The sequence below is a fragment of the Rhinolophus sinicus genome, linkage group LG02, assembly GCF_036562045.2.
Source record: "Rhinolophus sinicus isolate RSC01 linkage group LG02, ASM3656204v1, whole genome shotgun sequence".
Taxonomy (NCBI): Eukaryota; Metazoa; Chordata; class Mammalia; order Chiroptera; family Rhinolophidae; genus Rhinolophus; species Rhinolophus sinicus.
The window spans coordinates 49,023,772-49,095,860 of NC_133752.1; the positions used below are offsets into that span (position 1 = coordinate 49,023,772).

Here is a 72,089-nt window from a genome sequence, read left to right on the forward strand (position 1 = left end):
ATACAAGACAAGATCAACAACCAAAAAAAGGAAACATATTTGCACACATTAGCAATTTACAATTGGAAAATAAAATTAAAAATTAATATCATTTATAATAGCTCCAAAATATTAAATATTTAAGTATAAATCTAACAAAACTTGTACAAGAGCTGAGCCCTCAACTTTAAAGAAAAGAAATTCCTTTGGAAACACGGAAAAAGGAGAAAATGACTCATAAGAGAAAAATAATTAGAATTTCATCAGACATTTCAATATCAAACTTTATTAAAATAAATCAGAGTAACATATTTAAGATAATTGTATTAGTCAGAGTCCTCCAGAGAAACAGAACTAACAGGATGTGTAGAGAAAGAGAGTGTATCTGAAGGAATTGGCTCATGCAATCATGGAAGCCGGCAAGTCCAAACTCTGCAGAGTGGGTCAGCAGACTAGAAAAAACGGGGAAGAGTCGATGTTGCAGTTCAAGTTCAAAGGTCATTGGTCTGGAGACAAGGGAAGAGCTAGTGTTACAATTCAAGTGCTGCAGAACTTCCTCTTGCTGGAAGGATGTCAGGCTTTTGTTCTATTCAGGCCTTCAACTGATTGGATGAGGTCTACCAGCATTATGGCAAGTAATCTGCTTTACTCAAAGTTCACTGATGTAAATGTTAATCTAATTCAAAAACACCTGCACAGAGTCATCAGAATACGATTTGACAAAATACTGGGGGTGCCAAAAAAAGTATACACATGACTTGTATTCACCTTTTGTTATCGGTATATATTGAGTATTACAATTTTAACACAGTTTTTTCCTTTCTTAAAATGTGTGTGTATATATGTGTGTGTGTGTGTGTGTGTGTGTGTGTGTGTGTGTGTGTATATATATACACACACACACCCTCTGTCAAAAGAGAAAAGAGAATGTGAGGGGGAAAAAAAGAGGAAAGAGAATGCGAACTATGAATTCTGTATCCAGAAAAACTGATTTTCAAGTATAAAGGGCACAAAATGTTAACACCAAGAACACAAAGAACAGTATGCCCATGAGACTTTCTTAAGTAATCTATGGATAATGAGCTTAAGAAAATTTAAATAACTAGAGAAACATTAACATAAGAATCGGTAGAATTGAGCACCAGTGGTTTCTAACATTACAAAGGAAAGACAACCTGACCTAAGGTCCTTCCTAAAGAAGAAACACCACACCACAAATGTAATATTGCCAAAGGGATTAAACTTGAGTATGATCAAGCTTCCCTTATAAAGGGCTCCCGTTCATGAGGGCTCCACCACCATGATGACTTCAGCACATTCCACAGGTGCCACCTGCTAATAGGATTTGGAGGTTAGGATTTCAACATATAAAATTTAGAGGTGACACAAACATTCTAACTATAGCATGGACTAACAGAACAGAATGGAGAGCCCAGAAGTAATCCACACTCAGATAAATCATGATTTTCAACAAGAGTACCAAAAACACATGAACCTTTTCAATAATTGGTGGTGGGAAAACTAGATATCCACATGCAGAAGAATAAAATTGTACCCTTATCTCACAACATATACAAAAATCAACTTGAAATGGATTAAAGGCTTAAATGTAAGGCCTGAAACAGTAAAACTACTAGAAGACAACATAGGGAAAAAGCTTCCTGAGATTGGATATGACCCCCAAAGCACAAACGACAAAAGCAAAAATAGACAAGTGGGATTGCATCAAATTAAAAAGCTTCTTCACAGCAAAAGAAACAATCAGCAGAATGAAAAAGCAACCTATGAAATGAGAGAAAATACTTGCAGATCACATATCTAATAAGGGGTTGCATATCTAATAAGCAACCTATGAAATGAGAGAAAATACTTGCAGGTCACATATCTAATCCAAAATATATAAGGAACTCAAACAACTCAATAGCAATTTAATTAATTAATTAATTACCCAATTCAAAAATGGACAAAGATCTAAATAAACATTTCTCAAAAGAAGACATACAAAAGGACAACAGATAAATGAAAAGGTGCTCAACATCATTAACCATCAGAGGAATACAAATCAAAACCGTAATGAGATATCATCTTATACCTGTTAGAATGGCTATTATAAAAAAAAAGACAAAAAATAAAAAATGTTGGTGAGGATATGGAGAAAAGAGAATCCTTGTACATTGTTGTTGAGAATGTAAGTTGGTATAGTCATTATGGAAAACAATATGGAGTTTTCTCAAAAAATTAAAACTAGAACTCCATGTGATCCAACAACCCCACTTCTAAGTATACATATATCCAAAGGAAATGAAATCATTATCTGGAGGAGATATCTGTACACCCATGTTCATTGTAGCATTATTCACATTAGCCAAGGTATGCAAATACAAAATATTATTCAGTCTTAAACAAGAAATAAATCCTATCATTTGCAATAACATGGATGAAGGATGAATCTGGAGGATATTCTGCTAAATGGAAAAGGCCAGATATAGAAAGACAAATACTGCATTACTTCATTTATATATAGAATCTAAAACTCATAGAAACACAGAGTTGAATGGTGTTTGCCAGAGTTTGGGGATGGGAGAAATGGGAGATATTGGTCAAAGGGTACAGTGTGTTATGCGAGATGAATAACTTCTGGAGATTTAAAAGTACAGCCCGATGACTATATTTAACACTATATTATATACTCAAAATTTGGTAAGAAAGTAAATCTTAAATGTTTTCACCGCACACAATAATGTTGACAATGTGAGGTAATGGATTTGATGGTGATGCTCATTTCAAAATGCATATCAAAACATCAAGTGATATACTTTAATACATATAATTTTTATTTGTCAATTATACTTCAATGAATCTGAAAGGAAAAAACAAAAGTACTGAGCCATAAGACTGACAGATGACCTCTCAACAGAAACCAGAGGCAATGGGTAGTATTTTTAAACTTCTGAAATGAAATGACTCAAAATCTAGAATTCTACAAAGAACCAAAAATGTCCTTCAGAAATAAAAGTAAAAAAGATATTTTCATGCAAATCTATAGTAACAGAAAAATCAGTGGTTGGGATTGTGTGTGGGGAGAGTGAGGGATTAACAAGTAGTAAGAGGAAATTTGGGGATCAATGAAGTGTCCACTATTTTTATTGTGCAATTTCACAACTATATACATATGACAAAACTTATCAAATTGTATCCTTTAAATATTTGCTGATTATTGTATGTCAGCTATATTTTAATAAGGCTGCTTTTTAATAAATACTAAAAACATTTTCAGATAAACAATAGAGAATTTATCAGCAGCAGACAGACTCACCTTAAATTAAATTCTAAGGTTTGTCACTACTTGTTTTCTTTTAGATTTTTATGTAAATCTGTTTAAAAGGGAAAATGTGTGTTAAATTAAACTCTAACAGGTAAAATTGATCTTGGTATCACTCTTTTTACTAAATTAATAACTTTATAAACAGGATATGTTTATAAACTTTAGTCTCCTGCATGCGTTAAAACTTTAGTCTCTTACAAATCTATTTTTTGGTGATTTTGCAGCACGATTGTTCTTTACCTTTTAAAATTATTGCTTACATAGTGCAAAATAATTCATACTCTCATTAATGGATAATTCAAATCCATTAATCTCTTCATATTCTTGTTCCTACAAATAAAGGAACCAGGATTTCATTTAGGGTGGCAGGAGGTTGAGTTCCCCTTTTTTGTGGAAGGGGAAAGGTAAGGTCAGGTAGTTTGTATTGCTATGGTTTGATTCATAGTCCTTGAACCTTTTGTTCAGAGCTTCAATAACACACATACATTCAAATAATCATCCTTCTCTGACTAATCCTTTGGCTAAAATTGTTTTAATTTTACTGGCCTATCACCTACATGGTAACCTATATACCAAAAATCATACAGTGTATTGTTATGCTTTCCCAATTTAAGTACTAAAAATATTTATATGCTCTGTTTGTTCTTTTTCATGGCTTTCACCTTTCTCCATTAGCTTACAGTTGGCATTCTATGTACTAGAGTTTACAACGTTGGAAATACCAGAAAAGAAAAAGGTGAAGCAAGAAGAATAAAAATTAAAAAGATAAGAGATTACGTTTTGTCAAGATTTTCATAAAACAAGGAAAATGACAATTATTTTAACAGTTGTCACCAAAGTGCTTCTTAGGAAGAAAATCTGTATTAATATAGGAAATACTTTGAAAGCCTATTAACATGGGGGGGAAAAAAAGAAAAAAGAAAGACCCTGAGGTTAAGGATTGGCTAGAGACAGTGAAACAATCCTCACTGCTGAGAAAATAGGCAGATTGGAGAGGCCTATAGAAAAGAGGAGAGAAAAGGAGGAAGGGAGAGACAAAGGGAAAGCAGAGCAAACTGGCAGGAGGCTGGAGCCTCTATAGGAACCTAATTAACCAGCTAGCTAAGGGACTTCAAAGAACAGGATATTTAATATTTAATTTTATGCTGTTTATGCCTCTGAGCTGTGAACCCCCTCCAGCATTCTAATACCTTTAGTAAATTCTGGCATAAACACAAATTCCCTGTGAGAGTTATTTGAAAAGAAAACGGGCTAAGTGTCATATATGTGATTGGTAGAAAAAAAGCTGTAGAAGATGGAATGTTCATGAAATTGAAAGTTCAGTGAGAACAGGAACTTAGAGTTAAAAGTGAGTATGGAAATGTAAACTTAGAGGATTTGCTGAAATTGTGACTAAGTTCTGAGCTTCTCACAGAAGATCGTGAAGTCTATATTTTATTTAAATCTCATAGACAAGTTGATTACAGTTGATATCTGGATTATGTCTTTCTTTTTACATCCCTCCTATCACCAAAAGCACTGGAAAGAATATCTCAGAAACATACCATTAATTAAAATAACAAAGCTATCCTAATGTTAGAAATGATCAAAATATAGTACTCTCATGGAGCAAATCAATACTCAGAAACCTTTAACAAATATCTTCCAGCAATCAGTATTACACCCTTGATTCAGCTTTGACTCCAATCCTAATGCCATGCTTTGCACATAGTAGATGCCCAAGAAACTACTGACGAACTAAATAAAGCTAGGTACTAAGAGCTTGTCCATTTAAGGTCTTTTCCTGAATACAGAATATCATTGCTTTAGAGTTTTCATTACACAGTTGGTATTCATACAAGCAGGTACAATTAAGGACTTTGAAACTTTTAGGGCATAAAAATACTATTTTAGAAATTGCTTGTTCCTGGAATAATATTTTTTCAAAGAATTGTCATTGAAAACTTAAAAAAAAAAAAATCTGGTATTATAGTTGAATAAATGTACTCACTAAAGTGTGAATGCTTCTGAATACTCAAGTATGTGCGTAGTGAGTAGAATTCCAAAGATGGTGAATACTACTTCTTCTCACTAAATTAACACATTGAATGTAAATCATATAGATGACATGACTGGAAAGGAAAAGAGGTTGAGTGGGTCATTGTATGACTGATAAACAAAACAAAAAAAATACTAAATAAAATTTTAGAAGAGAAAAAAATAACTTAAAAAAATACTGTTTCAACCACTGCCAGATTAATTATATTTGCAGATAAAGCCGTGTTCTGCTCCCTAATGCCCGTTCATTGAAACACTTCTGTTACAAAAGAGACAAATGAAAAATATACAAACTGATCAAGAATTTATTTCAAAAGGAAATTTCCTTATGTAGCAGGACAAAACAATTATAATCTCACAGCTCTATAAAAAGGAAAGATCACGTTAGTGTAAAAGTCTTCATTCACCTGAGCTACTCGGTAGAAAAGAAAGAATTTACATCTGGGAGTGGAGAGAAAAGAATGTTCCAGGAAGGAGGAAATAAAGAGATGGGAGGAAGAGGGAGGGAAGGAGGAATGGGCAGACAGTAAGAGGCTATGTGCTCTGCAGTGACTACCCATCCTGTAACATCTCCTCAAATATTTAATCAATGCTGATAAAATTTATCAGATCTCTGTTGACTGTCACCTTAAGGGGATGAGGGGAAACCACTGAAATAGTGTGAACTTTGTGTTTGGGATGTGAAAGTATTCTTTTCAAAAAGTTATTTTTTTTAAATTTTCATTCTTTTCTTTTTATTTTTTTGGGGGGGGAATATTGGGGAATAGAGTATTTCTCCAGGGCCCATCAGCTACAAGTTGTTGTCCTTCAATCTAGTTGTGGAGGACACAGCTCAGCTCCAAGTCCATTTTCAATCTTTGGTTGCAGGTGGTGTAGCCCACCATCCCATGCGGTAATTGAACAGGCAACCTTGTTGTTGAAAGCTAGTGCTCTAACCAACTGAGCCATCCGGCCACCCCTCCGGAAGCTCAGTGGCAGCTCGTTGTCTTCAATCTAGTTGTGGAGGGCGCAGCTCACTGGCCCATGTGGGAATCGAACCGGCAACCCTGTTGTTCAGAGCTCACGTTCTAACCAACTGAGCCATCCTGCTGCCCCATCAAAAAGTTATTATTTTTTGTTAATTCTCATAAAATACCTGTCAGTGACTTATTCAACTCATTAATGAGGAGCCCAGCAGGATGGAAAGCTGGTTCCAGGAGCACTGGGGAAATTGGAGTATCTATAGCCATGTGAAAGAGAATGTTAGAATAAGATACAAAACAAGCTAGTATCCTACAGGTAATAAAAGTGTAACCTTAAGATATAAATCATTTGTATTTCTACTAGAAAAAAATCCAGAAGCTAACATTAATTTCATAGGCTGGGCTCTGAATCACAGCAAATAGTAAGTCAAAAAACGTGTATTCACCTTTGGGGAGATGACAAAACTATGGCCTACAGGCTACCCATCTGGTTTTATAAAGCTTTTTGGAACATAGCCACACCCATTTGTTTAAATATTTCCTATGGCTGCTTTCAAGCTACAAGCAGAGTTAAGTAGTTGTGACAGAGAGTGTATGGCTTACAAGTCTAAAATATTCACTGTCTGACCCTTCAAGGAAAAGTTTGCAAACCCTTGCCCTGAATGAGTAAATAAATTATGGAGATGGCCTATGAAAAATACTCCAGTAGGACATTGAAAGGACATGCCACCTACTCTTGGCCTTGTTTCCAAATTTTGAATAATTTTTCTTAACAAGAAAATTTAGATGAGGTAAAGCATAACTTTATAAATCAAGATCCAGACTGCAGAGTATAAAGCCTAGAAATGAGCAGAAATCAGGGGAGAGATTTGAACTTTCACAGACAATAGAATTGACTGGAGCTATAATCCAATTATACTTTTAAGGGAAAAGATTGCTGCAGATGACATCTGGTATTATAGCAACTATGTGGTAGAGTCAATATAGATTCTGTCAAATCTTCTATACTTCCTCCTTTTCTTTATAAAACACAATGGTAATTGTTCATAGTAATAATCTTGGAATATAATACAATCCTGAAGTCTGGTAGTGTTTTATAAAAAGTAATTTAATCTTGTCGGTTTCAGTGACAATGAGGGTTCTCTTGGTCTGAATCTTACAGCACAAACAATATGTAATGCACGTCCTGTGGCAGTGGTTTTCAAATTGCACTCTGAAAGGTAGGTGGAAACAGGATAGAGAACTCAGCAATTAAGATTCCCAACCCTCTTCTCTGACTTTAATCCCAGCTGCTGTCTTTTACCAATTTAAAAAAAATCAAGTGTACTCTTTGAATTAAATCCCATATGGAAAGACAATTTACAAAAAAAAAAAAAAAACTGCCCAAAGATACTGCTCAGTTGTCAAGAATATTTAATGAGAGAGAAAATATAGAAATAAAATTGGATATCACAGCAGATCCTGCAGCCATTAAAAGTACTTTGAAAGTAATATGCACAACTTTGTTCTCATAAATTTGACAATTTGGAAGAAATGGACCATTCCTCAAAAACCACAAACTACCAAAAATCAGCTAATATGAAATAGGCAAGCAAAATAGTCCTATAATCACTAAAGAACTTGAATTAAAAATTTTAAGACTCCTGAAAAAAGAAATCTTCAGATCACAATAGTTTCTTAGAATTTTACCAAACACTTAAAAAATTAACACCAATTTAACATAATCTATTCCAGAAAATTGAAGACAGAATACTTTCCAAGTCATTTTCATGCGACTATTACCCTGATACCCAAATCAGACAAAGATTGCACAAAAAAAGAAAACTACAAACCAATCTCTCTCATGAACTAGAACTTCAAAATCCCAACAAAATATTAGTAAACAAAATCCAACAATATATAAAAAGAAGAATACACTATGACAGAGTGGGATTTATTCCAGGTATGCAGGCTGGTTCAATATCCAAAAATCGATCCATGTAATCTACCATATCAAAAGAGGAAAATTCATTAACAGAGAAAAGCATTTAACATAATTCAATACTCATTTATGATTTTTTTTTTTTTAATAGGCACACTAGGAATAGAGAGAAACTTTTTCTGTTCCACATAGATTGAATCATGTGTCTTAAGTTTGGGAACCAACCCTTACCCTGTGGCCACTGATCATAAAGAGCATTTACAAAAAGCTCAGAGCTAACATCATACTTAATGGTGAAAACTAAATGCTTTCCCTCTAAGACTAGGAACAGGGCAAGAATGTCCACTGCCACCAAAATATTCAATTCAAAATATTCATATTCAAAATAGTGCTGAATGTTTTAGTCACTGTAATAAGGCAAGAAAAAAGATTGGAAAGGAATAAATGAAACTATCTCTATTTGCAAATGACATAAATGTCTATTAGAAAATCCCAAAGAATCTACAAAATAACTCCTGGAACTAATATGTGAATTCAGTATGGTCACAGGACATAAGATCAACACATGGAGATCAAGTGCATTTCTGTATACTGACAATAAATATGTGGGAAATTACATCCAAAAGTCAACACCATTTACAATACAACTGCTCCAAAGAAAATGAAATACTTAGGTATAACTCTAACAAAACTTGTACAAGAACTGTATGATGAAAATTATAAAATGCTGATGAAAGAAATCAAAGAAGACCTAAATACTTGGAAAGATGAACTGTGTTCATAGATTGGAAGACTCAACATACTAAGGATATCAATTGTCCTTAAGCTGATCTATGGATGTAATGCAATTCCTACAAATTCTCAGAAAGGTTTTTGTAGACATCAACAAGCTTATGCTAAAATTTATATGGGAAGAGAAAGGTCTCAGAATAACCAAAATAATTTTGAAAAAAGAATAAAAGGGAGCCTTTGAGATCTTGTTTCCCAGCAATTGTCATCACTTTTAGCACAAATAAACTCTTATAAAAATCCTTAAAAAAAAAAAAAAGAATTAAGTGAGAGGAATCCTTTTCCCCAATATTAAGGCTTAGTATATAGCAAGACTATATGATATTGGCAGAATGATAGACACATAGAGCATTGGAACAGAATCGTGAACCCAGAAATAGACCCACGCAAATATGCCCAATCATTTTTTAGCAGAGAGAAACTTTTCAACAAATGGTGCTGGACCAGTTGAATATCCATAGGCAAAAAACAAACAAACAAAAAAATCTTCAACCTAAACCTCATACCTTAGATAAAAATTAACTTTTGTGGATCACAGATTGAAATGTAAAACATAAAACTATAATATTATACTTCCCCCCTCAAAAAAAAATATAGAAAAACTTCAGGACTAGGCAAAGAGTTCTTAGATTGACACCAAAATCATGATCCATAAAAGGGAAAAGTTGGTGAATTTTCCTGATTGAGATCCAGAGGGAGGCTCCCCCTGCCCGGGGCCACACAACCCACGAGGCAGAGCCTCAATATACGTATACCCTGTCTCCTGACTTCCAGTCTGGGATGCTCCCTATTACACCATATTTTTTATTTGTCTCGATAGATACTTCAAAAGGTCTATGTCCTACTACACAGCACCAAAGCCACATTATGAAATAGTCCAAGTTAGTCAGTCAGCCAGTTGCCCAGCTCAAGGAATGCGCCGAATGGATCGTTGGTTTTGGGGTCATGCGGAGTCTGCCTAAGTGCTAGGCATCAGTGGCTCCTACAGAATCCCTAAAAATTAAAGCACTGATGTCATTTGTCTCCCCATATTCTAGCTGTTAGCATCACTAGATGACAAAGGAATGAGAAGGAAGGGAGTTCTCAAGTGAAATCAAGCAAAAAGTCCTGGGAAGTGAAAGGTGGAAGGTTACTTCCAGATCCACAGAGGGAGTTTCCTTCCCAAGTCTGGAGAGGCAACACCTTGTCATTGAAATGCCCATGTTCTATGTCACTGAAACCAGCTCATGCCTCTTCCTCTTTATCAATAAGGCAGAGCCTTATTGACCTGTCCTGGAGGGCCAGGACGTCTTATGTCCAGAGGACAAAACATCTTGAATGAAAACGTCTATTCCCTACCTAGTTTCTAGGCAATGCGTTAGTGCTAGCCAGAAACAAAGAAAACCGCAGGGCACAAAATTTAGCTCTAGCCCTTGACATATACTTTCATTTCCCCACCACCTCAGCCACCCCACTTTGGACCCCCACCCTCAAATGCTTCTCTGTAATACTCTCATCTTCTCTTTTCTCTCCCAAAGCAGGTCCCAATTGAAGCTCTCCCTCTTTCCATGTTATGATATCCAAGCCAAGCATTAAGCAAAAGAAATATGATCGATTAATTCGCTCTATGTAATTAGTATATTTTTTCATGTGCACTGTTTTCTTACCTGGGATGCAGTTTTATACAAAAGTTCTGTGAACAATTTTGGAGCCAGACAGGCCTGAGTCCGAGTCCTGGCTGTATCACTTGCTAGCTTTGTGACCATGGGCAAGCAACTCAATTTGTTTATTGGTGAAAGGAAGATATAAGGATATCTGCCTCATATGGGGTGTAATTAAAATTAAATGAGATATGTGTAAGTGCTTAGAAGAGAGCCTAACACAAGAGAAGTGCTCAATAGGTGGTAACTATGATTATTTTTTATTCTTACTACATACCTGTTATACAAACAGGGTTTTAAATCACCGTTTTATACATCAGTTATGTGACTTGTGCAAGGTCACAAAGGAGACCTTGTTTTCTATTATTTCTACTGAAACCCTCTGACAATAAACCTTTAATCCTCCTCCAGCATTTAAAAATAATAATTTTCACAGTAAACATAACAATAGCTAACACTATGCTATATGAGGAAATTGAGGCACAGAGAGGTAAGTGATTTGGCCAAAGTCACACAGCTAATAAGCAGCATAGTCAAGAACCAAACCCAGTTAATCTAGGACCAGAGTCCAAGCTCTTAACTACTACAATATAAAAGACATGCTATTTCATTCATTCATTCCATGCATAATTCTTAGAACTATGATTTTCCAGACACTGTGCTAGATTTGGAAACAACAGGACATATAAAATAGTCCTTGACATCCAGTAGTCTGTAATCTAGTAAAGATAAATTACTGTACAATCTGATGAATACCGTTTTAAGGATATGAATAGGATGCTTCAGAATCACAGAGGATTTAACGGTGTCTGGCCCAATCAAGGAAGGCTTCATGCAGGAGGTGCCCTTTGAGGGAAGTCTTCCCTCAAGGTAAAGAAGGAGTAGGTGGGACATTCCAGGCAAAGGAAATGTCATTTATAAAGGCTTGGGATTCAAATGTGCAGATGTACTGGGGCCAATGAGAAGACGTCTATTCAGATTATCAGGTGCATGAAGGAGAGTAATAGGAGAGAAAGCTGGAGAGATGGGCAACAGTGGCAGTGGAGAGGTCCCAATGTACTAAATCAGGAAGTCTGAATATTATCCTTGGAACAGGAGATGAGGGCAACAGATTTTTGAACAGCTATATGGAGTACTGTGATTCAGTCACGTTTGGGACACTAAGACTGGAAGATGCTAGACTAGGCTAGGGATACATTATTGGCAGGATGTCCAACGAACAATGATCAGAATTGTCTAAAAAAGACATTTCCAAGTGTGGTTTCAGAATGACCTAAAGAGTGTTTTTGAAATATGGATTCTTAAGCCCCACCCAAATGAGTCAAAACCAACAAGGGTGAACTTGCGGGATCTGTGGGTGTGTTTCTGTATATGTGTGTGATGGGGTGGTGTACGTGTATGTGCGTGTATGTATGTGTGTTACTCTCCAGCTGATTCTGAAGATGAGCCTAATTTGGGAACTGATCTTTAAAGAGACAGTGAGAGTCCATCAAAATAGTAGCAGGGTGGATAAAAAGAGTCAGGATTAAAGAATACAATTCTAAATTAGGATTGTCAAGATTTTGGGGGGAGTGTAGTTGATGCAGGATCCTCTTGTATGAGTCCCAGGAAATGGAGGGTAGCTGACTCTTGGAACCCAAAGTAAGACAACAGGGTCCAGACAATCAACATGATATCCCTAAATTATCACCTAAACTCTGATGGCATATACTAAAGATTCACATTTACATATAAGAAGAAACCTTGTCCTGCTCTAGCTAACATTACTTCACACTCATACTTCTATCCTTTCTCCTGCTTTCTCCACTCGATTCCAAATCAGTGTCTCTACTAAGGCCCTAATCTTCTCACTAAAATATCTCCTTGGATGTTAAAACTTGTTTTTTCCAAAATCTGCTGATTAAAATAATCTGAGTTGGAATGAATGCATTGTCCCCAGTAAATTAGCTACTTACTATTCCCTGACCTATTCTTCCTATCACAGTCTCATTTGGTTATTCCAGGCAGACAAGTCTATTTTCCTCCTTTGGCAAGCAGATGAGGAAGGTGGGATGGAAGTTATATTAAAAAAAGGTAAGTGCTCTGTAGTGCATACTTGAAAGCATTTCTGTGATAAAAGGACGGAACTTAGCCCAGGAAAGTCACAGTGTCAAGCTTAAATGCTTTCTCTACCGGTGTGCTTTAGGGAGGAAAAAAACACATAACCTGGAAAGCTGGTCAGGCAATTATATTAGACAGAGAATTTTATGAGACCATATCAGAGGGGAAGTTCAATGAGGCTATGTCAAACCACAGGCTGCACAAAGAGGAAAATATATGTATGGGATCGTAGAAACAGGGACAAATAAAGTTGACAGTGAAGAGGGCATTAGTTTAATTGCTTAATCTTTCCCTTCGACTGCATCTGTAAGTGGAAGCAAATGTCCCCTCCAGTCTCCTGAAGGCACCTGGTACTTAAGGGCGAAGTAGGACCTGGGGAGAAAAGTCAGGCAGGAGAGGAAGCTGATCTCCCAGGAAGAAGTCGTGACTAGTCAGTAACAGGTGAAATAAAGTGTATAACCCCTCAAAAGATGTATTTCAGCCTTCCACCAAGTCTGAAATGGCAGGTGACAAAGCTCTGACCCCAAAAGAAAACAATTTGCACTGTTTGTGCTTGTGGGAGAATTCATGGAAGAATGGTTACTTTTGCTTCATGCTTTGTAGACACCATTAGAGATCCCTGGAAACAGACACATGGAAAAAGGAAAGTTGTGTTTAGTGGGCAGCTCAGCACAGCGGAGCCTTGGGGACCTGAAGGCTGTGAATTCTGATTCTGTCTCTGCTGCTAATTTCCCATGGGACCTTGAAAGGACGCACTTAATATCATAGAGCCTCAAATTCCTTCTCAGGAGAGGTGGTCCTGAACCTTATCAATAAATAATTATGAAGCATGCATTTCATTCATGCCCCAGGAGCAGCCTATTACATGGGGTTATTCCCAAGAGGAACAAATTAAAATGTTTCTAAGTACAATGAAGCTAGAAAAACGCAAAATATTAACATGATGGTAGATACATGTTTGATTTAAATCTAAACTTAAGAGTGGTATTTTTTCCCAAAATAATCAAGCATCAAATGAGATAAAATGTCAAAGCTTTTTGAAGAAACATTAAGCACTATTAAAATACAAAGCTTTGTCATTAGTATTACTAACCAAAAAAAAAGAAAGTGTTAAATCCTGAAGTTGTATGTTATTCCTGTCCTCCAACTAAGGCTTTCATTTATTCCATATTTATTTATCAAGTACCTTTCTTGTGTTGGCATTAACTGGACACTAAGAATGCAAAAGGGAACTGTAACCAGATACAGAAGGACAAACATTGTATGATTCTACTTAAAGATGTATCTAGAATAGCACATTCACAGCAACAGAAAGTACACGAGAGGTTACGGGGCTTGTGGGGAGTTATTGCTTAATGGATACAGCATTCCTGTTTCAAGTGACAAAACTCTTGGAAATGGATAGTGGTGATGGCTCCACACATTGTGAATATACTTAATGCCACTAGACTGTACACTTAAAATGGTTAAAACGGTAAACTTTATGTTATGTATATTTTATCACAATAATTTAATACCACAATAAATTGAAACCAAAAAGAAAAGAAGTAACCTAAACATATTCTGTCTCCCTGCTGACACAGACAGGACCCTTACCTGCAAGCCAGAAAACTCTGCTGACACGGATCCTGTTGCTTTCTGCTCCCTAGGAAGTTTCTCAAGGTTCTTTATCATTTTGCATTCTGATACTAAGAACCTACTCGATTCGGGGTTATTTCCAGAATATTGAGTATTATCAAACTTTCATTATCTTGGATGTTCACTGAAGCTCTCTTCTCACAGCTGAGTAAATATTCTTCCTACAGGAAGCATGACAGATGAATTGTCTTGGCCCCCAGATGTATTTTCATGTCAGAATTCAGACAAGTGTAACGACAGTTTTTTTTCCTTTAAGCTCCTCTTTTGAATAGTTTAGCATGACTCAAGACTTTACCACCTTCCCTCACCTTCAGGATATTCTTTTCCAAGACAATTTGCCATTAATAGAGTCCATCACTTCACAGGAGAGGGAGCAGTGTGCTGGCCTAGAAAAGGGAAGTGGTTTAACTTGGAGAACCAAGCAACACAAACTCGGGAAAGCTGAATTCTGGTTCCAGTTCTGTTCCAAATTTAACCTAAGACCAAAGTCTAGCTCTCCAATTCCTCTCTAAAGAGAGATTAAAAACCTCCTAAAAATCTCACTGTAATTTAACGAATCAACTTCGAAGGGAATACATTATGAAAAAAGATTTAAACAGAGCAAAATTATTTTGGTACTTCAGGAATTAAATCACTTTGGTGGATATCCAAGACTAATGCAATTTATACTATATTCTACTTAAAGTTATTAGTGTTATAGTCAAATTATTGAATTTAGAGTTTATTTGATGTAGCATTGGCTGATGTTTTTGTTGTGTTGCTTTAAGAATATAATTTAAACTTATTTTTTTTTGTCAGCCTTGTTATTCACCCTAAATCTCATCTTCACTTGCTCCCCAAGTTCACCAAGTTCTTTCAGTTCATGCCTCACCCTAGGCCAGAGTTGTTCAACCTCATTTCTAGTGACATTTTGAACAGGATAATTGGAATAATTCTTTGTTGTAAAAGGTTGCTCTGTTTATGGTAGAATGCTTAGCAGCATCCCTGGTCTTTACGCACTAGTAAGTAACACCCCTCCCCAAAAGTTGTGACAAACAAAAATGTCTCCAGACACTACCAAATGTCCACTGTGGGGCGATATTGCCAACATCACCCTGCTGCTACCACCTCCCACCACTCACCCCCAATCCATTGAGAACCATAGCCCTAGGCCTTATTTCTACACATATAACACTGAATGACTACTTCTGACACCACCACCATTCATTCCCATCATAACTCCTTAATGGGCACAGTTTGTCTCACCTTCTGTCTTTCAGAACACCTCCCCTGCTGTGAGGAATAGGGTAATTCTTGTCCAAAAGTCACATCTATGTGTACAGCCCAAAGAGGAGATATTATGAATAGTATCTAAAAAATATTCAGGCCCTTAAAAGCCTCATCATTCCTGAAAATACTAAGCTAGGAATGCTTAAATAGATTTTGAAGTAGGGCTTAGAGATGAGGTATAGATAAAATCAAAACTGACGAGAAACCTTCACCACAACTCAAAATGAATCTTAACCAAAATCCTTTTAGAAAATGGAAAAAAAAAATTGTATAACCTTTTCAGAAACCATCACTCACTTCAAATAGTCTTAATTCAATTTCAGCGAGAATTAGAGCAGGGGAATACTGCCTGTGTGTCAGATCCTATATCATAACCCTCTTGAACTTTTCTAGCAAAAATGGATTCTTTTTATAAACCATTCCTGACTCTGTGTGGTAAACTTGTCTAATTTCAGTCTGACTGGAAATATTTTCCACATACTTTCTCCCTGACCCCAACACCAGCTTCATAAATCTCAGATGGTCCTTGAGAGACTACAATGTGATTTAAAATATTGGAAAACTTGAGATTTCAGGAAACTGATGTAAACTGTTTAATATTTACCCCTCACTTTCAAATCTCCCAGACTGTCTAATGAGCTTTTCAGGGTGTTTCTTCCAATTGATTGCCAAGGTAAATATGGCTACATTTGAGGGAGTGAAAGAGAAGACATTTCTATAATTCCGGGTGCTTTCTACCTCTGCCATCTGAGTAGCCCTGAAAATGAGGAGAAACATCCATTTTTGGGAAAATAAGATAAATCTCCAAGTTTTATATACTATAACTATATGAGCTGAGGAAGTACAATTTTTATTATGCAAAAAATAAATTCCATAAATTTTTAAAACTCAGTTAGTAAGTATCCATTGTGCTTTCCAAGGAAAGAAATAAGCAGACAAAAATTTCAATTCTTTGGTCTCAACTACCTATCACAAGGCATTAGCGAACAGGAGCTGAAACTGTGTGCTTAAGCCCAGACATGTATTGTTAAATGTGACATGCTCAATTTATCATTAGTTATGAAGTGAAAACGGATGAATACACATTCAATTTAGTTCAGCTGCTTTCTTCATTTATCACACTCTTTCATCATCCATCATCTTCCCCCACCCTTTTGATTTGAACAAATAACACACTTTCATAAGTTTAATCTAATTAATCATAATTGTAAGGTAATGTTCCCTTAATGAACCATACATCTGATTTTATAAAGTTTGTTGCAATTTTAATAAAATGTGTTCCAGATAGAATCTAAAAATGTTCTCTTTGAAGCCCAACCACCTAATCATTCCTCGTCCTAACTCATGTTTCTCAACTCTGCGTGGATGCGTGCACACACACACACACACACACACACACAACACTCAGACACATGCACACTCTTCTTTCTAGGGTTGATGAAGATGTAACAATACTGAGAGTCATTGGAGCACGTCGGTCTTCTACGGAACAACTGTTTCAGTAAATTGGAAAGTGTTCATCATTTTATTAGATGAGATAGGAAGTTAAGAAAATTAATTGCAGAGTACAGAAAAAAGTAATGAGGAATGGAAAGGATTCCTCCTCCATAAATATTGTTATGAATATAAAGTTAGATCTTCAGGGTAACTACAAAAACCAGAAAAAAAACAAAGAAATTGCCTTTTGTGGGTAGCAGATTATGCTACAAATCCCAAAAGCCTCTCTTTCTCCAAAGAGAATCTCATAGGAGAGATGATAGTCAAAAACTGTTGTAATCCCGTATCATTCCCTATATTTGAGCAAGGAGAATAAGATGAATCTCCAATCTGAACCTGCGCAAGCTTTGGTTTCGGTGACAAAGGGCCAGAGAACGCTTAAAGCCAGAAGAAACATTAAAGCCATTTTGTTCAAATCCCTTGCTTTAAAAATGAGGAGACTGAAGCCATGAGCGTTTAAGGGACTTGCCCAGGGTCACAGAAGTAGGCAGCGGTAGAATCAAGACTACAGCACAAGTGCCCTAACTGGCATTGGACACCATTTCCCACCTGATCTTGCATTCCCTTCCATGTCACAGGAAACTCACAAGACTCTTCCCTGTTTAATACCAGTTGCTTTCTGTTTTGTATGAGGAAAAAAAGGTACATTTTAGAAAGAAAATAGAATCTCTTTACAGCCCAGATCATAATATTACTAGAATTACCATAATATTACTAGTGCAATCTCATAGCACTTTAGAAGCCAAGTGTCACACTCATGATACCATGAGATAGGGAACAAAACCCTTCCAGTGCACTGCTCATTGTCCCCTTGCAAACAATGAGGCACCTTGTTTCACATGGGAATGTCGCCCCCAGCCACAGCACTTTGATTTCCTTCCGGGAAAAGCTTCTGATTGACTAGCTGCTCTTTACAATCCCTCTCATGGGTACATAGTCTGCTTCTCCTCTGCAATCTCATTAGGGACACTGGCACCATTTGCCCTAGCTTTCTCCTTGTGTGCCTGGCATTCTAGCCCAGGATATTTCCTACATGCCGTTTCTCTATATGATGGCAAGACAATGGCCCAACTGAAGTATCAATTAGCATGAATATAAAAAATAAAGCTCCTAGTCATTCCCTCGCTTTGTGGTTTAAGGGCTGAAACCATCTAATAGTCCTGATAGCCACTTTGCCATAATGCTTCTCTGCCCTAACACTGATTACAAATTTCATTCATTATCTACTTTGGAGCCAATCTCATTAGCAATCAATGCACAAGAAATGATCACACACTCACAAACAAAAACACGCAGACAAGGTTAATTTCTTTTTAAATTAAAAAAAAAAATGCTGATACCAGTCCTCTGATGCACTGCTAGTAAACTTGTAAATTGGCAGAGAGGCAACATCGTCATACTCATCAAAAGCTTTAAATTTTTGTAAATAGAAAAACTCCAATTCCCATAATTTTTTCTAAGTAAATAATCAATGGATCACAGTTTAAAAAGTTGGATCTTTAAAACAAAATGTCAGCAGCTATTTAAAATGATATTATAGAATAATGTTAAAAGACCTAAAGAAATATTCATAAAATATATTAGACAAAGAAGTTGAATTAAAAAACAGTATTATAGTATCCCATTTTTAAAATTTTATGAATATATTGCTTGGATAATTATACACTAAAATGTTAGCATAAATTATCTTCATGCATAAGAACTGTGGGAATTATAATTCATTCATTAACTGTGTGAGTTACAATCATCTGTTTAATTCCTCTCTTCAGTGAAAGCAGGACTTGGCCTATCTTGTTTATTGTTATATTACCTGTGCTTTGCATGCACCTAGAGAGTCGTAACAGTTCAATACATCTCTTTTGAGTGAATAAAAGTGATTTTTATTTTCTTATTTATGTTCATTTGTATTTTCTCAATTTTCTACAGTAAGGATGAATTCCTTTATTATGAGAAAACAAACAATAACTATATTTTTATTGTTGTTGTTCCCAATGTCTGTTGTAGTTTCCTTCAAAGTCCTAACTTTGGAATGCTTTCCTAGGAAAGGTCACAAGGAATGTCCCAAGGAAACTAATAAAAACTGCATTCATCTGAGAAGTCAATGAAAATTAAATAAGAAACTTACATATTTGCAAATCAGATCTCTGCGCTGATAAGCGAGCTTTAAGGTATCTTTCTTTCAATCAATAATTAATTGAACAGCTACTGTGTACCAAGCATTCTAACATTCCTTGGGATGGAGAAAGGAAATGAATACAGTGAAGACCAGAGTGAAAAAGAACCTCCCTGCATCCAAGGAAATTACAAATTTTACTGGAAAAACCAAGCCTATAAGCATGTAATTCCATATAAGACAGAATGAAATGTGATACAACAGAGCTATAAATTAAATGCCATGAAAGAAGAGAAAGGGGGGATTAAATGCAATTGTGTGGTGGGGAGGTCAGAGAAGGCTTCAAAGAGGAGCTGACACCCTTAAAAGATCCATAGTTAAATTTTGATAGATGGAGAAGAGGGAGGTCTTTTCTACATTTAACCTTGAATTAGAATAAAACTAATTCCCAATAGCCTGGCATTTAATCACTGCAGAATCAAAAGGCCAAGCAGACTCACTAAACATTCAGGGACAGATTTTTTTCTAACCCAGAGGGCATGCAGCAGCAACAACAAATTACAAACTTTGCCCCAGAGTTAGATGCTTCTCCAGCCCTCACCTGTCCAGCCTACAGAGAAGCAGCGATAGGTTCTGGGCATTCAATTAATTTTTTTCCAAAGCATTTATCACCACCTGATTAACATATCTTTATGTGCCTGTTGTCTGTCTTTCCCCACTAGAATGAAAGCTCCAGAAAGGCAGGGAGTATTGTCTACTTTGCTCACCACTGTATCCCCAGCACCTAGAACAGTGCGTAGGCTATAGTAGGCATTCATTATACATTTGTTAAATCAATGAATACACTGTGGTGTAGTGTGGCACAGGCAAAGTATGCTGCACTCTGGGGGAACACTATCTGCACCATCACTACCACACCCAGTTGAAAGGCCAAATAAGACCCTAAATCCAAGATGTGTGACTCCTGTAAGCATGTGGCTTTGGACTGGTATATTCAGGAAACTTCAAGAATGAAGTACTTTCAGAAGCTCCCAAGTTCATTACCCTAAAAAAGACCTTGGAGAGCTTGGTTCAAATCCCTCAGAAAACCCATTAAATTCATTCATTTCCTCCTTCACTCCTCCATGTTTTCATTTAACAAGCACCTACTGATTCTTGCCCTATATGAAGTATTGTTATAATAAAGAATTGATCTCTGTCCCATGTTCCTGGGAGAGAGCTCCTAAACCCTTGGAATTCCCCAAGTGTCTTTGTTAGGTGGGTCCTTGTACCACACCTGGGTTTATGCTAAGGGAATGACTCAGAATGGCGGCTGGTGAGGCCAGAAAGACCAACCATGTGACTGACTAGAGGGTTGAGGCTTTGAGCTAGGTGATATCAGCCCAACCTACACAGAGGAAAGGATTGCAGACTGAGTTCAACCACACAGCCAAACAATTCAATCAATGAAACTCCAATAAAAACTCTGGACACTAAAGCTTGTGTGAGCCTCCTCGTTTGTGACCACATCGATGTGCTAGAGGAGTTATGTGTCTTGATTCCATGCATCAAGGACAGGGAAGCTCTGTGTTTGGAACCCTCCCAGATCTCACCCTATGTGTATCCTTTATAATAAAACTATAATCATAAGTATAGCACTTTCCTGAGTTCAGTGAGTTATTCTAGTGAATTATCAAAACTAAAGGAGTCGTGGGAACTCACAAATTTACAGCCAATTGGTCAGAAGTGCAGGTGGCCTGGGGACCCCCAAACTACTGGCTGCTATTTGAAGTCCGTGTAGTTTTGTTGGGTACTGTGTCCTTAACCTCTAACCTCTGACCTAACTCAGCCTTAAAAGGCTTAAGGTACTCTCCTTTTATTGACAGTAAAAACCGGGGATAGAAGTAAAACTTGGTAATCAATTAGTTGTATTATAAAGTAAGAAGACCCTCCTTGGAAGAAGCATGGTTTCCCTTCCTGGCACCACCATGGTAGAAAGGGCACAGGGGCACGAGAAAACCACTCCAAGTTCACCCAAAGGCCAACACCCACGATTTGGCTAAGGGCTACAGCTCGTGTGTGTGTGTGTGTGTGTGTGTGTGTGTGTGTGTCTATACACCTATATATCATGAGATATAATTATATATAACCGGCAATGCCAAAAAAAATGTATACAAGTGGACACTTTGGTCAACGTTGCTCAAGCACTAGTTTGCTGTAATCAGAAGTATCTGGATGCTGATGGTAACACTTTGAGCATCTCTTGTAATTGCAGAAGTCAAACATGACTTATATTCATCTTTTGTTATTGAGTATTACAATTTTAATACAGTTTTCCTTTCTGAAAATGTGTATACATTCTTTGGCACCCTCGATATAATTTCCTGCAGAAGAATTGGTTGTTGAAATACTAGGGGAAATTCCAGAAACAGGTTTTCTCATTTCTAACTGAAATGTGCCTTCCTAACAAAATTTTCAAGTACCCTCTTCTAAGCAGAAAATACTAAAATCCTCTCAGAAAATTATATCTGACAATGAAGTCAGTGCAATATATCAAGCCCAGAAATTGACATTCTGATCCTAAACAATGATACATATGGTGTTACAGATTATGAGATAAGAGAACAGTTCTGACATTAATATCCTAGATGAAACCTTAGACAGTTTCTTGAACTTTAGGGGCCTCAGTTTTCTTATCTGCACAATGAGGATGACAACCCATGCCCCACATGCCTTAAAAGATTTTTGTAAAGAAAGCAGAAGTTATTCAAAAAATATGCTCTCTGTTAGATGTGGGTTGTTATTATAATGCATCCCAAGGAACTACTGAACTTGAGTTTGTTATATTTTTTTTTAAAGTTATTACATATCTTATTAATTCATAAAGCCTTTTCTACTCCATGATCAAAATTTATAATATGTATTAAAGGTCAACAGATAAGACTGGAATTGCATTTTTTTTGAGACCTTAGCAAAAAAGAAATTTGGAAGATTTAATATAGAAACAACTGAGTCCTTGAGAACTTGTCTCCTTTGCTAGGACATTTTGATAAAATTTTCAAGAAAAACTGGAAATTGGATTAATAACAAGGATATACTATATAATAAACAATTTAATATTAATCCTGCATACTTATATAATGCATCACTGCCAAATTTCACACTGATTAATCTCTCTTTAGCCTCCCAACAATGCTATGAGGCATTTTAAACATGATGCTGTGGACCCAGAAATGCTAATAATTTGCCCAAGGTCACAGAGATGCAAAGTACCCCCTGAACATAGCTGACATTGGACAAAAACACCTCATATTTACTAAGTACTTATTATGGGTCAGACACCACTCTATGCATTTTACACACTTAATTTGTCTAATCTTCCCCTAAACCCTATAAGGTAATACTGCTCTGTAATTAAGGAACCTGAGAAAAAGAGAAGTTGGAAACTTCCTCACAGTCACACAGCTAATAAATAATAGAACTAGGATTCAAAGTCAGAAATGTTTCCATTATCCTCCAAAACGGGAACATCCATGAAGCAGTTCCTTGTGTCATGTCTAGGCCTTTACTAAAAGGACACATTTTCCTCACATAATCATTACAACTCATGGTCATTACTTACTCTTGGTTTTATGTTTCAGTATAAAGTACGTTGTTTTACATGTATATTAGACTGGGCCACGTGAAGTTGCCATTTTTATAGGGTAAAAACAGCAAAACATTAGCAATTCATATGGTTCAGCCAAATACTTTTAATAGATTTTTGTGGTCTAGACCATGGGCCATATATAATACTGTCTACATAGTTCCAAATACTGACATACAAAAGAATTTCTAACAAATATTTCTATATTAACTTGTAAGATGCTTTAGAGCAGCTACAGTATTTCATTCACCTTTGTATCCCTTACAGCACTTGCCATAATACCTTACGCATTGAGCTTCTAAATGCCTGTTAAGTGAAAGGAGACTGTGGTTATTTATTTTTATCTATACCTTGTTTTTCAAACGTTATAAGGTCTCAACTTAGAGAAAAGACCTCATTCTAATAAGGACTGATAATATCCAAAAATTATGCACAATAATTTTAAAATAAATTTTTAAAGGGAGAGATTGACATAGGACTAAAACCATTTAGAAAGATTTTAATCACCCCCAAGTCTGAGAAGTGGAAGACAAAGGTGAAAGTTACTCACCCAGAATGAATCAACTCACAAAGAACTTACAAAACATTGAAAGATGAATGGATGGATTCAAGGATGCATGGATAGATAAAAGGATGGATGAATGGATGGATGGATGGAGAGAGAGACAAACAGATGAATTGTATGCACCTGTGGGGAGGAAGATGAACAGGAAGATGTGATACATGTCTCTTATTCTCTGCATACGTATATATACTGCTGTCTCCAATCTGCAGAAGTTTAAAAAATAATAATTATTATTATTATATGTGGTATCTGTTTGCCTGGCTAAAGTACCTATATTAAAGCATCCCTGCCTTAGCGAAGTCCAATTCTGCTGAGCACATTCTCCTGCTAAGAAAGAGGCTGAACCCTGATGATTACTAAATAAGAACATAATTAATTATTTCTTCAACTGAATAGTCCTGAATTCTACCACAAATCAATCAGTTCTTCTAGCCTAAGAAGCTCTGACTCTATTTTAGCTCAATGAAAAGAAAATCAATGAAGGCCAATTATAGCCCATCTCGTTAGAGTATGCAAATGGTATGCCATACAAATGTGCAGCCATTGCCTCTGGAGTCGCAGAGCAGGCTGAAAGAGCCAACTGTGGTCTGCTGCTGGCCCCTAGCTCTTCAGGCCACAGTAAGATCATACCTGTAGTCTGCAAATGGTGGACCAAGGGTAAGCTTCCTTTCTTCATTCCTTTAACAAATATGTATTGAGAGGCTCTTATATAGAAACCATCATGTTGGGTCATCAGGGTACAGGGAGCAAGTGTAGGCAGATACCTGCTCTTTAGGGATATTGATCTACATTCTAGTGTAACAACATTCTGCATCTGAAAGCTGGTTTCCTTATAATTCATAAGTTTGCAGTCTAATTATGAGTGCCCAGAAATTTCCAAGTAAGAATAGCATATATGTCACAAAGGGCCAGGCAAGCCCTGTGTCAGGGACAGAGTTAATAAGCAGGGAACACTAAGGGGATGTAAAATAAAGCTCACCTGCTCCACAGGATTCCCTAACACCCACCACAGCCCAGCCACAGGACTGAAACTTCTACTACTACTATCACTCTTTGGGACTAAGGCTTTGCATCTCTAGAGAGCTCCGGGTCAAATACAGACATCAGATGGAAAGAGTAGGTCACTAAGCTATGTTTCCTAAACTTCAGGTATTTATTTGCACATCAAATCTCTACTTTTTCAATATCATATTTACCATATTTTATTGAATCTAAAATGTTCTGATGTTGATCTTTCTTGATTTGACCACAGGTGTGAAATGCAGGTTTACACCACTATCAGGTTTACAGCACTATATTGCAGTAAAATAAGACCGGGTCTTATATTAAATTTTGCTCTAAAAGACACATTAGAGCTGATGGTCCAGCTAGGTCTTATTTTTCAGGGAAACACGGTATAATTAATCAAGGTGTACATGTTTTGTTTATGTCCCCTTAGTATATATACATATATACTAAGCTATATATATATATATATATATATATATATATATATATATATATATATATATATATATAAGCAATATTATATATATATATTATATAGAAGCAATATTATATATATATATAATATTGCTTCTAATATAATATATATATATATATTGCTTCTATGCCAAAAAAAGTCTAAGAGATAATACTACTACTCCCCAAGACTTGAGCTTGAAGCCTACACTTTACTTTGTTAAACAGTGAGATTAGCCATTATTAAAGGATTAAAACAACACTACCACCAAAATGAAACTTTCTCATCTTAATTAAAAACATTTGAGAAGAAACTGAAAAGAAGATATCACTCTACATGATTCAATGTTATGTGATTCCACAACTATATGCCCATAAAATGTTCTCCCTCATACCACTAGTCCCACAGTGCCAGTTGTCAACAGACCCTGAAAAACCACCATTAACCCCCATAAGAAAGAGTTATCAGAATTAACAAACCGTCAATTTGGAAAGCCAAATAAAGAATCCAAGGTGATGAGACAGGAAAGGGACTTCATATGGAGGTGTCAGGAAGGAGAGTCCCAAGATGGGAAGGGCCATCACAGAGCAAACAGCCCAAGGGAAAACATCAAAGTGAACTATGAGGAGGGTACTGAGCTGCCAGGGATAATCAACATAAAAGCTCTCGAGATCTAGGAAAGAGATGTTCCAGGGATATATCCATGGAAAAAGTAGACAATTAAAGAGTAATTACAAGGAATAAGAAACAATTTCGGCATCATACCAGAATTCCCATTGAAATAGGCACCTGTTTATCATTGACTCTTGTCCAACATTGCTCCTCCATTGACTCAAGGAAAAGAGGGTTCTATGACAACACAGGAAAACTGAACTACAGTCAGTCCTTCACATCGTGGATTCAACCAACCTTGGATTGAAAACAGTTGGGAATCCACAGTTGAGAATCCACAGTTGGGAATATGAAAATATCGTTTTCACTTCTCAGTTTGTTGAATCTGTGGATGTGAAATCCAAGGATATGAAGAGCCAACTGTGCAGTTGACCCTTGACCTGCAGGTAAACTTACACATAGGGTTTTTTTTCATCATGTAAACAGAGGACATAAAATTGCAGTATGGATTACAGTACAGTACTGTAAATGTATTTTCCCTTTTTTATGATTTTCTGAATAACATTTTCTTTTCTCTAGTTAATTGTAAAAAACACAGTACACCACATACAATCTATGTGTTAATCGACTGTTTATGTTATTGGCAAGGCTTCCAGTCAAAAGTGGGCTATTAGCAGTTAAGTTTTGCGGGAGTTAAAAATTATATGCAGATTTTCTACTGCTCGGGGGAATGCCCTTCACCCCTACATACATATTGTTCAAGAGTCAACTGTACATACTTAAGAACCCTGGATTATTATGCTAAGGATTTGTTGGAATGAGCCATTCATTCTGGTATTTAATCACTGTTAGTTTAATTCTCTTTTGGTCTGAGTCTCTTAATACCAATATATACCAATCTTCATGCTCTCCTCTGGAAAATATGAAGAACAAATAGCCAGAATGGTTTTGCAAGAATCCTTCTTATGCATTAGCTGTCTCTTTTCTAAACAAAACAACCCACTTCCTTTAGCCTGAGATATGGCTATTGAGATACCATCACTTAACATGAAAAGCCTGGTGTTCTAAGTTAGTGAAATCTGAATATCAGTATTCTTAACCAAAATGATGTAGGAGTGGAAAATTAACCTTTTACCCTCCCCCCCACACACACACACACACACACTGGTCTTTCTCACTTATTTTTTATTCCATTCATCATTTTGTGCTTCTTTCCTTGAACCTGCTCATCTCTTTAAATAGTGATCAAAATTGGTCATTGTATTCTAAATAATGGTTGATCAATGCCAAGTGTATTCTTGCCTTTTTCATGTCATACTCCTGTTAATATATCTCTCAATCATGTTTCTTTTTTTAAAATAATAGCATTACAAATTGCTGACTCATATCTAATTTATGGTCCACAATACTTCTTTTAGTACCCGTGAATGCAAATCACCAGGGTTTGCATATTTAGATATAGATCTCACTTATTTAAATCATCTTCCTGCAAGTCTTCTTTTCCCTTTTCATTCTCCTGAAGTACGCATTACCTATTTCCAGAGTCCCATTCATTTGATCATGCAGAAAGGTTTTTTTAAAAGACATTAAATGCCCTATGGCCTTTTGATGTCATCACGGAGTCTCTTTCTTTCCTATCTAATTAAAGGACAACACTCTGCTTTAGTCTTTTCTTGCTCCTGATAGAGTAAAAAAAAAAGAATGTTCTGTTTCAACTTTCAAAGCTGCATCTCATTTCCTGCTTTAGTAATTCTGACCTTACTTCTATAAACCTTTCTACAGGTTATTTGTCCTTGAAGCTTCAGCTTTCCCTAGAATTCTTTCTATTTCAGAAGTTTATGTGATTCTTTGATAAATCAATTACATTTTTTTCTGTCTCCCCAACTTTTTTAGACATGTTCTTCCTCCTGCCCTTGATAAAGTTCTGATGATGCACTTTAAGAAATATAATCTCGTGTTTAAGTAATTCGTTGAAAAAGAGATCAAAGGAAGGAGCCCAGGTGAGCAGAAACTTCTTTAAGAAAAAATATTGTGTGTTGCTGGGAATATTTCAACACTGAGAAATATATGGTCAATTTGGTTTGGAATATTTTCTTCCTTTAAGTCGTTAGTACTTCCCTTTTCTAAAATATCCCAGAGAAAGATTTTCCACATTATCTTCATCTATCCAATCCAAAATTTGCCCTTGCCAGTCTTTATGCTGCTCTTAAATTAAATTTCTGTACTTGTTACCTGAGCCCATTTCCTCTCAGTAGAGTAGGAAATTAGAGTGTTACTATTCTTAATATACCCCAAAATTTTATTCAATACAATTCTGTGACCACTTCTCAGCACTTCCACTGCCAATAAATGTAGTGGACTAATGAGTCCAAACCACCTACTACAGTAGTCCCCAATTGTTGGCCTGCTGTCTTCCTTACTCCACCTGCAGTTTGTTTATTCTCCATTCGGTAGCAGAGTAATCTTTTGAAAATGTAAATTACATCCTGTTGATCCTTTGCTCTTAGTGTTCTGTTGGCTTTCCTTCACATCCCAAATAAAATCCAAACTCTTTATCATGGCCTACAAGGCCTCCCATCATCTGACCCCTGACTACATACTTTCCTGCTCATTTGAGTACGAGGGCTTTGCACATGCTCTTCCCTTCCTGGAACACTCCCTTCACATCACTATCTGCTTAAACATCAGCCCTCATAAGTTCATTTTGACCTGCTTTATTTTTCTTCATTATAATGTCCACAACCTGATACCATATTTATTATACACGTGTGCATTTGTTTAATATGTCTCCTTACTAGAAGGTAAGTTCTGTGAAGACAGGGATTTTGTCTGTTTTAGTCTCTGCTGTATTTCCAGCAACTGAAACAGTTCCTGGCATAGAGCAAGTACTCAAAAATAATTTTAGAATGGTTAAATGATGAAATAAATAATCCCTGATCTCTTTACTTAGTAATTTATCACATTCCTTTAGGGACATAAATTAAACACCATGATGAGAACAGATTACTTGGAACTCATGTCTTTGCTCCTATCAGAAGTCCTATACAAAAGAAAAGTATTTGACTTTATGACAATGCAGCTTGGAAATTTCTGTTGTGAAACACTATTCTGAGTCACTCATTACATGCTCACCAGGGAAAATAACCTGCAGACTACCTACAGAGGAAAATTTTGTTTTGCCCACTGCTCTTTGGAAAGGTCAAAAAGGACAACATTGATTAAGGTTCAGGAGGGGTAAGAAATGCTGAGGAAATAGTCATTCTGAGTAGAATTATGAAATCTACCGTGTTTCCCCAAAAATAAGACCTAGCCAGACAATCAGCTCTAATGCGTCTTTTGGAGCAAAAATTGACATAAGACCTGGTATTATATTATATTATATTATATTATATTATATTATACTATACTATACTATACTATATAAGACCTGGTCTTACATTATAATAAAATAAGACCGGGTCTTGTATTAATTTTTGCTCCAAAAGACGCATTAGAGCTGATTGTCTGGCTAGGTCTTATTTTCGGGGAAACATGGTAGAAAGTGTGAGAAACATGCTAAGCCCTGAAAAGAAGGCTGGAGTAAGGATGTTACTGGGAGAATGTGTTCCTTCCAGGGAATGAAAAGCCCAAATTATAATCACAATGTGAATCTCATTTGAGATCAGGTCTGGTCTAGAATAAAAGCCTGGGGAAAAAAGATTGTCTATGATTTCCATGGACTGTTTTCATAAACATTATTTAAAAAAAAAAAAAAGTTCAACTGTTAAGTCAAAAATACTTTTTTTCAAGTGTTTTTACCACCATTAAAAGTCAAGATGTGATCTATTTAGCAATTACTCATTCATGCATGCCATTATTCAGTTAAGAAATTGTCAACATTTCAAACTAATATAATATTAATGTCAACTGTAATTGAAAAATTTTTTTAAATACCTTTTTTAAAACAAATGGTCCAACACATATTTGTTGCATGCTTACTATGCCCATGGTAGTGGAAAAGTAGCATTCATGGCAGTGGGTGGAGGGATGACAAGAGGGTTGAAAGATGTGGTCCCTGACTCTATACAGATTTCAAGCTGTCATATTAGTCAGTTAGGCATCAAACATTACTGTTCTCTGGTGCTTTGTTAAAAAACTGGTGATTATGATCCAAGCATCCAGGAGCAGCCACAGGGTCTAAAGAGAAACAATTTGGACACTTTTCTGATGACAGCTGTTGGAGAAGTGATGGTTTTCCAAGTGTATTACAAAATAAATAGCCGCATTAAATTCATCATTACTATATATGCTTGTCTGTGCGTCATGCCAGGTGGCATGTGAGGTCTCTGGTCTCGCTCCCCACATAAGAACACAGGACATGGTGAGGCCAAAAGGAACACCCACAGAGCCATAGACAGGGGAATCATACTACTATAGTCTCGCTGGCGGCTGGGTTGGAGACACAGGAAGTGGGAGCCACACTATCTGCAACCTGCCCTGCTGTCCACTTCTCTCTGCCAACCAACCTCACTTGCTAACTGCAATCTGCTCTTGCTAACTCAGCCACCATCTTCTTGCTAGCCCCCATTTTTCTGCTAGCATAGCCACAGCAGTTATATTACTGGCCAATGGCACACTGGTTACAGCTGACCACCAAATAGCCACAGATGATGGCCATCCAATCACAGTTGATGGCCATTTACTACCTGAGCCAGCACCTTTCCACGTGAGGCCAAGAGCTAGAAACTGCACTCCTGGCACTGTCCCCACACTGTGTATGAGAATTTGAGTTGTTATTTATTTCTTAATGAGATTTTAATGGATATAAGTTTTTCAAATAGTTCTAAGGGGCAGTGATTGCATTTTCCAATGACATCCCAATATTTAAATTAAATTACCTTTTCTCTCTAAGTGTAACCGGTGTTGGCAAAGTGTTAGACTCCAAATTATTCAGCTTCTGTGTTCAGGTTCATTGAAGTTAGAGGAAGATAAGGTGAATGTGTGGTTATGCTTACACTCACATGCCATTCTTTCCATAAACATACAAAAGCAAACTTAAGGGCCGGCTGGGTGGCTCAGGCGGTTAGAGATCCATGCTCCTAACTCCGAAGGATGCCGGTTCGATTCCCACATGGGCCACTGGGCTCTCAACCACAAGGTTGCCGGTTCAACTCAAGTCCCACAAGGGATGGTGGGCAGCGTCCCCTGCAACTAAGATTGAACATGGCACCTTGAGCTGAGCTGCCGCTGAGCTCCCAGATGGCTCAGTTGGTTGGAGCACGGGCTCTCAACCACAAGGTTGCCAGTTCAATTCTTCAAGTCCCGTAAGAGATGGTGGGCTGCGCCCCCTGCAATTAGAAACGGCAACTGGACCTGGAGCTGAGCTATGCCCTCCACAACTAAGACTGAAAGAACAACAACTTGAAGCTGAACGGCACCCTCCACAACTAAGATTAAAAGGACAACAACTTCACAGGAAAAAAGGCCTGGAAGTACACACTGTTCCCCAATAAAGTCCTGTTCCCCTTCCCCAATAAAAATCTTAAAAAAAAACAAAAAAACAAAAAAACTTTACAAAGAAGAAAAAAACTGAAACCTTCCCTGTTGTCCACTGTGTAAACTGCTGCAGTGGAAATAGATGGGTTTGTTCAGCATACAATCCAACCTCTGTCTACCATGCCTTCCCACACTGCAGAAGCCAGAAAGATAAAAACAACAGTTCCCTGACTCCTTTGCAGATGCGCTTGGGCAAGACTCAAATTTAAACCTGAGTTCAATGGGGAGAGAGATGTTTGTTTTGCTGCTGTAGAGGTAGCAGGAAGATCGTGGCTCCAGATCTATGTTGGAACCAGCTTCCTGATTTCTAGATTTGGGCCAAGATGGTATGTTTCTCAACCAACAGTAGAGGAGTGGTTTCCTGATCCCAGGCTCACAGTTAAGGGAATGTGACCCTGGAGCTAACAGCGGGCCCAGTGGCCTCCTGATTCCGAAATTCCTGATTGTGATGAAGTCACAGTTCCTTTGCCAGGTGATTTGGGTTGTCCTTTTTGTAATAGTCCCTGGAGGGCCAGCTGGGGCCTGCTCCTCCAATCCTTCCAATAAGCACACCTGTGTTAAATCTCCTTCTGCTTAAAATAGCTGAAGTGGTTTCTTTTACATCCAGACAAACCCTAACTGATAGAGCCTGAACCATAACTCTACCCAGGAGGTAACTCATCAAACCGGTAGCTTCTGCTTTTTCCATCCACCTATAGAAAACATTCTCTAAGTCTTATCTAAACACTACTTTGTGTGGTATTTTAAGGGCTTTTTTTTTTTTTCACACTACTTTAATGACTCCTAAAAAAGAACATAAAATTCCTTTTATGTCTCCTTGTCTCTCTCCTCCATTTTTTAGTCAGCCTCCATTTCCTGGGTCATGGTAAGCTCCTTGAAGTAGATCTATTAATGCAAGGGTCATAAAAACAAGATGTGCCTTGAAAACATAAGGGGACTTGGTGGGACAGGTTGGATTCAAGAATCTCCATTTTTGCTTCATTAAAAATTATTTTGTTGGAAAACTGCACCTGAGAAACATCAAAATCTAGGATTCATTCCATAGTTAGGTTTAAGACAGAACACTTAAGATAATGTACTCAAGCCTTCCAAAGCTGACTTGAGAGAATGGTGCATTTACTTGTTCTTTGCAATTTCTACATCAACCACCACCTTTCAGCATGTGAAGCAAAAAAATAATAATTAATAATTATAACTCCTACTTGTTGAGAGCTTATGTTGTGGAAGATTATATGCTAGAGCAGGGGTGTCAAAACTGCGGTCCAGGGGCCAACTGTGGTCCGCAATCCATTGTTAATTGGCCCGCAGCAAATTCCAAAAACATATTTAGTTTACTTAAATAAATGAGGTGAGGCAATACGTACTTCACCTCAAGTGAGTGGCCCGGCTGTTTGTGTATATTACCACATATGGCCCTTGGTAAAAAACGTTGAAAAAAGTTTGGACACCCCTGTGCTAAATCAGCAATTATTTCCAAACCTCACATCACCCCTGAAACATCATTTCCTTTCTATAGATGAAAAAACAGGCACAGAGAAAGTAAATTTCCTGGGGTTTTAACTCTGTTTAACAATAAATACATCATCATTCCAGCATATTCATTCAATCCATCATTTAGTAAATCTTTTCTGAGCACCTCAAAGGAGGTCATACTTCCCAGGGGGCCACGCCTTCCGTGGGGTAATGCAGGAGATACAATAACTGCGAATAGGTTGAACAGTTATATAGCACACTCACTTCTTTAAGCAGAAGATGGCCAGTCCTGCCCACTGCCATTGCCTGGGAAACCTGACATGACCAGTTCTCAAGACATCAGGATCCATCTCTTTTAAGTAACACCTTGCTTTGGTTCTGACCTTTTCATTTTTGCTTTTCGTGCTTGAGTTAACACCCCAGCACTGCCTTATTAGCTATGTAACCTTGGGCAAGTTATTTAAACTCTCTGAGCCTCAATTTCCTCATCCTTAAAGTGAACATAATAAAACTACCTACCTCATAGGGGTTATTATAAGGATTAATTGTAAATAGAGCTCTTAGAAGAGTGCTGGCAAACTCCAGAAGCAGCTAGTCTCTCCATAGAGACAGAAGGGGTGGGCTCAAAATCTGAGGGAGTCAATTGCTCCTGGCTCGCTTGGTGGTGCAAGGTGGTGGACATCTCCCTGGATAAGCTCACCCGGAAGCGGAAGAGCAGGGCTGCAGCAACGGGGTGTCCCAATGCCAGACCTGGAGTTGGAGGTATCTGATCTCATGATGGGATCCAGCAGAGCCTTCTCAGCCAGCCAGTATGCACAGCCACCTTCCAGCAAAGGTTTGACGCTCGGCAGAAGACTGGGCTTTCGGATGCCTGGCTCCAGCTGGGAGTCCCGGATGCCTGGGGAAAGCTTTTGCAGCAAGATGCCCAGTTCCATATCAGAGGGAAAGTGCAAGATGCCAGAGAGAAGCTGAGCTCCCGAAAGCCTTAGAGCCTGGTGCCCCAGAAGCCCCTCCAGGTGGCCGAAGCCTGGATAAAGCTGTTTGAAGCCGCATTCCCCTACTGCCTTCATGAACCCTGCACTCCGATTGGGACAATGACCCCACTCTGAAGCTCACTAAAACCATCCAGTTTCCACAGAAAAAGGCCATGGCACCACTTCATGCTCCTACTGCTGGGATGAGGATCCATGTTATCAATAACCACCAGGCCAAACAGAATTTATAAGACCTGGATGAAGACGATGACTTTGTAGCTCCCATTCCTAGGAAACATGAAATTTGCAGCCTCTAGCAGGTTTCTCCCTCACTCATAGAGGCTGAGCAATCCCAAGTTTCCCACTTCCAAGGCCCTCCCCCTCACCAAAGTGGTTCAAAATGACGCATACACAGTTCCTGCTCTCCCCTCTCCTGTTTGAACAAAAGCCTAGATCAATATGTCCTGGACATTAGTGAACAAGGAATAGCCCCCCAAAGAGCTGCTGTCTGCTGAGCCTGTCCTCAGCCCTTTGGAAGTTACCAAGATATCCACGAATAACCTGCACCCTTGAGACACCGAGGAGGACACTGCTGAGCTTTTCTGTATGTGTGGAGCACTGAAGTGGTCTCAGCAGGCCCATCCTCGGGCAGCAGAGGTGGTCTTTGTGAAGTAGAACAATGCCATTACCAGATGTATATGAGATGTAACAACCAGGCTCTGCACAGGCACCCAGTGAAGTGCAACCTTCACATGAATGAGAATGTTATCACCTCAGACCACCCCATCCTGCTACAGGTAAGTGACAGCCCCTCAGTAAAAAGGAAAGTAAGCTGCCTGTCACCTCATCCAACCCCCTGCCGAAGCAGACACTGTGTCATGCCAGGTAGCATGTGGAGTCTCTGGTCCCGTTCCCCACATAAGAACTCAGGACATGGTGAGGCCAAAAAGGAACACCCACAGAGCCATAGATAGGGGAGTCATACCACTATTCTCGCTGGTGGCTGGATTGGAGACACAGGAAGCATCAGCCACACAATCCGCAACCTGCCGTCTACTTCTCTCTGTCAACCAACCTCACTTGCTAGCTGCAATCTGCCGTGCTAACTGCAATCCGCTCTTGCTAGCTCAGCCATCATCTTCTTGCTAGCCCCCATTTTTCTGCTAGCGTAGCCACGGCAGTTATATTAGCGGCCAATGGCTCACTGGTTACAGCTGACCACCAACTAGCCACAGCTGATGGCCATCCAATCACAGGTGATGGCCATTTACTACCTGAGCCAGCACTTCCCCACGTGAGGCCAAGAGCCTGGAAACTGCACTCCTGGCTCTGTCCCCACACTCGACCCATACAGGATCTCGCCTCACAATCTACATGACAAGCATCTTCCACGAGGGGCCCTGTGCGGGGAGCCTGGAGGTGAATGCAATATCCCGGACACAGCCAGGTTTCTCAGGGCATGATCCAGTCCTTCTGGGCACAGCCAGACTTCCTGGGCTTCTTAGCGTACCACCAGTCTCCCCGGGCACAATCAGGGCCTCTCACGTACTGCCACTCTCTCTGGGCACAGCCAGACTTCCTGGACTCAGCCCGGGCTCTCAGGGCAGAGAGACTCTCTCTGGGTCTCTCAGGGTACCATGCTGGAACAACAGCATCTCACAGTCAAGGGGCTTACATATTCTTGATGGCGGCTGATCAAGACACAAAAGCAAACATCTGCCAGTTCCACTACGTGGTGGTACGTTCCCAAGCAAACAGTCCATGGAGGACTCAGCAAGCATTTCCTCCTGGGACTACAAGTCCTGCATCTGGGCTGCCTCAGCAAGACCTTCCCAGCCCACAGGGCCGCAATGACCTTCACTTTCTCCAGCCTGTTCTGGTTGGGGAACCATCCACGTCTTCCCACCCCTCCATGGGGGTCCAGCTTTCTGGCAGCTGCTCCTCCTGGTCTTCCTGAGACTGAGTGTTTATACGCACAAACTTCTCCAATGCCCTTCGGAGAGCTTTGGCCGGCACCGTACCCTGCTCACTTCGCCATGTGTCATGCCAGGTAGCATGCAGGGTCTCTGGTCCCGCTCCCCACAAAAGAATGCAGGACATGGTGAGACCAAAAAGGGAACATCCACAGAGCCATAGATAGGGGAGTCATACCACTATATTCTCGCGGTGGCTGGATTGGAGACACAGGAAGCAGGAGCCACACTATCCACAACCTGCCATCTACTTCTCTCTGTCAACCAACCTCACTTGCTAGCTGCAATCTGCCGTGCTAATTGCAATGCGCTCTTGCTAACTCAGGCATCATCTTCTTGCTAGCCCCCATTTTTCTGCTAGCGTAGCCACAGCAGTTATATTAGCGGCCAATGGCTCACTGGTTACAGCTGACGGCCAACTAGCCACAGCTGATGGCCATCCAATCACAGGTGATGGCCATTTATGACCTGAGCCAGCACTTCCCCACGTGAGGCCGAGAGCCTGGAAACTGCACTCCTGGCTCTGTCCCCATACCCTGACACCATCCTGAAGTCACTCTTCAGTCCTCAGGAACTTCCATGACCACACAGCCCACCGAATTCAAAATCAAACTTTGAGTTGGAGAGTGAGCAGGGGAAGAGGAGGGTGGCTCTGTTTCCCAAAGCAAAGCTTGTGACCATCAGACTGGAGACCCCTGAACATGGGAAGGGTCTCAGGGGTAGAGAACTTCCTCACTGGAGGAGACCAGCCTTTCTGTTGTGTTCTACCCTGTGCTCTTCTGTGCATTAACATTTTCTGCAGCATGCTTCTTCTCCCTCCACCTCATCACCAAAAAAAAATTTTTTAATAAAAAAAATAAAAAACTGCTGGCACACAACAATATGTGTTAGTCATGGTTGTTATCATTACTGCCATTATTACTGTACCACACATGAAAAGTACACAGAGTATTTACTAGAGTATGAGAAAAATCTCAAGGTATGCTCTTCTCAGAAAGGGAAGCCCACAGGAACAGATTGGAGCACATTTATTTTAAATTGACTTGGTTCAAAGCTTAAAGACAAGTCAGTTTCTGACTCCCAAATCCAAGGGCCACTATGGTTTGTTCTGATAGTCCACACTGAATTCAGTCTCCCCAAATTAGAAGTACTTCAGTACACTCCCCTGGCCTCTCAGAAACTAAGTCCTTTTGTAATAGACTGTACTGTGCCCCCCAAATCCTGACTTTAAGGCTGAAGGATTTAGTTCCCCAACTGCTAGGTGTGCTGCCCTCCAACTCTCAGCTCTCAGCCCCTGGAAATTGCCCTCACCGGGATGAAGACAACCACCTCAGCCAAAGACTTACCTTCTTCCTAGTTCATCATGCCTTCAATGACACACTGATGCAGAGACATGAAAATGCAGCCTCCAAGCCCCAACTGGGGAAAACTCCAAAGGTCTATTCCTGTTGCAGAGCTCCCCACCGAGTCGGCCACTTCACAGCCCAGCTTCTCCTTCTGCCCACCTCCTCCCCAGCATGTGGTAAGCCCAAGAGCATGCCCTAATAAGCTCCCTGCATGCTCACCTCTGACTTAGAGTCCACTTCCCAGGCGTCCCACCTGCAACATCCAATCTGTAGACATAAACTCCAAGTTTGCTCCATGTTAAAACAACTCTTCACAGGGACCAACTTCTACTTAATACATCAGGCACCTCCCCAGCTGCTGTGCTTCCCAATCCATAGACCTTGTTTTCTGCTTCCTCCTTGCTTTTGCTTTTCCCCCTTAAACTCATAGCCAAAGACAGAACGTGTTCAAGTAATATTCTTTCCAAAACCTTATTCCAGGCTTATTAAGGGATTGGGTTCATGAAACTTTGTTCCTACCTCACTTAGGGTGAGTTGTCTCCCATGAGTCTCCTCAGCACTTTATGCAGATAAACTTGTGTCAGGCCTGCTGAACCCCAACTACCAACACAGCTGAAGCTCATTGGTTTACCCAGTCCACAGGATTTACCATTAACTGCTTAATGTTTCCTGGTAGGAGGTGAGCATAAATAAATATTTACCTTCTAAGCAGAGAATAGTCATATTCAGCCCAGTTTAAAGCTGGAATTTTTAAAAGACTAAACAGTTTCTAGTTCCTTCTGAAACCAAAAGAATCATCTTAGCAGCAGAAGGCACCCACGTGAGGATGAATTCAACCCATTTACTATCTGGGCTATACAGTTTCCAGCTTTCCAATAAGGAGGGCATGACATAAATTTTCTTCACAGCCCAAGGCAGGTATTTCAAATGCGTACCTCTGCTTGTTGAGCACACACCTGACCTTACTTGTGTCTGCTTACCGCTCTCAACTCTGCCAGAGGCCTAGAAGAGGATTAATCCTCAACACCAGGATGACTTTCCTTCATGCAGAAAGTCAGCGGAACTGCCACATGGAGAGAAGAAAAGCAAAACAAATTGGGTGACGTGGCTTTGTGTGGACAAGCTTGGTTTACGTTTCAGCTGCTCTCGTTGTCAGTCATTTTTATGCTGTGCTGACAGTTATCCACGGCGTCACCACTGGAATGAGCAGCCCCTTCTCCTCTCCATCCTTGTTCTCAGATGAGGGGAGCAGATGGCACATGGAGGAAAGGGTAAACTATATGCCAGGAAACCCAGACTCTCTCCCAGGAACAAACTTATTCTGAAGACATCTTCCATCAGCATTTTTTTTTAACATTAGTCACATTTTAATCCTAATGAATTTATCAAATGGACACTTTATGCTTTAAATAAGTGTATCAGCTAGAAAAATGGTTCTCCTAATTATAGTACATATACAATAAATGATTTTAGTTCAGGAAGAAAAAAACTGAAAAGAGGAAGAACTACCATGTGTTAATTTATTATAACAAATAAATGAAATGGCTACCCTATTATTAATAGTGATAATACTCAGCTACTATTTATTGAGTATTAACTATGTACCCGGAATCATACTAAATTGTTTACATTATCTCGTTTCATCCTAGTGACTAAACTAGAGTGAAGGAGTTATGCCCCAGTTTACAGATAAGAAAATGAAGGTTGCAGGGATTAAGCAGATTGTCCCACCTAACACAGCTAGAAAGTAGTGGGAAAGAGATTCCAGTAAAGAAAGTACTGACTCTGCCCTTCACCATTAACTCATTGGCCACCGGTCGCTTTTCACACCTTCATGACAAAAACCAGGATAGACATCCTGCACTCAATCAGCTGTCTCCTTGTTACTGGTAGCCGTAATCTGTGCCATGACCTGCCTGTCCTAAGACTCCTCCAGGGCACTACATTCCCAAGGCCTCCTGTTTGAAGACCCTCCCCCTACCAGCCTGGCTTCTTGAAGGAAGGAAGCCTATCTGGCCCAGTTCACAGTTCCCTTCCCTTGCATTCAAAGCCGCTTCAGCCTGGACACACTTCTCAGATGCTACAAGCATAACAATAGTTTTCAGTAAAGCCCAATAAAGCTTTCAATAAAGCCAAGACTCATCTTAAATTGAGGGCAAACTCTCTAACTCAAGGGCTTATTTGCCTATTTTTAATCTTCCTAGTTACACAGTAAACACTGAGTTATTTGCATGGTATGGCTGAACAACTACAGGTGTTTTGCTTTTAATTAGAAAAGGAATGTCTGGGCACAGATCACTCCCATTTGGAAATAAATGACTATTCCTTCCTTGTATCTTGTGGCCTATAGAAGTCTCCTTTAGCACTCAGTTTGCAGCTCTCTGGAGACTTGACTCACCAGCTACCCAATAGAAAGCTCATTGACAGCAGATTTGTTAATCTTCTGTCCCTGGAGGCCCTTATTTCACATAGGAAGTGCCAAAAAAACAATTGTTGAGTTGAATGTTATGGTTCTCTCATACAGACACAAAGTCCAGAGAAAACCCCTCCTCTAGAGTGAGCAAGTCATCCTGGTTTGCCGAGGCCTTCCTCGTTCAGGCACTGAAAGTCACATGTCCTGGGAACTAACTCCCTCAGTTTGGGATAAATATGGACAGTTAGGCATCCTATCATTTTCTCTGGCATATGTACATCTACTTAAAAGTCAGTCCTCCCCGCCCTCCACGTCTGAGACAATACTCCAAGGGAAAAAAACAAAATTATCATGCATACACATTTGGACTTTTCCAAAAAACATAAAATGGAATCTAACATGACAGGTGTAGAAACATAATTAGCTACAAGATAAAAAGAAGACAAAATTTTAGCCCAAAGATATTTCTTTTCTGTTTTCGTTTTTAAAGAACCTCATAGTTACATCATAAATATTGAAAAATACAATGGGAGGGGTGAAATGATGGCAGAAAGGAGCCAGACCCTCAATATGTACTGTCATCTCTCAGAACACCAATGTAATGTGTGATTTTAGCAGCATACTGTGCACATGTTTAAAAAAAAATCAATTTTTCTTAAGAGCCAAAGGGTTAAGGAGAGGTCGCAGGCACAATTGGAGAGCCTAAAAGCCAGATATTATTTTTGAGAGACTATAATAGCCTGGTGATCAGTTCAAGAAAATCACAGTCATTCAAGATGATGTCTTACATGTACTGGCTTCTCTGTAAAATGAATTTACCTTTTCATTATTATTTACTGAGTGAGCCAGTATTTCATTTGTATGGATTTTATCCAGCAACTAGAGGGAAAAAAACACAGAAAATCTAATAAAAAGATGAAGCTGCTGTACAATATTTTGAGTCTGTATCCTGCGTTTTGAGGTCACATTTCTGTCTTTTTTATGATGTTCATTTTAGAAAATGAAAAAAGTGTATACATATGAAAGTGTGCATTTTATGTATTCCAATTTGCAGCTAATTCAACCTGACAAGTATGGAGGCCTATCTACCAGGAATGACAGCAACAAAATAGTGGCAAAAATAAAATCACAACTTCACAGCAGGTTGGTCTCATTGGTTTATCATTTGAGTGATAATATAGAATCTTGTCTGCCTGGTACAGGCATTTCAGTTCTACCATTTCAGGATGGGTGGTAGAAATATAATGCAGTTAGATTTGACATATTGTGCCATTTCTGATTTGGAAAATAGGACCACCTAGAAAGTATGTTCATTAGCAAGTCCCCTCCTCTTGAAAGGGTCCTCACTAAACCCCCAACCTCTCCATGTCTCCTCATTCAGTGTTAAGTCCTGGGGTGTAGGGAGCTTCACAGTTAAACATCCTGTTTATACTATCATTGCATTGCGCTGCCAACCAGGTCAGAGTTCATTAAATTGTCTTTAAAAATCAAAATCTCTTACACAATGATTTTCCAATCTGTGCACCCCAAAGTGCTACAGAGTCACTACAAAGGATCTATGACTTTATTTTGAACTTTCCTAATTAGTGGATACAAAAAAATATAGTTACCAAAAGCAACCCAAGTGTCCATCAACCGATAAATGAATAAGCAAAATGTGGTATATACACACAATGGAATATTAACTATTCTGTCTTAAAAAGGAAGGAAATTCTGACACATGCTACAACACAGATGAACCATGAAGACATTATGCTAAGTGAAATGAGCCAATCACAAAAATATAAATACTGTATGTTGCCACTTATATGAGATGCTTAGAGTCGTCAAATTATAGAGACAAAAAATAGAACGGTGGTTGCCAGAGGTTAGGGGGAGGAGGAATAAGGAGTTATTGCTTAGTGAGTTATAGAGTTTCAGTTTTACAAGATGAAAAGAGTTGTGGAGATGGATGATGGTATTGGCTGCACAACATTGTAAATGTATTTAATATCACTGAACTGCACACTTAAAATGGTTAAGATTGTACATTTTATGTTATGTATATTTAAAAATTGGGGGAAAATATATAGCTACCATCATATAAGGATTCTTAAACTTTTTAATACAAAAACAGAGTCCTTATATTCAAAAGGTTGGGAACCACCAGTCTAATGGGAAAAGTGTGTATGGGAAATACAGAACCTGGGGTCTTATCCTATCTCGGACACTAACTAGTTTTTGGAGCTTATCTGAGTCATTTATCTTCTCTATACCTCAGTCTCTAAATCAGATAAATAAGGACAGGTGAAGGGAAGCTCAGTGAGAAGTGTAAAAATACCCTTCAAAGGAAATAATTATGACTTATCCAGCTTCCTGCCCCATTGCTAGTAACCATGACCCCAGATATCACATAACAATATTCATTTATCGAGTAAATACCAAATCCACTTGGAACCATAATTATGAATCCCAGATTCACTGATTCGGATTATGTATTCCAATCGGATCTCTAGTTGTCAATACTTGACCACATTGTGGTTCCCTAACTCTTCAGCTGCTTTGAGAGTGATGGAAACTTTATTTGTCAAATGATATAGCTTACAGAATTCAAAAACATGAAGCGATATTCCCTTTTAATCAATGAACCGTCTGGGTGTCTGTACCACCCAGATCCAGAGCCATAGAAGTAGTCCCGAATCTTATATGTCCATCAGGAGAGAATCAACCACCATTCGGTAGTCATAGCCTGCTGCAGTAGAGGTGAAGGCTGGGCCACATGTCACTGGAGTGGGGAGGTGGGACAAGTGTTGGCTTGTTTTCCACACCAGTGATTACAAAATATCCAGGCTCATTGCTGACTTCCCCTAATTTTCAGAACTCTGGCTAAATCCTAAATCTTAGCTTGAGCTGAAAATCAAAACTCAAGCTAAAATCAACAGTAAAACCTGAAGAATTCTGAATAACAGTGGTCTTTGAAGCAACAGCGCACCTGTCCACTTTAATTTAAAGATAAGCTTCAGACATTCAATACTAAAAACTATTTGAAACCACAACTCTGTGGCCCATCTTGATGGATATAAAATAACATTATTGTTTGTATGAAATAACATTAAAGAGGAAAAATGGAATATAAAATGGTATTTTAAAACAAAGTGATTGATTATAACTATGCAGAATGCTTATATGTACATTAGTAAAGATGGATTCTTTTGAATGATAAAAATGGTTTAATATTTATTATTTTTGGTAAATTTGTTTAAGTTTGAAAGGAAATTAAAATGGAAGAAAAAACTGTGCAGATAGATTCCATACAACTTAAATGGAACCTGTTTTAAACAAGTGACCTGGGATACTAGACCATACAAGGCTCCCTTAGAAACCTCTGACATCCTCAGGTCAAATGTTTGTAATTCAGAGGCCATTTTATTATATAAACCAAGTGGGTGCCATCCTGGTCTCACACTCCGCCATAACCTTCATTTCTGTTATTCTTTGCTCTGCCCAGATCTGAAGCTGAAAGTTGTTAGAGAAGCAAAAGTGCAGCCCCACTGGAAGTGGGTAAAACCTCCCAACTCTTTGGGCTGATGGTATTATCTGTCAGAGCCGGAGGGACGCGAAGCCAATCAGGAGAGAAGGATCTCTGCTGTATGTTAATGCTGACCTTCTTGGAGCAACGTGCTCTCTTTAGCTTCTACACATGTCTAATCACCAGGGAGTTGTCTAGCTACACGAATTTTTCACATTTGTCAGCTAAATCAGTGCTCCAAATGCACAATGCAGCACTTAGAAACATTATGTGAATTTATTAAATTCTCTGGAGGACTTTGGGTCCATAAAGCAGTAAATTGATTACAGGGAACCGAGGCCATAATATTTTCATCAGCAACAAAAGCAGTCATGTTCCCATATTGTCCATGGCATGTGAAGAGAAACTGTTCCTCACTTCACTTAAGCCAGCAGGCTGAGAATCACACAGCAAAAGAGAAAAAAGCCCTGGAATGCGCAACATAATCCATCATTTGATCCGTTTCTTTTAAAAAGCCAGCTTTCCAGGTGTCCTGGTTATAAGGAAACGTGAGAAATAGAAATGGCCTCTTTCTACTCTGGATTTGCCTATGAATGCTTCCAGAATTAGGACTTGAGATCATCTGCTCATTGACTTCACTGTGCTTATGACATTGCTATCAAAATGAGGAGCATTAATGGCCAGCAAAGACGAGATGAGGGGTTAGTGTTGACGACATAATTTTGATACTAAACATTCTTATATGTGGTCTAGTGGCTGTATGACTGACTACCAATATCTCCACCAAAAAGAGAAAGGACAATTATAACATCTTCTAGGATGCCTAGGATGCCAGGAATTATTACAGGTGCTTTCCCATATGTTATTGTATTTCAAGCATTACAACAACCCTATGAGCTAGGAATTATAATTCCTGTTTTTAAGTGAGAAAACCAAGGCTTAGGGTAGTTGAATAAATTGCCTCAAATCACAGAGCTGATATGTAGTTCAGCTGGGACCCAAACCAGGACCAAAGATGTCCTTCCTCCATAACCCACTTCAAAATATTTGCTGCGCATTTCATCTAAAAACTTTGACTCTTGTAGAAGGTAATTGAGCATCTTTCTGCTGCTGCATGGAGCAAATTCCCCTTCTTGAATCTTTCTGGATGATGAGGCAAGAGTAAATCTGGGGACTATATTGTTAGTGTCTTGGCACCAGAGGTGTCATTTTTAGAGCCTTCTCCTAGAATATGACTTTGGCCATTTCACTGTGTCTTTGAAACTTCTGCAGTCATCCTGGAAAGTGATATGATTATAAAATTCAGGTGTGGTGAGGAATAATCTTTTTTTAAATCTATTACTAGATTTTAATAAACGTCTAAAACTGAAGCTGATGTAGAATAATATTGAATGTCAACTATAATACATGGTCATGGGATGTAAAGTACAGCATAGGGAATAGAGTCAATAAAATTGTAACAGCTTTATATGATGTCAGAGGGGTAGTAGATTGGGGGGGTGGTTATCACTTTGTGAGGGGTGTAAATGTCTAATCATTATGTTGTTTTGTACACCTGAAACTAATAAAAAATAAACTGTATAAATAGATAAGTAAAATGACCACAGTTCTTTCTCTGTGTTGAAGGGTGGTACAAGGGGCATAATCAGAGGGTGAGCAATTCTCACACCTCTGTAGTCTCTAAACTAGACAGGTCTGTGTCTGAGGTAAGCAGAGACCTTGTTACACAGAGCAGCACGGGTTTAGGGAATATCGACTCCCCGCCTCATCCCACACCTGTGGTGCTGTGATGGCGAAGTAGCATAGCAGGGTCTTCATGAGGCCTGCAAACAGCCGGGCTAAAGGCTAACATGAAAGGAAGGGCTCTGTTTTATTCATCTGTGGATTCCCAGTGCTTGGCAGGCTGCCTGGTACGTTGCAGACCCCCAATAGGTGTTTACTAAATTCAAATGAAATATTAAGACGGCTCAACAGTTTGTCAAGTTAAATGTATCAGATTATTAAGACTTACTTTGTGAGTTGTTTTGAAATGTAGTAATTTGCAAGCATAATTGTATTTCATACGTGGTAATTCACAAAGCTAAGTCCAACACTTCCCCAGTTCATCTTAAAGCTATATATTCAAGCAACTCTTGATCCTGTAGCAAAAACTATCCATCATATCCAATTTCTTCCTAGCATACGTGCCCATCCAGAATAGTCTTTCAAAACTGGAATTATCCAGGTCACACCAGGGTATATAATCAACCTGGAATTAATTAGCCATTGTTTTTGTGTGTTTCTTCTTCCCCATACTATTGGCTGCAGTTTTATGAATTGCAAAGACTGTATCTCCCTCTGACGTTTTTGCTTATGGAAGGTGGGTGGCTTTTTTCCCCTGTTGCTTGTCTGATGCTTTAAAAAAAATCCTATCAATCGTTCAGAAACTAATCTAATTCATTTTGAGATTAATATTGTGAACTCCATTTACACAGCCCAAACCCAAAAGACCTCAATTGCTACATGAAACAGCACCACCTACTGGCACAATTCCCACATTACACCCTCATATTCTCAACCCTGAAATCCATTTTAAAAAGCTGAATTTTCTCCTTTTGGGAAACTTTGACAAGTAACCAATTGGAAAAAAATCTTCAAACAATAAATTTCTTACTCTATCCTATCTTCATGGAAACTACTTTCTGCTCACAGTATTTGTTTTTTTAAAGAAAGGAAAATATCTAATCTCTATCTTTTTCTTGGACCATAAAATTGTAAGACAGAAAAGTCTTTTCCAGACTTTCCTTGAAATACTTTTCAGGTCTTTCATCAGAATCAGGTGGATTCAAACCCAGCATATCATGTCTTTGTGTTAAATATGTTCAGCAGTACTATTCCATGTGTAGTAAATGTATTTCTTACAAAACACCAAAACAAGCTTTAATAATAATCATATAGCTGGGTTTTTTTTCACTGTGAATGTTTATTTCTGATCAGAACATTCATTCAACAAATATTTACTCAATCAACTACGCTTGGGGATACCACAGTGAGAAACATGGACTTTGTCCCGACCCTCATAAAAATTACGGCCTGGGGGAAAGAGTAGACAACCCGTACACAATGCCATAAGTTTTATAGTGGAGGAAATTGGGAGTTGTGGGACCACAAAGCAAGAGCACCTAACATAACCAAGGGGGATTCAAGGACAACCTTACAGCAGGTATTGTTGGTATCCCATCTGTATCCCCTCAACCCACACTGAACATCATTTATAGATTTAATAGATAGTTCTAGTCACACTGGTGGTTTTCTACATCAAGTGCCTATATCTCCACAAAATGGGCCAGAAAAAGTGCCAGGGAATTAACATCCCCAAAGCAACCCTCAACCAGTCAGGGATGGGGGTTGGTGGATAAATACCCCAGTTCATTGCCCCTCAGTAGATAGTTCTGAAGTGTTCCACTCAGCCTCTTAAGAGGTCCCCAACGGAACATATGTAATTATTATGTTGATAGCACTGATGGGATTTCAATAGGCTCAATAAATAAATACATCTTTCCCACACGTAATGAGAAAATTAAGAAATAAGACCAAAGAATAAGACTGGATATCACGTTGTTAATATTGGAGAATGTGGTTCACATCTTTAGGCAAGTGGATTCCATTATACTCAGTCTAAGAATTAAACTCCAGTAGGACCCCCACCACCATCTCCACAGTTTTGCTTTATTCAGTTTTAGTTGCCCAGGGTCATCTTTGGTCTGAAAATATTAAATGGAAAATTCCAGAAATAAGCAAATGTTAAGTTCTAGATTGCACACCATTCTGAAAAGAGTGATGAAATCTCACACAGTCCCGCTCCATCACACCCGACACATGAATCATCCCTTTGTCCAGTGTCTCCATGCTGTATATGCACCCCTTAGACACTTAGTAGCCATCTCAGTTATCAGATCAGTTATGAGAAAGAGAGAGACCACAGTCACATAACTTTTATTACAGTATGTTGTTCTAATTGTTCTATTTTATTAGTTATTGTTGTGAATCTCTCACTGTGCTTAATTTATAAATTAAACTTTATCATAGGTATGTATGTATATATGTACAAGTATGTATGTATGTATGTACATATGTGTAGGAAAAAACATAGTGCATGTAGAGTTTGTTACTGTCTGGGGTTTTAGGCATTCACTGGGGTCTTGGAACATATGCCCCACGAAGAAAGGGAGACTACTACACTTATCTTCTGAGTCACAAGCACCACAGGAATGGGACAAGCCTCAGAGAGATAGGGCCTGTCCCTGGTATATTTATGGCAAGGAGGAGCACAGTAGAAAGCAAGCTTCCTGCAGACAGCCTCATTCCCAGAAAAAAAGGGGAGAGGCTGAGCCATACAGTCAGCTTTGTGCATTACCACATATGAAATGCAATTAAGCTTGCAAATTACTACATTTAAAAACAACTCACAAAGTAACTCCTCTGATATATTATATATATATATATATATATATATATATATATGAATATATATGTATATATATATATATATATGAATATATATGTATATATATATATATATATATATATATATATATATATATATATAACTTGCTAGTTCAGTGATTCCCCCACAACACTGCTCAATATAGTAAATAAAAACAAAATCTTTTCACTTCCACACTCTAAGTACTCTTTCCAAGTGATATTGGCCCCCAATCAAGGCCGCAGTGATAAATTATATAAACAGACAATGATCATTAAATCAATGGTCTCTAAGACATTAATAAATGGATTGTAGCCATTTGGTGTGTCTGCCTATCAACAGCATTTAAGAAAAGCTTTGCTTTCTTCTGATTTTTCTTTTAACATTTTTGTATACTTACTGGGTGCTACATGTTTATTTAACCCTCATAATAAATTTATGGAGTGAGTACTGGTATTATCTCCACTACTCAGATCAGGAAACTGAGGCTTAGATTAGAAAACTTGATGAAGGTCACACAACTAATAAGAGTAGAGCCAGGATTCAAATCCTGGTCAATCTTATGCCAAAACCCATGTTCTTAAGCCTATCCTTCCTCAGCAATCATTAAGCTAAATGTATGTCTTAAACTAAGTCATTCATGGAAAAGAACAAGAACTATCTGATTTCATTCATATAAAACAGAAAGCAACAAGTGAACAAACAAAACCAACAAAAAACTCATAGACACTGACAACAAAATGGTAGTTATCAAAGAGGAAGAGGGTGGGGGAAGGTTGAAGAGGGTAAAGGAAGTCAAATATATGGTGACTAAAGGAGACTTGACATTGGGTGGTGAACACACAATGCAACATACAGCTGATGTGTTATAGAATTATTCATTTGAAACTTATATTATCTTATTAACCAATGTCACCGCAATAAATTTAATAAAATAGAGAAAAAAACAAGTCATTCAATTTGCTTTAAATGAGAAATACCAACAGGACACTGAGCTCTGAAACTAGTTCATAAATAATGTAAATTGATTCTGCTTCTATCTTTTTAGACAAAACATTGCCACGTATCTTCCAATCTGAAATTAATCCCAGTAATATCTCTAACTCTTTGAGATTCTATTTATCCCTATTCTCTTTATCAACGAGCTTCTCTCATTTCAGCAGTTTCGATTATCTATAAACACCACCTGTGAAATATATACAATTCTGGAAAATGCTATAAATAAATACAGCATACACACTATTCATACCGCAATTACAGCCCCGTAGTACTTAGAGTTGTAATTATTTTTCATGTCTTTGAGTTCAGAGAAGTCAGTGACATTTTAGCACCTAAAATGACACCTCAAATTGTGTTTATTTGGATAAATGAATGAATGTCTCTGAAGCGTTTGACTTACTAAAATAGGTTTCTCACAGGATTTTTCTATTTTGGAAATTTTCAAAGGTATGTGAAGTGAACCCAAAATAGATCAACTCAAGTGAACTTACTTTATGGTCAAGCTTTTTTTCTTAATGGAAGTAGATTGTTGGACCAAAGGTAGCTACTATATCTGGACCTACAAGGAATACACATTATCCAGAAATCCTAAGCTTGATGTTTAATTTATCAACTCAAAGTATGTTTGAGTTGTCTCCTCTTAAGCAGAGGTTGAGTCTGGGTCATTGCATTGTACTCAGGAAACAAAGTATTTTGGCACTTTTCAGAATTGCATACATGGGGAAAGGGTATGGATGTGTCCTAGTGTCCCAGTAGCGGAATATAGTGGGCTGTGGTTGCTCTTCTAGTTCACTCATTTGCACAGCAAATGTTCCCACATATCCTGTCGCTAAGGTAACATATTCATGTCACTAAGGTCCCTTCTCCTCTGCCCCCACCCCAACCACAAGGGATGACCACCAGACTCAAGCTGGCGATTCATGGTGCCTCATTACTTTATCACATGATTTGTGCAAGGCTTGGCATGTCACCCACATTAGGCCAGTCCTTCCTTGAGATCCCTCTATTTATACTTGAGTCATAATGCAAAACGATTTTAAATCTGGACTTCTGGCACCAATCTTCCTTGAAACAAGAGGGAAAAAAAACTAACAGAAATAGAAAAGGGAGGGAGCAGGTCCTGGTGACACTGGGTCCTGGATCTAGCCTCCAAGGCCCTGGCTCCTACATCAATTCCTTCACTTCTGTAAGATAACCCCTTTTCTTGCTTAAGCTGCTTTGAAATGGGTTTTTGTCACCTGAAGCGCAAAGAGACATGATGCACATACCAAGGCTTTGCCATAGCCAGATAATGTAACCTCCTTGTATGACACTGTTTCTACGGGGAAACATTTTCAAGTCCAAATAGTCCAACCAGCCCAAGAGCCCTCACAAAGTTTTTAAAAACAATCTGGCACGTTAAGGATAAGTTGAATTGAATATGTTCATAATACTGACCACAAGATGGCACCGAAAGCATTCTTTCAAAGACTTCGCAACCAGACACTCCAGATGATTGCCAAATTCCAATGTCCTATTTAGGCCCCACATAGGTCCTATTACGTCACAAAATCATTCCATTCTAGATGATTCCGTATTCATTCTGGAAGTTACAGTGTTCATCACAGAGCATCTTTCACTTAATGGTCTTCAGCAGATAATCAAATCACCAAAATGTTAGACAAATGTAAAAAGGTGAAGTTTGGCCATTTCTTTTGAGATAACAGATCTACCTGCAAAGTGTTCAGAAAATCTAGTCATATCAACATGCTGTACGACAGCTGAGATAACCAAACCCCCATTGTGCACCCACAAAGTTAGCCTGATTATTCTTTCTTCATGGCCAAACACAACTTTATGTTATTTTTTAATTATTTTCCCACATAGAGTCTCAAGTTTATGTCCCTGTCTTTAAACCAGATTTAGTGTCTGCTGACTGGCCCAACAAGTCTTCTTAAAGCTTGCCTCCAGTTTTCAGTTACAACCTACTACACATGCGGCCAACACAAAAGTATACTACATCTTACAGAGTCGATCTTTGAATTATATTTTAATGTGATTTTGTGAAAATAGAAGGACAAAGGCTCTGAGATAAAATACAAGGATTCTACCACCAGAATCTGCAAACCCTTTTTAAGTGCTTCTCTTTTGCCCTCCCTTTGATAGTAAAACACCATCATGTGTTATGTCTTGATCACAGCTTGTAATTTTCCTTTTTGGCACTTGGCACAATTTGTAATCATACATTTCTATTTAACTATTTGTTTAATACTTTCCTCCCTCCATCTACAGTTATTATCTCCAAGGGAGAAACCATATCTGTTTTGTACCACTATGCACTTAGCGCTTATAAGAATGACTAACACTCAGTAGATAGTTCTTGAATGAATAAACAAATGAGAGTGTCATTCTTCCAAGCCAATTTCCTGAAGTACTTAATTCAGTAATTTCCTGAATTACTATAAAACAGACGCCATTGTTTGTCAAGATAAAATCTGTGTTCTGGTCAATAATGGCAGGTACACAGAATAGTTCCAGAATCCAGTCCAATCCAGGTTGGCAGAAAAGCCTTACTCAGAGGGCCGAGGATCCGTACCAGTCAAGGGCATTCAACTGGTTTCCAGCACACACTTTCCTCTATATAAGGAAGATGATGGCTAAGAAGTTCTGAATCTATTCTGTTCCCAGTGAAGAGTTCTCCCTAAACGCTCTTGAACACGAGTGGATCACACTTTTAACCTGGTCCCCACCCCTACACAGGGCTCTTCGCCAATTAACATCTTTCTAATCAACCTCTCTTCCTGCCTTTTCTCTCCTCCTCGTACTCACTGTTTCACTGTTTCCCCGGGGATCTCAGTCAGATTTCTCCCATTTTTATCAACAGTTTAACCTGGCTCCAGCTTGTTTCCTGGGTAACAAGAGCTTTTTCTTCACAAATTAGCATACGTACAAAAGTATTTACATTGAATATAAAGACTGCTCCTGGAATTTTTTTCTCCAAGAATATTTTGACCATAATAAATAAGTGATGGTGTCAGAAGGATGTCTAACTACCTGTTAGAGGTAGTTTTAAGCAACAAAAATTAACTCTGGCTGACTTAAACTAGAGAGCAATGTATTAAAAGAACGTGTGATAGATTATTCATAGAATCAAAAGAAAAAGTGTAGAATCAGACCTCAAGGAAGAAACAGGGCAGCTTTGAGGATCTGGGTAGCAGGAAATAATAGATTCTCTTCAAGATGCCTCAAAGTGAACCTTTTCAGTCCATGTTTAGTCCTGTGGACACTTCACTTCAGATTCCAGTTTCAGAGAAGGCCTAGAGGGAATCATGTGACCAACCCTGGACCAGAGATGGGGTACCTTGTTTGACAGGCTCACCAAGAACCCTTTCGTGAGAGATGCTTCAGTTACTTGAAGAAAAGGAAAAAGGTGATGTCCAGATGTCCATTAGGGCCTCTAAACCTAGTAGAGATTCCGTTGGGTCCTGAAGTGTGCCATGTATCCTTGAGAAAAGACAAGCATAACATTCTTCCAAAATAGTCTCCACAGTGATAGGTTTGAACTCTGCTCCTGGAATTTTTTTCTCCAAGGACATTTTGACCATAATAAATAAGTGATAGTGTCAGAAGGATGTCAGAAAGAAAATAAAGGAAAATGGGAATTTAAATGGCCATTTCCAAATATCCAAAGCCAGTTCCAGGCACACTCTGAAGTAAGTCATTCTTCCTTCATTCATCATGTCTTTATTAAAAGATTATGCTCTGCTTTTTTTTCTCTTTGTTTTTAATTGCTATTCCTCTGTAAGATGATCTCCCTTTTTCCCCCAACCCCAATACACACACGCACACACACACACACACACACACACACACACACACCTCTCTAGTTACTGTCTTGTCCTGCTTAAACAAGTAAAAAGAGCTTCAGTCTAGAAATCTGAATCTCTTCTTTTTCCATCTATATCAGCCCAGCTCACAATGGTTAATAAAGATATATGTGTGAAGTGCTTAGTAAGTTGCTACATGCACAGAAAAATAAGATAGTATGTTGATTACTAATAAAGTATTATTTGTGAACCATTTCTTGTTTTTCAGGGTTCTTCTCCCCTCTCCACTACTCTCTCTACTTCCCTGAAGTCCAGGAGTCTGATGACTAATGGGTTTGGGGGGAGGGGTTTGATAATGGAACAAAGAACTTGATAACCCAAATCCTGAGAGGAAATCACAGATTGAAATAGTTTAATATTTTAAACTTTTCTCAGGTGCTGGAGACTAGCCTCTCAACAAGTCTTCTTAATATTATTGAATCTTTAAGGGGGTCCAAAAATAGCACCCCTCTTCTCTGCCTGACTCCTAAACCAAGCCAGACATCAGATAAACAAGTCAGCAGACCAAGAACCAAACAAAAGAACTTTATTCATAAAGTCTGGGTTGGAGAACGAGGCCTATTGTGAGAATCAAACAAGCTTCCTAAGCCCAAAGTCTTGAGCTTGGAGCGTCATCTGAGAGAAAGCTGAGTCACACAATTGGCCAACTCTTGCACTGAGGTCACTGGCTACTTGGGAAGGGCGAGGTGACCAATCCCCATTTTTAGGACTTTTAGTGTGTTAGTTCACACCAATCCAAAGCATGTCTTTCATACACTTGCCATCTTTATTTTCACTAACCACTAACTGAGTTTAAAATTTCCTTCAATTAAGAATACAGGCAACAAACCACGTAATATGAGCAATACCTGTGACTTAATCAAACAATCAATATCACAAGTATTTTGACAATACTTTACAGTTGTTGCAAATATCATGAAATATTATATAAACTCATCACTACTTTCAAATTACAGTAGTTATTAGACCTACTTACAAACCTACTGAAGATGTACATATAAATTTTAAACTATTTTAATAACAGTATTTTCATACTATTGGTTTTCTTTGTGATACTACTTGTTTTATTTTATGCACTAAAAAATATTTTTCTGAGATTTACCAGATTGCCACATGATTACATGGCACAATACAATTTAAGAGTCCCTGTTCTCATGGGAGTTTATATAAGGTTTTAAGCCAAATAACATTATCAGATTATTCTTTCACAAGGAAAACTTGGGAAACCTTTACAAAATGATCTAGGGTGAGGGGAAATTAATGCATCTACAAAGTCCTTTATAATCTGGCATTCACACTTTGTCCTGCCTCTTGCCCTGCCTCTTTCTCCCATATCTATCTCAGCTTCTAGACACTTGGTCTTCTCAATATATCCCATATATTTCATCCTCGTTACCTCACTAAGACTCTGAACATGTTGTTCCCTCTACTCTGAATGACTGCCATACTCTTTTCCACACCATGAGTACCTATACCTGCTTCACAACCTAGTTCATATCACCCTCTCTTTGAAGCTATTGTCTTTCATATCCCCAAAGCCATAGCACCTTGGACATAACCTAGCATAATACATGGCATGTGGCATTCCTAGTTATCATGTCTATCTGTCTCCCAGACTAAGCTGCAATGTCTGTTGTCCTAGTATCCACAGGAATGCAGTCTGCCATCTCTTCTTAATCTGTCTCTTCTCAAGCTTACTATGTTGTTTTCACAATTAATCATATATATATATATGATTTTTTTTTTTTTTTTTTTTTTTTTGCCTCAAAGGTCTCTGTCTCCACTGCATGCAAAAACGTCTTGCACCTCCCCTCTTCCCTTTGGCCACCATGCCCACGCAAGTCCTCCTGGTCTTCCTCATCCTCACTCCAAGACCACTCCACGTTCCTAGTTGTCTCCCCATCAAGTCTCCCCTGTTGGTGACTGCTCTGTGCAACTTCATGCCTGCATGACGATGAGCGCGGGGAGATTCTGTCTACACGGGCCACACCACCATTTCTGCTCTTCTCCAGCTGTACCACGTTATCATGGGGGTTGGGACAGAGGACGTCTTTTCAATGCTTATTGCTTTCAGGCTTTCCATGTGAAGTGAGGGACAGGTGTTCTCTACATTGACATCCTCCAAAACTCACTGAAAGTGTCTCCTCTGTCATCCTCTACCGTTACCACATGGCTCGGTGCAGCAGTCTCCTTCCAGGCACTTGTCAGCATCAAAGCCTCAGTCATTTTCCCTCTGAATCTTGGTTTCCCACCAGTCTCTTAGACCTTAATGCCAGTCAGATGGGGAACTGCTCCCACACCGTCGTGCATCCTTCTCCAGACTAGTTAGAAAAGAAACTCAATGCTTAAGGACTCCCCTGCTCTCTCAAAAATCGGACTCTTCCAATAGGAATCCTGGTTTTCAGTATAATAATTAATACTGCAATGTGTTTTTATCAATCAATTCAGAAACTCAACTTTTACATTTGTCAGGACCAAAACAATGAACGCTGCCATAAGCAGAAGCCAAGAGGCAACAAGAAAACTTCAGGGAAGAAAAGCATTTGCAATTCTTTCTTGTCACACTTGTCTGTGTGTTATGTAAAGACTGAAATGGACAATAAAGACATTTGTACCTTGCTTTCTAAAGTCAAATAATGAGTTAAACTAAGCCAGCAGAAGTCTTGGGAACTAAATCTAGCTTGCATCCCTGAGGATCAGAGTTGGAAACACCTGGAGAATTCATCTTCGTCTAATTCCTTCACTACAAAGATGAGGCACTGAAGCGCTGGGAAGTGGGAAACAGGTGAATTAAATGACTCCCCCGCGGACACAGAAACCTACTATCTCTTTTTACTTTTAGCTCCCATCTATTCAGTGCCTGCTGTATGCCATGGTGACTTCATAGTTCTTGTCTCATTTACTCCTCTGTCACCCCCGAGAATACATCTGATTAGGCTCATTTTGCAAAGGAGCGACTGGGGATTGCAGAGGTGAATTTACTTGCCTAATGTCATAAAGTTACTAAATGAAGGGCCAGTTTTCAATTCCATAATGTTTGATGCCAGAGCCCAGGCTCCTAACCTGGACCTACTGTGTATCAGACCCCATGCTGAAGGTTAAGAATACAAGGAAAATAAGATACAATACTGAGTTGCTGGACCTGCTAACAATACAAGCAACTGTTAGTCTGCTGCTATAGCCTGCAGTGACATTCCTGTTAGGGTAGGAATAAGGATTTCTCCTTTGAAATCTACTCAATAGCAGCAACTCACTCATATGCAATGTCGCTTTGTACAAAGATCACAGCAGTTAGGGTCTGAAGACTCTGGTTCTAACCTCAACTCTGCTACCTACTTATCAGTTGGGAGTCCTGGGTTGGCCTCTGTTCCCTACCTGAAAAAGAATTAAATGTTCATCCTGGTTAGCTCACAGGACTATTGTGAGTTTCAAAGATCATAGACTTGAAAGCCCTCAGCAAAAAATCGAGAATTATTGTAAATACCCATCTGAGTTACATTGCATAGTCTCCTACAATGGTTTTCAAAACTTTTTACAAATAATTATGATCAGTTTGTGAAAATTTAAGAAAATAAGGCACAATAGTGGTTCATAGTGGGAAGGGAAGCATGGGAAAAGCAAGGAACCACAGATGAATCCAATAACACTAGTCATGCTCTGGCTCTTAAGTTGATGTGGTTCCAAGGGTTCGCGTTTTATTAATATGTTTCTTAACCTACATATGTGGTACAGACATTCTTTTTTATATGTTAAATAGTGAATAATAAATGTTTGCATATTTTAAATAAAGAAAGTAAGGCATTAGTGGAAAAAGCTGTAAAGCAAGAGGTTAGAAATATGTGGACTTTTCAAGGGAACTTTTGTGATTGGTGTTCTTTTATGGAGGGAACTTAAGGCCACACAGATTTTATGAGTGGAGGGGGAATAAAAGAAACAAGAAACATATCTAACCTACTGATTTCTTTAAATTCAAATGCCATCAACTTTCAGCCTTAGAACAGTTTCGTGCCCATTTTCCCCCGTCAAATAGTAGGAGATGATTTCCTCTTCCAAGAAAAAACTCCAATCTATTCTAGAGAGATAACACATTTGTCATAACTATAAATTTATTTGGAAGAACAACTGGGGTTTATGCTGGCCATCTGGAGAAGACAAATGTTTCATGTAAGCATGTGGGAAATTTCACTGACAACATATGGAGCTAAATGAACTGTCTTCAATATTGCCAAAAGGAGAAAATTCCATTACACACAAGGAAGGTATCTCAACAATCACCTCAAAATAAATACACGTCGATCTCTTAATTTAACTAAAACATATGTAAGGTATAGCTGGGTTTTTTTTTCAATGTAGTGACAACCAAATATAGCCTCTGCAGAGAGACGCCTTGGGTTCAACTCCACGGGGACAACCTTGAGATCACTGCATTCATCTGCTCATGTTTAAAGAAATATGACTGCCTGCAACCTCCCTACTTTGCACACCTTCCACTCCTCTGAATGCTTGATGGGATTTCATGGAAAAGTATTAGACAGGAAATCAAAAGTTCTAGCCCTACCCTCATCACTAAATCACAGAGTGACCTCAAACAAATCCTGTCACCACTGTTTTAGTTTTATTCCCTCAAAAATGAAGAAATAATTCCTTCCCTATTTGCATCTTAGGGTTTTATGAAGATACTATTAACACCTCATGTTAGCGTAATATTTTACAATTCAACATATGTTTCAAAGAGTTTGTTTCATTCAGTCACAACACCTTATCGGGTAGAGCTGATAAGATAGATCCACTAAGTCACTGAGACCCAGACTCCTTCCAGATCTCTCGTCTGCCTCACCTGAAGTGTGGTCCTTATCCTTAGGGTCCAAGATGGCTACCGGAGTTCCAGCTAGCACATCCCCAAACCAAGCAGCTAGAAAGAAAAAATATTTTTAGAGATATTTCCCAGAAGTCCCATACAACACTTAGATTCATGTCCTTTTGACAAGAACCTGTTCCCATAGCTATACCTGGATGCAGCAGAGCCTGGGGGATATATTTTTCAGCTAGGTATACTGATATCTTGAATAAAAGTGGTGTTCTGTTACTAAGAAGGAGAAAGTGAATGAATTTGGGAACAATAAGTAGTCTCTGCCAGGGGGTGTTTTGGAAACACACCTACCTAGAAGAAAGGGGATACATAGGAATGTCAGTAGTTTGGAGCCAGATTGTGGAAAGCCTAGAATGCCAGGCTAAGAAGTTGAATTTCATTTGGTATCTAATAAGAAACTGTGACATGATGAAAGGGGTGTTTTAAGAAGCTCAATCTAACGGTGGCTTCAGAGTTGGAGAATTTTGGTTCCAAGACTGTTGTAATCTAGGAAGAGATTAAAAAGATCTAGATGCTGTTTGAATGGTGATGACAGAGAAGAAAAGAATAGATATTTTAAAGGAAGAATTCAATTATGTGTAGAAAATCCAACACTGAGGGATAAACAGAGAACCACAGTCTCCCTCACTTTTATTTGAAATCAGAGTTCTTGAAATGTCAAACACCATTACCGGCCAGTTACAAATCTGCAAAAATGGCAGGGGCCATATACACCCCCTCCATAAGGAGCACCAGCAGCCAGCCTCGGAGCCAGGGCTCAAAAGTCTAACTCACCAATCATGGTCTCTCCACCTCAAGAGACTGGGAATATCTAGCCCAAGATGAGAGAAAGATTTGCAGGAGACCTTAGCTCCTGCCCCAAGGCCACACTAACAGACAACCTGAGGATGCCCAAGATGGGGCCCAGGAGAAGCACCCAGCAAGGAAAAATACCATTTGTTCCTGCCCAATCAGAAGGTTGTCAGAAAAGGTTCTACTTCAGTAACCAATGAATGAATGAATCAATGTTCTGAAAGTTTTTTTCAGAAAGTTGGGCTGTAGAACAGGTGATTAATTGGCAAACTATTTGGAACTATTGCCCAAAGATCCACTTTCTTAATTTCATTCAAAACTATAACATGACAATAGCAGAACAAAATCTCCTGAATTGGTATTGAGTAGAGAGAAGGAAGAAATTTAAACCCTGTGGTATCAATTTCCCATTATATACATATTTTTAAATCTGCTAATATGACATTATTTACTTTATTAGTAGAAAATGAAGTTGAATGAAGTTGACGCCGGCCTCAGATTTTGGCTTATGTCTATGGATTTCCTTCTAATGATATAAGCAATTATTTGATGGGACCACTTTAGAAAGAAACGAGATCAGTACTAGGAAATAAATATTTCTTGCTGCAAAGCAAATATAAGAATTCACATGTACACTTAGAAATGTTTTTAAGAAAAAAACTAAACACACAAAAAATTCTGATTTGGTCATCACTTCAGTGATTACTATGCCTCTGTTAGCTGAATGACTTGTGCTGCCAAGACACATGATTCTGATCCAAAGCTACCTCAACAACGGGTTAAAAATAGCAAACCAAAAAAAAAAAAAAAGAAGAAAAAAAAAACTGAGCACAGGCACCCAAAGAAAGACCAGTGCTGAAGGAGTCAGACTATAAATAGAAGATCGAGAGAAAACAAGGTCAAAGAAACAACCAAAATGTTTTTCTTTAATACAAAGATTCCCAGGGCACAGTGAGAAAGTGGGTTACTTTTTACACTGTTTTATTGAAGGTTGCTGTGGTTTACCCATCCTGAAATTCTAAAAGATTTTTTCTGTGGAGCAGCATTCTCTCCTAACAATAACGGTGTGTTTACAGAAGAAACACAATGCTACCTGCCTTCTCCTGCTTTCCCCCACCCCCAAAAGTGGGACTACAGCATTGTGGAACCTCTAATTCCCAGTATTCATGAACCCCTTTGTGATTCTGTTAAATTATCCCTTTTGTGTGCAGTTGACAGAGTGGTGTGTTGTATGCCAAAATTTACCACTCTGCAGCTCTAGACAAATTGGTGTGTTTAGTGTTGAATATGGGGATTTCTCTCGAACTACAGGGGGTTTGAATCCAGTATAGATTAGCAATGAGAGATATTCAGAGCCTCAAATGCTTTTTTTCTCCATCTCACTCCAAAATGGGGGATGGAGACTTCTAGAGTCTTCTTCCAGTTCCCATGAGTTTGCAGTAAGTCTGCCCTGCCTCAGACTGCCTGGCTGTCTGCCCTGGCACTGACCAGAGATTTTGTGCTTCACAGCTGCTAAAAGAATCCATGCCCACAGCAACACCCCCCACTGGCTTCTCTGCCTCAGACAGGAATTCTGCAGCAGGCAGGAAGCTTCCAGGAGCTTATAGACACAATAACCTATCTCAACTAGACTCAAGTTTAATTACATTAATATTTAATTAGCTTAATAATAGATGCTGTCCAAAAGCCTACTTTGTGGGAGAATTTAGATTCTATAAATGTTCAACAAGGTCTGTGACAGATATTTTATATTTAAACCATTAAACTAGGTGTTACAGTTAAGGGGGGTGGAATCCCTTAAGATTGTATATTTATTGCTCTAAGCCAGTGCCTTAAATTTGTCTTGCAGAGCCAAAGGTTTTCATAGGGTGCCCTAGAGATTATCAATGGAGATAAAGGAAGATCAAGTGAATGGGGTTCTGACCTTCAGAACCCCATCCTTGATTTGATATTAAGTTTTATGTTTTACGTTTTAGAACTCTAAGAAAAATGTCATTTGGAGAAGGAAAAGAATTCTTAGCTAAAAAAAGAGAAGAGTGTGTATGTGTGTGTGTGTGTATCTACACATATGATATATACATATATGTATATATACTGTACATACATATTTATAAATCCATTTGTTTTAGCACAGTTTCATTTGCAGCACACTATAGCTGTAAACTTAACTCACTCTAAATGCAAACCAACTCTAGCTTAAGTACGGAGAAAGATTTTATCTACTATTGTATCTGGAAAGTCAAAGGATTTTCTGACTTCAGACACTGGTAAATAAAAAGGTATCAAACTATGTCATAAGATGGATCCCTCTCTTTCTCTCTGATTTCTTCAGTGCTGGCTTATATCTCAGTACTTTTCATATGGCAGCAAAATTACACCCAGGATCTCTAGATCTGCACAGTTCTTTCCATACACAATCTCAGAAGAAATAAGAACCTATCTCTTTGTGTCCCTATTGCTCTTCCAAAAAGACTCCATTTGAGAGATCCAAGATGGTAGAGTAGAAAAACACTGTGCTGGCATTCTTCTGTGAACACATTAAAATTATAACTAAATTATAGAACAATCAACCTGGAGAACAATCTGAAGTTTAGCAGAACAGAAGTTCTATAAATAAAAATATAAAGAAGAAGCCACATCGAGTCTGGTAGGTGGGGTGGAGATGCTGAATGGGCCCAAACCTCCCAGTGGCAGTTGAGAACCAGGACGGCTATCTCAGCCATAGAGGTTCCCCCTGGAGGAGCAAGGGACTCCGGCCCAGAGTACTGATGCTTGAAGAGGTGCCCCCACAGCATCTGGCTGTGAAAAACAGTAGGGATTTCAACTGTTCAGGTGGGACAGAAGGCAGAGGGAAACCCAGATGTACTCTTAAATGGCTCGGGCACAGACTTACTCACAGGCACTCACCTTAGGCTCTAGCAGAGGGACAGTGACTTGGGGGCCTCAGAGACATAAAGGGGGGCTGAGGAGTGTGGCTTCAGAGGGAGGACTGGAGGACAGTCACCATTCTCTCGGTGAGGGGTTCTCTTCCTATGCAGCGTGCAGGCGGACACCATCTTTCCCACGTTGCACCCACCCCCACAGACCAAACTGGAATCTGGTTGGCCTAGTGAGCTCTGCTGCTCCACCCTGTTGACTCAGCTGGGAACCTACCCCACCCAACTGGAGCACCACCAGAGGCACTTTTTCCACTAGCACCAAGCCCCTCTCAAATTGCACTTTTTCTTGGAAAACTATCAGAGTCAATGGGCCCCAGGTGGGCAGCGACTGGCCTCAGTGTGCTCTGAGACTTTTGCTGAGTCACTCTAGGCTCAGCACTGGCACCAAACCAGAGTCTACATAAACTTGCTGACCACAGCTCTTCCCACTATAGTGACTCCCTGAGACCCTGACTCACCCAACTTGCATAAGGCTTTATCAGTGGCCAAACCTTAAGGAAGCCAGCAGGTGGCAGCAGGCCACTGGGTGTCCTGGCGTTTTGCAGAGTCACCCCAGGCCTAATACAGGTGTGGCCTTTCCTGTGCACCTCCAGGTTTAGCACAGGCAGTGAACAACTGTGGATCACTTTGTAGCTTCTACCAGGTAGCCCCCAGTTAGTCACAGGCAGTGCCTGACCTAAGCCTGCACTGGAGCTCCACCCAAGAGGCCTCAGAACCAAAATATTTGGAGGTTGGTTTCAGATGACAGCAGAGCACTGCCCAATTAGCCCCACAAGCAGCACACACAAAGAGTGGTCTCAACAGGCATCGGAGACCACTGGGGCAAATCCCACTCCATAGGGTAAGCCACCTACACATCAGCCCATAAGCTGTGGATGTGGCCAAACCCCACAGTCAGTCAACCTGAGTGTCAATCCAACCTACTGAGGTGCCAATAGCTATCAAGCTCAACTATAACAAGAGAGCACACACAACCCGCACAAGGGACACTCCTGGAGCACCCAGCTCAGGTGACCAGGGAGACTGTGCCACTGGGCTCCATAGGACACCTACTACATAAGGCCAAGACTGGGAGACATAGCATATCTACCTAATTATAGAAACAGACAGAGAAAGGCAGCCAAAATGAGGAAATAAAGAAATATGTCCCAAATTAAAGAACAGGAGAAAACTGCAGAAAAAGAACTAAACAAAATGGGGTCAAGCAAACTACCAGAGACAGACTTCAAAATGATTGTTACAAGGATGCTCAAGCTTAGTGAGAACTTCAACAAAGAGATTGCAAGCATAAAACCGAATATAAAAAACATAAAAAAGAACCAGTCAGAAATAAAGAATACCATAACTGAAATGAAAAATACACCAGAAGGAATCAGCAGCAGACTACATGAAGCAGAGGAGTGAATCAACAATTTAGAAGACATGGTAGCAGAAAACACCCAATCAGAACAGCAAAAAGAGAAAAGAATCCAAAAAAATGAGGATAGTTTAAGAGACCTCTGGGATAACATCAAGCATAACAACACTGGCATCATAGGGATAACAGAAGGAAAAGAGAGAAAGCAAGGAATTGAGAACCTATCTGAAGAAATAATGACTGAAAACTTTCCTAAACTGGCAAAGGAAATAGACATACAAGTCCAGGAAGTGCAGTGTCCCAAACAAGAAGAACCCAAACAGGCCCATACCTAGACACATTATAATTAAAATGACAAAGGTTAAAGACAAAGAGAGAATCCTAAAAGGAGCAAGAGAAAGGTAACTAGTAACTTATAAGGGAGCTCCCATAAGATTGTCAGTTGATTTCTCAACGGAAACTTTGCAGGCCACAAGAGATTATTAGGAAATATTCAAAGTGATGAAAAGCAAGGATCTACAGATAAGACTACTCTACCCAGCAAGGCTATCATTTAAAATAGAAGGACAGATAAAGAGCTTCCCAAACAAGAAATAGCTAAAGAAATCATCACTACCAAACCAGTATTTGAAGGAATGTTACAGGGACTTCAGGACAAAAAAAAGAAAAGAAAAAAATCAAATGAATAACAAAATGGCAATAGCTACATATCTATCAACAATTACTTTCAATGTAAATGGATTAAACGCTCCAATCAAATGGATTAAACGCTCCAATCAAAAGACATAAGAGGACTGAATGGATAAGAAAACAAGACCCTTGCATATGCTGCCTGCAAGATACTCACTTCACATTGAAAGACACACACAGACTGAAAGTAAAGGGATGGAAAAAAGATATTTAATGAAAATGGAAATGAAAAAGATTTTTAAATCTTCAGTAGCAATACTTATACCAAACAACACAGACCTTAAAACAAAGGCTATAAGAAGAGACAATGAAGGACCCAATAATCCCATTTCAGGGTATTTATGCAAAGAAACCCAAAACACTACTTCGAGGGATGTGTGCATCCACATGTTCATTGCACCATTGTTTTCAATGGCCAAAATGTGGAGGCAGCCTGGGTGTCTGTCAATGGAAGAATGGATAAAGAAGAGGTGCTTCATATATACAATGGGATGTTGCTCAGCCATGGAATGGAATGGGTTCTTGCTATCTGCAGTGGCATGGATAGATGTGGAGGGTATTTGTGCTGAGTGAAGTATGTCAGACAGAGAAAGACAGATGCAATGTGATTTTGCTTATATGTGGAATCAAAGAACAAAATTAACAAACAAAACAAAAACAAACTCATAGATACAGAAAACATGTTGATGGTTGCCAGATGGGAGTGGGGTTGGGGTGTGGGTGAAAGAAGGGGAAGGGATTAAGAAGTATAAATTGGTTGTTACAAAGTAGTTATGGGGATGCAGGGTATAGCATAAAGGATATAGTCAATAATGTTGTAATAATTATGTATGTTGTCAGATGGGTACTAGATTTGTTGGGGTGATAGATGAGAGAGGGTTGGGGGACCGGATGAAAAAGGTGAAGGAATTAAAAAGCACATATTGGTAGTTCAAATAGTCATGGAGATATAAAGTAACGTATAAGAAATATAGTCAATGATATGGTAATAACTATGCATAGTGTTAGGTGAGTACTAGACTTATAAGGCAGATCACGTCTTAAATCATACAAATGTCTCACCACTATGTTTTACTCCTAAAATTAATATAAAATAATATTGAATGTCAACTGTAATTGATAAATTTAAAAAGAGGGGGAAAAGACAAAGAGGAATAAGAGGTCCAAATTTTCAGGTATAAATCAAATAAGTCATTGGGGTGTAATGTACAGCCTGGGGATATAGTCAATAATATTGTGATAGTGTGGTATGGAGTCAGATGGTTGTTGGACTCATTATGATCACTTCTTTAGGTATACACTCATAAATGGTGAATAACTATGGTGTCCCCCTGAAACTAATATAATAATTGTATGTTCGCTATATTTTTAATAAAAATATTTTGTAAAAAAAAAAAACAACACTCTATTTGACACTCTTAGGTCTTGTGTTCATCCTTGGACCAGAAGTCCTCTAACTGGCCAGTGTGGTGGGTAGCAAAAATCACTTGTGCAATACTGTAACACGGCAATAAAAGTAAGGAATATAGGAAAAAGAAAAGAGAACATTTACTCACTGCATCATAGTAATATCAGACCTCAATTTGTTTCACAGTAATATTAGACCTCAGTTTTCAAAACGCAACTTGAAAGCATAGGTCTAACACATTTTAATATTCTTTGTTTATTAAAGCCAAATTAGAATTCATCCAGGAAAGTGACCTGGTTATTTAAAGGGATTATGTCTTAAATATGTATACTTATGTGTCTGTAATTTAAAGAAACATGTAAGATTGAAAGTAAAGATTTTTAAAAAGACGCACTCTGCAACCACTAATCAAAAAATAAAAAATAAAAACAGGCATAGCTCTTCCACTTCCTCTTTCTTGTCTCCTTCCCCTTTCCTGAACAATTCAGTCCTAAAGCACAGGCAAGGAATAGTAAGGTAGGCTTCCACACTTGGTAATGAGTACTAAGTACTTGAAGTGAAGATCCTCAGTAATGGGACAAAAGAATGTGACACCTGAGATGGTGCAATGAAAAGAGCACAGCAGGTCACTTCTTAATCCTGCCAAAAATGCCTCACCTGGACCTAATCATGAAAAAACATCAGACCCAATCCAAATTAAAGGGCATGCTAAAAAAAATAACTGGCCTGTAATTTTCAAAATTGTTAAAGTCATGAAAGTCAAGGAAGGATTGAGGAATCAGAAAAAATTTACCCATTCATTTGGCAAATATTAATCAAGCTTACAGTGTGGTGGGGAATGCATAAAACAAATATATAATGTTTGGAAATAACTGCTAAAAGGGAAAAAAAGCAGAGTACTGGGCATAGGGAGTGACAGGGGCTGCTCTGTATCAGTCAGGACAGCCAAGGAAAGCTTCAAAAGAAGGGATACTTGAGCAGACAAATGAAACAGGAAGGAAGCTTCACAAATACCTATGTAGAAGATCATTCTAAGCTTAACTAACAAGTGTCAAGACACTGAGGCAGGAACATTCTCGTTGGTTTCAATACAAACAAAAAGGCCAGAGTGTTAGGGGTAGTTGAGTGAGGGAAGGAATGATAGAAATCAGGCTGAAGGAGTGACCAGTGGCCAGATCTAGCAAGGCCCTGGAGGTGGGGCAAGGATTTTGGATTCTTAGTGTGATGGGAAGTCACTGGAGAGGATTTTTTTGTCATTATTATTTTATTAAATTTATTTGATTGACATTGGTAATTAAATTATACAGGTTTCAAGTATATCTGTATAATTTTATACAAGTATACCTGTATAATACTATAATACATCATCTGTATATTGCATTGTGTGTTTAAAACCCAAAAATCAAATCTCCTTCTGTCATCATATATTTGACACCCTTTACTCTTGTCTACCTCCACCCCACCACCCGCCCCCACCACCCCCACCCCCCACCCCCACCCCAGTCTCTGGTAACCACGATACTGTTGTCTGTGTCTATGAGTTTTTATTTGTCTGGCTTGTTTGTTCATTTACTTTCAGTTTTATATCCCAAATATGAGTGAAATCATATGGTTCTTAACTTTTTCTGCCAGACTTATTTTGCTTAGCATGATTTTCTCAAGATTCATCCATGTTGCCTCAAATGGCAGTATTTCATTTTTTTATGACATAGTAATAGTATTACATTATATATATGTACCACTTCTTTTTTATCCAATCATCTATCGAAGGACACTTCAGTTGTTTCCGTATGGTGGCCACAGTGAATAATGCTGCAATGAACATAAGGGATCTTTATGGATAAATGTTTTCACATTTTGGGAGCAGATACCCAGAAGAGGGATTGCTAGGTCAAACGGTAATTCTATTCCTAATTTTTTGAGGAACCTCCATACCATTTTCCATAGTGGCTGTAGCAATTTATTCCCACCAGCAGTATGAGGGTTTCTTTTTCCCCACAAACTCTCCTACATTTGTTATTACTTGTCTTGTTGATAATAGCCATTTCTAACAGGTGTAAGGTAATATCTCATTGTGGTTTTTATTTGCATTTTCCTAATGAAGCTAGTGAAGTTGAGCATCTTTTCAAATACCTGTTGGCCATTTGTATGTCTTCTTGGGAGAAACGTCTGTTCAGGTCCTCTGCCTATTTTTTAAGGGGATTGGCTTGTTCTTGTTGAGTTGTATGAGTTCTTTATATATTTTGGATATCAACTTCTTATTTGGGGTGTTGCTTGCAAATATCTTCTCTCATTTGGTCAGTTGCCTTTTTGTTTTGTTAATGGTTTCTTCTGCTGTGCATAAGCTTTTCAGTTTGATATAGTCTCACTCATTTATTTTTGCTTTTCCTTTGCCTTTGAGGTCAAATTCATAAAATCCTCTCTAAGACCAGGTCCATAAGTTTAGTACATATGTTTTCTTCTGTGCAGTTTTTGTATCATGTCTTATATTTGGGCCTCTGATCCACTTTGAGATAATTTTGGCATATGATGTCAAGTGGCAGTCTAGTTTCATTCTTTTGCATGTGGCTTTCCAATTTTCCCAGCACCATTTATTGAAGAGGCGCTTTTTTTTCCTCCATTGTATGTTTGGGCAACTTTGTCAAAATTTATTTGCCCATATACATGTGGATTTATTTCTGGGCTCTCAATTCTGTTCCATTGGTCTCTGCACATTTTTCTGACAATATACTGTTTTGACTATTGTTGCTTTGTAGTATAAAGTCAGGGAGTGTGATCCCTCTGTCTTTGTTCTTTTTTCTAGGGATTGCTTTGGCTATTTGGGGTCTTTTGTGGTTCCACACAAATCCTGTTATTTTGTTGTTGTTGTTGTTGTTCTATTTCTTTAAAAAATGCCATTGGGATTTTGATGGGGGATTGCATTAAATCTGTATATTTTTTTGTGTAACATGGCCATTTTAACTTAGATTCTTCAAATCTGTGAACACAAAATATCTTTCCATGTCTTTGTCTTTTGAAACTTATTTTAATAATGTCTTATAGTTTTCAGTATAGAGGCCCTTCACATCCTTTGTTAAATTTGTTTCTGGTATTTTATTCCTTTTGTTGCAATTGCAAAAGGAATTTTTTCAAAATTTCTTTTTCTGAAATTTCATTGTTAGTATATAGGAATGCAATAAATCTTTGTACATTGACTTTGTGTCCTGCAATTTTACTGTATTTATTGTTTCTAATAGTTTTTTGGTGGAGTCTTTAGGGTTTTCTATCTAAAGAATCATATCACCTGCAAAAAGTGACAATTTGACTTCATTCCTAATTTGGTGTCTTTTATTTCTTTCTTTTGCCTGATTGCTCTGGCTAGGACTTCAAGTACTATGTTGAATCACAGTGGTGAGAATGGGCATCCTTGTCTTGTACCTGATCTTAGAGGAAAAGTTTTTAGTTTTTCACCATTGAGTATAATATTAACTGAGGGTTTGTCATATATGACTTTTACTATGCTAAGATACTTTCCTTCTATACCCATTTATTGTTTTAATCATCAATGAATGTTGTACCTTGTCAAATGTTTTTTCTGCATCTATTGATATGATCATATGATTTTTATTAATGTATTTTGTTAATGTGGTGTATCACATTAATCAATTTGCATATGTCCAACTATCCTTGCACCACTGGAATGAACCCCACTTGATTGTGATGTATTATCTTTTTAATGTATTGTTGTATTAGATTTGCTAGTATTTTGTTTAGGATTTTTGCATCTGTGTTCATCAGAATATTGGCCTGTAATTTTCTTTTTTTGTGTTGTCCTTACCAGGTTTTGGTGTCAGGGTAAAGTTGGCCTCATAAAATGAGTTAGGAAGTAGTGCCTTTTCTTCAATTTTTTGGAGGAGTTTGAGAAGGATAGGTATTAAATTTTTTTTGAATGTTTGGTAGAATTCACTAGTGAAGCCATCTGGTCCTGGACTTTTACTTTGGGGGAGGTTTGGGATGATTGTTTCAATTTCCTTACTGTTGATCTGACTGTTTAGATTTTCCAGTTCTTTGTGATTCAGTCTAGGAAGGTTATATATATCTAAGAACTTGTCCATTTCTTCTAGGTTATTGAATTTGGTGGCATATACTTTTTCATAGTACTTTTGCATGATCTTTTGTATTTCTGTGGTGCCCTTTGTAACCTCTTCTTTCATTTCTGATTTTGTTTATTTGAGTCTTTTCTCTTTTTCCTTAGTATGTCTAGCCAGAGGTTTGTCAATTTTATTATTCTTCTCAAAGAGCCACGTTTTCTTTGTAATTAATTTTTTCTATTGTGTTTTTTTTCTGTTTCATTTAATTATGCTCTAAATTTTATTATTTCCTTTTGTATTGTCATTCTCATTTGTCTCTATGTTCTTTTGATTTATTTCTTCTTTGACCCAGTGATTCTTTAGTAGCATGTTGTTTAATCTCCATATTTGTGGGTTTTCTTGCTTTTTCTTCTTCTTTTTTATTTCTTTTTTGCAGTTGATTTCCACTTTCAAAGCATTGTGATTAGAGAATAAGCTTGGTATGAGTTCAATCTTCTTAAATTAGTTAAGGGTAGTTTTGTGTCCTAACATATGGTCTATCCTTGAGAATGTTCCATGTGCACTAGAGAAGAATGTGTAATCTGGTGTTCTGGGATGAAAAGTTCTGTAAATGTCAATTATGTCCCTTTGGTCTAATGTGTCTTTGAAGGCTGATATTTCCTTATTGATTTTGTTTGGGTGATCTATCCATAGCTGTCAATGGGGTATTTAGGAACCCTACTATAATTGTATTTTTGTCAGTTTCTCTTTTTAGCTCTGTTAGTAGTTGCTTTATATATTTTGGTGCTCTCTGATTGGGTACATATATATTGATAAGTGTCATGTCCTCTTATATTGCCACTGGAGAGTTTTGAAGGTGGAAATGATATGACACAATTATGATTTAAAATAATCACATGGGCTGCTGTTTAGCAAATAGACTATTTTAGAGATAAGAACAGAAAAGGGAGATTAATTGGAAGATTCTTACTGTAACCAAGGTGAGAGCTGATGATAGCTTAGGCTCAGGTAGTAATGATGGAGAAAGAGTAAATGGCTCCAAAAATAAAAATGGGGAACATTTCAGAGGCAAACAGTTGTGACGATAACCCTCTCCTATTCAGGTTTTTGTTTTCTTTAGGTAGGGGAAAGAGGTGCAGGCACAAGAAATCCATTCATCTGCATTTTCCCTAATTTTACCATAGCATTTACTGATTACCCACAGCTTACTCAAATGTCCCCTCTCCCACACACCCTTATATCCCCAGCATTAATCACTTCTCCAGACTCCCACAGCACTTTGCTCTTGGGCATTTTAAAAAAAAGAAGAAGAAGAAGCCTCGCCACTTCCTCTTGTGGTTAGTGGTGTTTGTCTCCACTTCCAGGTTTTAAGTTCCTGCAGTGCAGATTCCTGCCGTGGCAGCAGAGAGCCCCAGCACTAACAGAGCCTGATTCACCATATGCATTTCACGAAGTATGTGTTAAATGGGTAAACAAAATCACTGTTTAATGAAAGCCTTTTCCAAAAAGAGGTATTAAACCAGGGATTTATTGGTATCTTATCATCACTCTGGTGGTTAATCAAATTACTGTAGCACCTACTAGATAGAACAGGATCTCAAAGTCATCCCGCTGCCCCATCCTGAACAAAACACTGGCTCTGCAGGAACAATTTCAGAACCTGCCTTACAAACAACCAGCATGAAAATTCCTTCCAGTTAGGAAATTTGGAACTCTTTCAGTCGCGCCAGATTTAGCAACAGCCAGACGTCAAGGCTGTCTGTATGAAAAGGTGGTTGCTATGATAAACAAGCCTAACCAAGGTCAAACCCTCAGTCGACTCAGCAATAAGCATTGTCAGGTGTGCATTCCAGAGATTAGGTTCAGTCCCTTCTTTCTTCCAGTTCGAGTTCGATTCCATTGACACTATACTCTAGCTATAGGAGTATACTTTTCTGTAAACGCTTCCTAAAGAATGTGTAGTTATTTATTAAGCCAGACTTTATGTAAAAAATAAAGGCCACTCTGGATCCCTTGTGATGGTCCTGTCCAAACATGTTTCTTTTTTTTTTCTTTCTACCGGCTTCAGAGGGATTTCCATAAACCCAGCTACTTTGTGTCTTTGTTATTGCTGTCCCCACACTCAGTACAGTAATGGACAGCAGGCACCAAATATATGTTTTGCTTTATAAAGCAGAGAAACAGTAATTTGAAAACTTTCCCAACTCTAACCTATGATTCCTAATTGATTTTTATAATTGGCAAGGATGTGTCTAAATTATGTCAAGGGATACAATTTTCAAAGCGTCTCAAAAAAATTAAATTCACTTATTTTTAAAAGAAATATGTATCATATTTCACCTTGAGAGGAAACTGACTCTTTGTTCCTGCTCTTCCAGGCATCTCACTCCCTAATTATAGCTTAGAGCTCAAAGGGAATCTGAAATATTTCAGTTAGTCAAGATAGAGCATACATATTCTATTTTCAAAGCTATCTTGGGCATCTTTTCCAGACATAGAACCAAGAGGCCAGCAAGTAGCCAGAATTGCTATGAGCTTCCCACAACAGTAGGGGTACCCATCACAGAGATTTTTGACCGCATGAAGCACCATTAAAGGCCTTAGTGGGACTTCAGCCCAGGTTGTAACATGGGCAGTCAGAGGACTTGCCCCTCACCCACAATGAGAAGAATACCACTGAACTTACAGCTGATTACAACCTCCCTCATGCTGTTATTATATTCTCCACAGATGTTAAGAATTCCATAGCTTTCCCAGTAGCAGTCCATAGTTTCCTATATATCACTCCTCTTCTAAAAACTCTTCAGCAGAGTAGTTAATTTGCAAATTAACAGTTATGATTCTAAAGGAGAGCTTTTGCTCTTTACATTAAAATTATGGCTCAGAGAAACTTTTTTTAAAGTTTAGAGTTGTTGCTTTCTAGAACTTTTATTTCTATGAACATGTATCCACCTTCTTTCTATAAAAGAAAATATTTTGGAATGCGTTCATATACTAGAAAGAAGGTTAAGACTATTTGGGCCAAAGCTGAGGGAGGCTTATCCTAGAGAGATAAGCAGAACAGAGAGGCCAGCCCTGGGCCTTCGCCTTGAGGGCATTGGCTGAACCAAACTTGAGAAGCAGTTTCCAAAATCTCAAGGGCCTAAGAAAAATAGACAAAGTTAAAGGTTGGACCAAGGTGGAACATCTAACTAGAGACCCTTCTCTTAAAGGTGGGATCTCACTTTAAGAAGGAAGTAGAAATCACCTATCCCCCATTCCCAGTTGCCAGCCAACATTAGTGCTAACTGAAAGGGAAAAATAATTTTCCCCTAAGGATTTAAAACCACTTGCCAATTAAAAGGAACAAACTACTTATAAACACAACAACAGGGATTAATCTTAAAAAACATTATGCAGAGAATTCAAAACCACAAGATGGCCTTCATTTGGGTATACATGTTAAATGCTCACTATTTACATGGCTCAATAAACCTCAATACTTTGGTTTAAAGTGATCCCAGATTGCTTTTCACTGTAGCTGTTATTGATGCCCATCATCCTCTCTGGAACCTGAGGTCCCCGAGGGCTGGGACCCCTTTCCCTGGATTCGCCAATGGGAGTGAGCAAATCCAAATGAACTGAGTGGTATGGTCACTGCAGAGTATCAAAGTCAGGGGCAGCATCTCACCAAGGTTGCAAATTAGTGAAGCACTGGCAACCTTTCAACAGCTGAACATAAACTTCTACATCCAGTATTAGAGTGTAGAGCATTGGCCTGCCATGAGGTTTTGAGTGCTGAAAAAGAAAGATCAGCAGTGCAATTTTAAAGCTGGTGGTGGTGGCAGTGGCAGCAGCACCTCACCCTGAGAAGAGGCTAAGTTCCCAGAGGACGGTC

The 72,089-nt window shown here is 38.6% G+C and overlaps 1 pseudogene; it reads left to right on the forward strand.

Annotated features, from left to right (window-relative positions):
- The first annotated feature begins 23,981 nt into the window (after positions 1-23,981).
- On the forward strand, positions 23,982-54,038 carry LOC109447185 (polymerase delta-interacting protein 3; annotated as a pseudogene).
- Positions 54,039-72,089: the final 18,051 nt, after the last annotated feature.